Genomic DNA, 71,522 nt, shown 5'->3' with positions numbered 1-71,522 from the left:
TCTGCCTTCTTGTTCCAGCTTCCAAAGTGGATAACTTCACATTTATTCACATTGAATGACATCTGCCAAGTATCTGCCCACTCACCCAGCCTATCCAAGTCTCCCTGTATTCTCCTAACGTCCTCTTCGCATGTCACACTGCCACCCAGTTTAGTATCATCAGCAAACTTGCTGATATAGTTTTCAATGCCCTCATCTAAATCGTTGACATAAATCGTAAAGAGCTGTGGTCCCAATACAGAGCCCTGTGGTTCCCCACTAGTCACCTCCAGCCAGGCCGAGAAACACCCATTCACTGCTACCCTTTGCTTTCTATCTGCCAACCAGTTTTCTATCCATGTTGAAACCCTGCCCCCAATGCCATGAGCTCTGATTTTACTCACCAATCTCCTATGTGGCACCTTATCGAATGCCTTCTGAAAATCTAGGTACACAACATCTACTGGCTTACCCTCGTCTAACATCCTTGTTACACCCTCAAAAAACTCCAACAGATTAGTCAAGCATGATTTGCCCTTGGTAAATCCATGCTGGCTCGGCCTAATCCTATTACTGCCATCAAGATGTGCCACTATTTCGTCCTTAATAATGGACTCAAGCATCTTCCCCACGACTGACGTTAGGCTAACAGGGCGATAGTTCTCCGTTTTCTCCTTCCCTCCCTTCTTGAAAAGTGGGATAACATTAGCCACTCTCCAATCTTCAGGAACTGATCCTGAATCTAAGATTGAAAAATGATTACCAATGCATCCGCAATTTCCTGAGCCACCTCTTTTAGAACCCTCGGATGCAGACCATCTGGACCCGGGGATTTATTAGCCTTCAGTCCTACCAGTCTACTCATCACAGTAATGTCAATCCTAATGTCAATCTGTCTCAATTCCTCTGATATCTTATGACCCTGGCCCATCCATACATCTGGGAGATTGCTTGTGTCCTCCCTGGTGAAGACAGATCTAAAGTACGCATTAAATCTATTACCCCACCAGTCTCCAGGTCCAACATATAATTTTCTGTAACTTCCGCCACCTCCAACGGGATCCCACCACCAAGCACATCTTTCCATCCCCCACTCTTTCTGCTTTCCACAGGGATCGCTCCCTACACAACTCCCTTGTCCATTCATACCCCGCATCCATTCCTACCAATCTCCCTCCCGGCACTTATCCTTGTAAGTAGAACAAGTGCTACACCTGCCCTTACACTTCCTCCCTCACCACCATTCAGGGCCCCAGACAGTCCTTCCAGGTGAGGCGACACTTCACCTGTGAGTCGGCTGGTGTGGTATACTGCGTCCGGTGCTCCCGGTGTGGCCTTTTATATATTGGTGAGACCCGACACAGACTGGGAGACCGTTTCGCTGAACACCTACGCTCTATCCACCAGAGAAAGCAGGATCTCCCATTGGCCACACATTTTAATTCCACATCCCATTCCCATTCTGATATGTCAATCCATGGCCTCCTCTACTGTCAAGATGAAGCCACACTCAGGTTGGAGGAACAACACCTTATATTCTATCTGGGTAGTCTCCAACCTGATGGCATGAACATTGATTTCTCTGTTATGCCCCTCCTCCCCTTCTTACCCCATCCCTTATCTATCTATCTATCTATCTTTCTATTTATTTATTATTTATCCCCCTTATTTCTCTCTCTGTCTTTCTCACAATCACTCCTTGCCTGCTCTCCATCTTCCTCTGGTGCTTCCCTCCCCCTTTCTTTCTCCCTAGGCCTCCTGTCCCATGATCCTTCTCTAGCCTTGTATCCCTTTTGCCAATCAACTTTCCAGCTCTTAGCTTCATCCCTCCCCCTCCTGTCTTCTCCTATCATTTCGGATTTGCCCCTCCCCATCCCACTTTCAAATCTCTTACTATCTCTTCTTTCAGTTAGTCCTGACGAAGGGTCTCGGCCCGAAACATCAACTGTACTTCTTCCTATAGGTGCTGCCTGGCCTGCTATGTTCCACCAGCATTTTGTGTGCGTTGCTTGAATTTCCAGCATCTGCGGATTTCCTCATGTTTACGTTTTACTTTCAACATTCGGTAGGTTTCAATGAGATCCCCCCATATTCTTTTAAGTTCCAGGGAGTACAGCCCTGAAGCTGCCAAATGCTTCTCATATGTTAACCCCCTCATTTCTGGAATCATCCTTGTGAACCTCCTCTGGACTCTCTCCAATCCTTTCCAAGGTATGGGGCACAAAACTGTTGACAATACTCAAGTGCTGCCTGACAGGTGTTTTATAAAGCCTCAGCGTTATCCCGTTACTTTTATATTCCATTCCCCTTGAAATAAATGCCAACATTGCATTTGTCTTCTTTACCACAGACTCAATCTGTAAATTAACCTTCTGGGAGTCTTGCAGAGGACTCCCGAGTCCTTGTGCACCTCTGATGTTTGAACCTTCTTTCCATTTAGATAATAGTCCACACTATAGTTCCTTTTATAAAAATGATTTATCATACATGTCCCAACACTGTATCCCATCTGCCACTTTTTTGCCCATTCTTCCAATTTGTCTAAGTTCTGCTGCATCACATTGCTTCCTCAGCACTACCTACTCCTCCACTTTTCTTTGTATCATATAACATATAACCATATTACAATCACAGGCCATCTCGGCCCTCCTAGTCCGTGCCGAACTCTTAATCTCACCTAGTCCCACCTACCCGCACTCAGCCCATAACCCTCCACTCCTTTCCTGTCCATATACCTATCCAATTTTACCTTAAATGACACAACTGAAATGGCCTCTACTACTTCTACAGGAAGAATTGGTGGAGGCCAATTCTCTGGATGCTTTCAAGAAGGAGCTAGATAGATATCTGATGGATAGGGGAATCAAGGGATATGGGGACAAGGCAGGGACTGGGTATTGACAGTAAATGATCAGCCATGATCTCAGAATGGCGGTGCAGACTCGAGGGGCCGAATGGTCTACTTCTGCACCTATTGTCTATTGAAGCTCATTCCACACAGCTATCACTCTCTGAGTAAAGAAATACCCCCTCGTGTTTCCCTTAAACTTTTGCCCCCTAACTCTCAAATCGTCCTCTCGTTTGAATCTCCAAACTTTTCCATAAAGCCATCAATTCCATTATCCAAATCATTGACAAACAATGTGAAAAGCAGTGGTCCCAATGTCCCTGAGGAACACCACTAGTCACTGGCAGCCAACCAGAAAAGGACCCTTTTATTCCCACTCACTGCCTCCTGGCTGTCAGCCATTCCCCTATACATGCCAACTCGAGGAAATATGCAGAGGCTGGAAATTCAAGCAACACACACAAAATGCTGGTGGAACGCAGCAGGCCAGGCAGCATCTATAGGAAGAAGTACAGTCGACATTTCGGGCCAAGACCCTTCATCAGGGTTACTTCCTCAAAGAACTTTGACAGATTTGTCAGGCAAGATTTCCTTTTACAGAAACCATGCTGACTTTGACTTATTTTATCATTAGTCTCCAAGTATCCTGAAAGCTTATCCTTAATAATAGTCTCCAACAGTTTCCCAACCACTGAGGTTAGGCTAACTGGCCTATAATCCCTTTCTTTTGCCTTCCTCACTTCTGAAGAGTGAAGTGACAATTGCAATCTTCCAGTCCTCCGGAAACATGCCTGAATCAAGTGATTATTGAAAGGTCATGATCAATTCATCTGTTATCTCTGCAGCAACCTCTCTCAGGACTCAGGGATGTAGTCCATGTGGTCCAGGTGACTTATCCATCTTAAGACCTTTCAGCTTGCCTCACACTTTTTCCTTTGTAATAGCAAAGGCACTCACTCCTGCTCCCTGATACTCATGGACCTCTGGCACACTGCTTGTGTCTTCCACAGTGAAGACAGATGCAAAGTATCCATTAAGTTCATCTGCCATTTTTTTGTTCCCCATTACCACCTCACCAGCATCATTTTCCAGTGGTCCAATATCAACTCTCCTCCCTTTTACTCTTCGTATAACTGAAAAAAAACTTTTAGTATCCTCCTTTATATTTTTTGTCTAGTTTGCTTTCATATATCATCTTTTTCCTCCTTGCAGTTGCCTTTTGTTGGATCTTAAAAGCTTCTAATCATCCAACTTCCCATTCACTTTTGCTACCTTACATGCCCTTTCCTTGACTGTTATACAGTCCTCAGCTTCCTTTGTCAGGCAAAGGCATGTTTGCTAAAAGGGAGACCATAAAACCATAAGACATAGAAGCAGACTTAGGCCATTCAGCCCATTGAATCAGCCACATTATTACTGATCTATTTCCTCCTCAATTCCATTCTCTTGCCTTCTCCCCATAGCTTTTCACACCCTGACTAATCAGGAACTTTTCAATTTCCACCTTAAATACACTCAGTAACATGGCCTCCACAGCCGCCTGTGGCAATGAACACAGATTCACTACCCTCTAGCTAAAGAAATTCCTCCTCATCTCCTTTCTAAATGGATGTCCTTGTATTCTGAGGCTGTGCCCTTTGGTCCTAGTCTCCCTGACTATGGGGAACATCTTCTCCACATTCACTCTATCTGGGCCTTTCAACATTTCAAATTCTTCTAAATTCCAACAAGTAAAGGCTCCTCATATGATAAGCCTTTCATTCCTAGAATCATTCGCATGAATTTCCTCTGAATCCTTTGCAATGTCAGCAAATTCTTTCATAAATAAGGGGCCCAAAACTGTTCATAACACTCCAAATGAGGCCTTACCAATGCCTAATAATGCCTCAGCATTACATCCTTCGTTTTATATTTTTGTCCTCTTGAAATGACTGGTAACATTGCTGTAGCAGCGACTTGAAAACAAACCTAAACCACTCAGAGATTGAACACGGGGTGGGTGGGGATGGGGTGGACAGTTTGACATTGTATGATGCACTATCCACAATAACGGTTGTAACCCCCCACCTGCCCAGGTCGTCCTTAATCCTGGAGAGCCTGTTAGGTCACCTCATAGAGGGGAAGGGGTTACTGTCATGGTCTGGTCCGTGAAGTCCGCGTTCTGGATCACGTGGACTCCAGACTCCAGGTCTTCCAGCTGTCCTTTGTCTCATTTGGGCTTAATCGTAGGCACCTGATTCTCGTCGGGGCTGGGAATATAAGTGGCGCTGGGTTCAAGGGTGGTTGCTGGTTTGTCTTGTTAGTATCCTGTCCTTGCCATTACCCTATGGTGGGATCTGTTCCTCCTGGTCCTTGCCTCTGTTGGGTAATTCAGGCTGTCATTGCTGTTACCCTGAGGCTGGACTGTTCCCTTTGTTCCCTCTGAATTCCTGCCCTGCAACCTGTGTCTGGAGCCTTGCCTCACCTTGTCCTCCTTCTGCCTGGAGCCTTGCCTCACCCTGCCTTCCTTCTGCCTGGAGCCTTGCCTCACCCTGCCTTCCTTCTGCCTGGAGCCTTGCCTCACCCTGCCTTCCTTCTGCCTGGAGCCTTGCCTCACCCTGCCTGTGTCTGGAGCCTTGCCTCACCCTGCCTGTGTCTGGAGCCTTGCCTCACCCTGCCTGTGTCTGGAGCCTTGCCTCACCCTGCCTGTGTCTGGAGCCTTGCCTCACCCTGCCTGTGTCTGGAGCCTTGCCTCACCCTGCCTGTGTCTGGAGCCTTGCCTCACCCTGCCTGTGTCTGGAGCCTTGCCTCACCCTGCCTGTGTCTGGAGCCTTGCCTCACCCTGTCCTCCTTCTGCCTGGAGCCTTGCCTCACCCTGTCCTCCTTCTGCCTGGAGCCTTGCCTCACCCTGTCCTCCTTCTGCCTGGAGCCTTGCCTCACCTTGCCTTCCTCCTGCCTGGAGCCTTGCCTCACCTTGCCTTCCTCCTGCCTGGAGCCTTGCCTCACCCTGCCCTCCTTCTGCCTGGAGCCTTGCCTCACCCTGTCCTCCTGCCTGGAGCCTTGCCTCACCCTGTCTTCCTTCTGCCTGGAGCCTTGCCTCACCTTGCCTTCCTCCTGCCTGGAGCCTTGCCTCACCCTGTCCTTCTGTCTGGAGCCTTGCCTCACCCTGTCCTCCTTCTGTCTGGAGCCTTGCTTCACCCTGCCTGTGTCTGGAGCCTTGCCTCACCCTGTCCTCCTGCCTGGAGCCTTGCCTCACCCTGCCTGTGTCTGGAGCCTTGCCTCACCCTGTCCTCCTTCTGTCTGGAGCCTTGCCTCACCCTGTCCTCCTTCTGCCTGGAGCCTTGCCTCACCCTGTCCTCCTTCTGCCTGGAGCCTTGCCTCACCCTGTCCTCCTTCTGCCTGGAGCCTTGCCTCACCCTGTCCTCCTTCTGCCTGGAGCCTTGCCTCACCCTGTCCTCCTTCTGCCTGGAGCCTTGCCTCACCCTGTCCTCCTTCTGCCTGGAGCCTTGCCTCACCCTGTCCTCCTTCTGCCTGGAGCCTTGCCTCACCCTGTCCTCCTTCTGCCTGGAGCCTTGCCTCACCCTGTCCTCCTTCTGCCTGGAGCCTTGCCTCACCCTGTCCTCCTTCTGCCTGGAGCCTTGCCTCACCCTGTCCTCCTTCTGCCTGGAGCCTTGCCTCACCCTGTCCTCCTTCTGTCTGGAGCCTTGCTTCACCCTGCCTGTGTCTGGAGCCTTGCCTCACCCTGTCCTCCTGTCTGGAGCCTTGCCTCACCCTGCCTGTGTCTGGAGCCTTGCCTCACCCTGTCCTCCTTCTGTCTGGAGCCTTGCCTCACCCTGTCCTCCTTCTGTCTGGAGCCTTGCCTCACCCTGTCCTCCTTCTGCCTGGAGCCTTGCCTCACCCTGTCCTCCTTCTGTCTGGAGCCTTGCCTCACCCTGTCCTCCTTCTGTCTGGAGCCTTGCCTCACCCTGTCCTCCTTCTGTCTGGAGCCTTGCCTCACCCTGTCCTCCTTCTGTCTGGAGCCTTGCCTCACCCTGTCCTCCTTCTGTCTGGAGCCTTGCCTCACCCTGTCCTCCTTCTGTCTGGAGCCTTGCCTCACCCTGTCCTCCTTCTGCCTGGAGCCTTGCCTCACCCTGTCCTCCTTCTGCCTGGAGCCTTGCCTCACCCTGTCCTCCTTCTGCCTGGAGCCTTGCCTCACCCTGTCCTCCTTCTGCCTGGAGCCTTGCCTCACCCTGTCCTCCTTCTGTCTGGAGCCTTGCCTCACCCTGCCCTCCTTCTGCCTGGAGCCTTGCCTCACCCTGCCCTCCTTCTGCCTGGAGCCTTGCCTCACCCTGCCCTCCTTCTGCCTGGAGCCTTGCCTCACCCTGTCCTCCTTCTGCCTGGAGCCTTGCCTCACCCTGTCCTCCTTCTGCCTGGAGCCTTGCCTCACCCTGTCCTCCTTCTGCCTGGAGCCTTGCCTCACCCTGCCCTCCTTCTGCCTGGAGCCTTGCCTCACCCTGCCCTCCTTCTGCCTGGAGCCTTGCCTCACCCTGCCCTCCTTCTGCCTGGAGCCTTGCCTCACCCTGCCCTCCTTCTGTCTGGAGCCTTGCCTCACCCTGCCCTCCTTCTGCCTGGAGCCTTGCCTCACCCTGCCCTCCTTCTGCCTGGAGCCTTGCCTCACCCTGCCCTCCTTCTGCCTGGAGCCTTGCCTCACCCTGCCCTCCTTCTGCCTGGAGCCTTGCCTCACCCTGCCCTCCTTCTGCCTGGAGCCTTGCCTCACCCTGCCCTCCTTCTGCCTGGAGCCTTGCCTCACCCTGCCCTCCTTCTGCCTGGAGCCTTGCCTCACCCTGCCCTCCTTCTGCCTGGAGCCTTGCCTCACCCTGCCCTCCTTCTGCCTGGAGCCTTGCCTCACCCTGTCCTCCTTCTGCCTGGAGCCTTGCCTCACCCTGTCCTCCTTCTGCCTGGAGCCTTGCCTCACCCTGTCCTCCTTCTGCCTGGAGCCTTGCCTCACCCTGTCCTCCTTCTGCCTGGAGCCTTGCCTCACCCTGTCCTCCTTCTGCCTGGAGCCTTGCCTCACCCTGTCCTCCTTCTGCCTGGAGCCTTGCCTCACCCTGTCCTCCTTCTGCCTGGAGCCTTGCCTCACCCTGTCCTCCTTCTGCCTGGAGCCTTGCCTCACCCTGTCCTCCTTCTGCCTGGAGCCTTGCCTCACCCTGTCCTCCTTCTGCCTGGAGCCTTGCCTCACCCTGTCCTCCTTCTGCCTGGAGCCTTGCCTCACCCTGTCCTCCTTCTGCCTGGAGCCTTGCCTCACCCTGTCCTCCTTCTGCCTGGAGCCTTGCCTCACCCTGTCCTCCTTCTGCCTGGAGCCTTGCCTCACCCTGTCCTCCTTCTGCCTGGAGCCTTGCCTCACCCTGTCCTCCTTCTGTCTGGAGCCTTGCCTCACCCTGTCCTCCTTCTGTCTGGAGGCTTGCCTCACCCTGCCTTCCTTCTGTCTGGAGGCTTGCCTCACCCTGCCTTCCTTCTGTCTGGAGCCTTGCCTCACCCTGTCCTCCTGCCTGGAGCCTTGCCTCACCCTGTCCTCCTTCTGCCTGGAGCCTTGCCTCACCCTGTCCTCCTTCTGCCTGGAGCCTTGCCTCACCCTGTCCTCCTTCTGCCTGGAGCCTTGCCTCACCCTGTCCTCCTTCTGCCTGGAGCCTTGCCTCACCCTGCCTTCCTTCTGTCTGGAGCCTTGCTTCACCCTGCCTGTGTCTGGAGCCTTGCCTCACCCTGTCCTCCTTCTGCCTGGAGCCTTGCCTCACCCTGTCCTCCTGCCTGGAGCCTTGCCTCACCCTGTCCTTCTTCTGTCTGGAGCCTTGCTTCACCCTGCCTGTGTCTGGAGCCTTGCCTCACCCTGTCCTCCTTCTGCCTGGAGCCTTGCCTCACCCTGTCCTCCTTCTGTCTGGAGCCTTGCCTCACCCTGTCCTCCTTCTGCCTGGAGCCTTGCCTCACCCTGTCCTCCTTCTGCCTGGAGCCTTGCCTCACCCTGTCCTCCTTCTGTCTGGAGCCTTGCCTCACCCTGTCCTCCTTCTGCCTGGAGCCTTGCCTCACCCTGTCCTCCTTCTGCCTGGAGCCTTGCCTCACCCTGTCCTTCTGTCTGGAGCCTTGCCTCACCCTGTCCTTCTTCTGTCTGGAGCCTTGCTTCACCCTGCCTGTGTCTGGAGCCTTGCCTCACCCTGTCCTCCTTCTGCCTGGAGCCTTGCCTCACCCTGTCCTCCTTCTGCCTGGAGCCTTGCCTCACCCTGTCCTCCTTCTGTCTGGAGCCTTGCCTCACCCTGTCCTCCTTCTGCCTGGAGCCTTGCCTCACCCTGTCCTCCTTCTGCCTGGAGCCTTGCCTCACCCTGTCCTCCTGCCTGGAGCCTTGCCTCACCCTGTCCTCCTTCTGCCTGGAGCCTTGCCTCACCCTGTCCTCCTTCTGCCTGGAGCCTTGCCTCACCCTGTCCTCCTTCTGTCTGGAGCCTTGCCTCACCCTGTCCTCCTTCTGTCTGGAGCCTTGCCTCACCCTGCCTTCCTTCTGTCTGGAGCCTTGCCTCACCCTGTCCTCCTGCCTGGAGCCTTGCCTCACCCTGTCCTCCTGCCTGGAGCCTTGCCTCACCCTGTCCTCCTTCTGCCTGGAGCCTTGCCTCACCCTGTCCTCCTTCTGCCTGGAGCCTTGCCTCACCCTGTCCTCCTTCTGCCTGGAGCCTTGCCTCACCCTGTCCTCCTTCTGCCTGGAGCCTTGCCTCACCCTGTCCTCCTTCTGCCTGGAGCCTTGCCTCACCCTGTCCTCCTTCTGCCTGGAGCCTTGCCTCACCCTGTCCTCCTTCTGCCTGGAGCCTTGCCTCACCCTGTCCTCCTTCTGCCTGGAGCCTTGCCTCACCCTGTCCTCCTTCTGCCTGGAGCCTTGCCTCACCCTGTCCTCCTTCTGCCTGGAGCCTTGCCTCACCCTGTCCTCCTTCTGCCTGGAGCCTTGCCTCACCCTGTCCTCCTTCTGCCTGGAGCCTTGCCTCACCCTGTCCTCCTTCTGCCTGGAGCCTTGCCTCACCCTGTCCTCCTTCTGCCTGGAGCCTTGCCTCACCCTGTCCTCCTTCTGCCTGGAGCCTTGCCTCACCCTGTCCTCCTTCTGCCTGGAGCCTTGCCTCACCCTGTCCTCCTTCTGCCTGGAGCCTTGCCTCACCCTGTCCTCCTTCTGCCTGGAGCCTTGCCTCACCCTGTCCTCCTTCTGCCTGGAGCCTTGCCTCACCCTGTCCTCCTTCTGCCTGGAGCCTTGCCTCACCCTGTCCTCCTTCTGCCTGGAGCCTTGCCTCACCCTGTCCTCCTTCTGCCTGGAGCCTTGCCTCACCCTGTCCTCCTCCTGCCTGGAGCCTTGCCTCACCCTGTCCTCCTTCTGCCTGGAGCCTTGCCTCACCCTGTCCTCCTTCTGTCTGGAGCCTTGCCTCACCCTGCCTTCCTTCTGTCTGGAGCCTTGCCTCACCCTGCCTTCCTTCTGTCTGGAGCCTTGCCTCACCCTGCCTTCCTTCTGTCTGGAGCCTTGCCTCACCCTGCCTTCCTTCTGTCTGGAGCCTTGCCTCACCCTGCCTTCCTTCTGTCTGGTGCCTTGCCTCACCCTGCCTTCCTTCTGTCTGGAGCCTTGCCTCACCCTGCCTTCCTTCTGCCTGGAGCCTTGCCTCACCCTGCCTTCCTTCTGCCTGGAGCCTTGCCTCACCCTGCCTTCCTTCTGCCTGGAGCCTTGCCTCACCCTGCCTTCCTTCTGCCTGGAGCCTTGCCTCACCCTGCCTTCCTTCTGCCTGGAGCCTTGCCTCACCCTGCCTTCCTTCTGCCTGGAGCCTTGCCTCACCCTGCCTTCCTTCTGCCTGGAGCCTTGCCTCACCCTGCCTTCCTTCTGCCTGGAGCCTTGCCTCACCCTGCCTTCCTTCTGCCTGGAGCCTTGCCTCACCCTGCCTTCCTTCTGCCTGGAGCCTTGCCTCACCCTGCCTTCCTTCTGCCTGGAGCCTTGCCTCACCCTGCCTTCCTTCTGCCTGGAGCCTTGCCTCACCCTGCCTTCCTTCTGCCTGGAGCCTTGCCTCACCCTGCCTTCCTTCTGCCTGGAGCCTTGCCTCACCCTGCCTTCCTTCTGTCTGGAGCCTTGCCTCACCCTGTCCTCCTTCTGTCTGGAGCCTTGCCTCACCCTGTCCTCCTTCTGTCTGGAGCCTTGCCTCACCCTGTCCTCCTTCTGTCTGGAGCCTTGCCTCACCCTGTCCTCCTTCTGTCTGGAGCCTTGCCTCACCCTGTCCTCCTTCTGTCTGGAGCCTTGCCTCACCCTGTCCTCCTTCTGTCTGGAGCCTTGCCTCACCCTGTCCTCCTTCTGTCTGGAGCCTTGCCTCACCCTGTCCTCCTTCTGTCTGGAGCCTTGCCTCACCCTGTCCTCCTTCTGTCTGGAGCCTTGCCTCACCCTGTCCTCCTTCTGTCTGGAGCCTTGCCTCACCCTGTCCTCCTTCTGTCTGGAGCCTTGCCTCACCCTGTCCTCCTTCTGTCTGGAGCCTTGCCTCACCCTGTCCTCCTTCTGTCTGGAGCCTTGCCTCACCCTGTCCTCCTTCTGTCTGGAGCCTTGCCTCACCCTGTCCTCCTTCTGTCTGGAGCCTTGCCTCACCCTGTCCTCCTTCTGTCTGGAGCCTTGCCTCACCCTGTCCTCCTTCTGTCTGGAGCCTTGCCTCACCCTGTCCTCCTTCTGTCTGGAGCCTTGCCTCACCCTGTCCTCCTTCTGTCTGGAGCCTTGCCTCACCCTGTCCTCCTTCTGTCTGGAGCCTTGCCTCACCCTGTCCTCCTTCTGTCTGGAGCCTTGCCTCACCCTGTCCTCCTTCTGTCTGGAGCCTTGCCTCACCCTGTCCTCCTTCTGTCTGGAGCCTTGCCTCACCCTGTCCTCCTTCTGTCTGGAGCCTTGCCTCACCCTGTCCTCCTGTCTGGAGCCTTGCCTCACCCTGTCCTCCTTCTGTCTGGAGCCTTGCCTCACCCTGTCCTCCTTCTGTCTGGAGCCTTGCCTCACCCTGCCTGTGTCTGGAGCCTTGCCTCATTTGCAACTGTCTGTCCATGTCCATGCCTTCACTAGGTAGGTCTGGCTGTTTTGCTGCTATCTAGCATTGGGAACTGTCTTGTTGTGTTCAGTGTTCTGTGTAATGAGTCCTGGCCCTACATCCTGTAACCAAGGAGGGGTTGCAGCTCTGTGTTCCATGTTCCTGTCTCTCCCTTGACTCTGTGTTCTGCATTCCTGTTCTCCCTTGACCAAGGCTCTGTGTTCTCATCTTGTTGATGTGCCAGTCCAGGAGTACCTTTCCCAGCCTGGTGCTGTGATTCCCTTGTCCTGTCCAGGAGTCTTACATCCAGTCTTGTGCCTCTCCTTGTCCTATAGCCATGTCTTGTCTTCGCCTGGTTCTGGAGTCCGAGCTGGAGTCAAGATCCAGGTTCTGGGTCCTTGTCCAGTCTCTGGCTTGGAGTCCAAGCCCAGACATCTAGTTCCCAGGTCTATGTCCTGGTTCCACTATCCTTGTTAAGTCCTAGCCTGGGCCCGGAGTCCTTGTCTCGTCTGGGGCCTGTGTCTTGTCCAGCCTCCTTTCTTCCCCACTTTCCTTGCTTCCTTCTCATGCCTAGTCCTGTTCCTGGTAGTTCAGTGTCTGTGTCTTGCTGTTGGGTCCACTCCCATCACCCCCCCATGACAGGTTATGACCATGTTCCACTTCCTGATGTACATACCTCAGAATAAGATCTGAGAAACGAAGGTCCTTTGTCAGTATAACAGGATGTTTAGAGTCTTCAGGCATGGCTGCCCTCCTAAGATGTCCACCAACACTCAAGACACCATCTTCAAGAACTGGATTAAGCTTGAAAATATGACTGTTCCTTTTCACACTTTCTCTTCTTTGCAAACTGGAGAATTCATCTGGTGATCTTTCTTTGGCGAGAACCAATAATCTCCATTTCAGCCTTTCTGAGCTCCTCCACTGAGAAACAATCTGTCTCCCCAAAGAATATCCTAGTTGTTCTTCATTCAAGTCAGACTGAGCAAGTATGATCTTAAGTTCTTCTGACTAAGAGCAGGTCCTTAAATCTAAGAACCCAGGCCACTGTCTTCCTCAACCCAGGTTTAAGGTGAGAAGTGATGGATTATACTGCATCCACTTCTTCAATCTGCATGATGTTAATCGTAACAATCTCCTTAACTTCTGGATTATCTATCAGAAGTTCTACAGAACAACTGTGATTCACAGGCCATTTGCTCTCAGGCTTCAGAAGATACCCATGCATATTCACCTTCATCAGTTAGTGTATTGAGCTGTAATATCATGTTGCAGTTGTTTTCCTCATTTGTGAAGGCACCCAGAGTACCGTGTACAGATTAGGTCACTGTTATAATAAAGATGTGATTAAACTGGAAAGAGTCCAGAAATGATTTATGAGGATGTTGTCAAGATGAGAAGACCTGTGTAGAAGGGAGAGGTTGGCCAGGGTAGGTCTTTATTCCTTGGAATGCAGGAGAGGTTAACTATAAGTATGTGGTTTGTGTAGGTTTTTGGTTTGTTGGTTGGTAGTGCTGGTCTCTTGACTTGGTGTCTGGGTAGTCTTGTCTGATGGGTTTGGGTTTGCAGTACCGCGATATCGATACGCAGCAGCCTCTCCGGACTCTGGATTGGGGATTACCAAACATTATGTGTTTTTTCTTGTGTGGTCTGTTTTGTTGTGTGCTTTTTTGTGATGATATAATGGAGAACATTGTCTCATTTTTTAACTGCATTACATTTGTGGTTTCTAAATGACAATAAACTGCATCTGAATCTGAAGAATGAGAGGCTTGTTAAGGAAGTCCTCATGCAGGATTCTCTAAGGGCTAATTTGCAGATTGAGTCAGTGATGAGGAGAGGACTACAATATAAAAACAAGGATGCAATGTTGAGGCTTTATAAATATTTTAAGCAGTTTTGTGCTCATCAAAGAAAGGATATGTTGACATTGGAGAAGTTTCAAAAAGGTTTGTGAGAATAATTCTGGGATTGAAAGACTTGTCATGTGTTGAAAGGCCTCGATAGAGTGGATGTGGAGAGGATGTTTCATATGGTGGGAGAGCCTAAGACCAAAGGACACAGCGTCAGAATAAAGGGATGCCCTTTTACAACTGAGATGAGGAGGAATTTCTTTAGCCAGGGAGTGGTGAATCTGTGGAACATGTTGCCACAGATGGCTGAGGTCAAGTCATCAGACATATTTAAGGCAAAGGCTGTAAAATTCTTGATTAGTCAGGGCATAAAGGGATACAGGGACAAGGCAGAATATTAGGCCTGAGAGAGAAACTGGATCAGCCATGATAAAATGGAGAAGCAGACTCAATGGGCCAAATGGCCTGATTTTGCACCTTCTGTATATCTTTTGGTCTTATGGTCTTGGGCATAGATAAGGCAGATGCTGACAGACTTTTCCCCAGGGTAGGGGAGACCTTATAGATTTAGGTTGAAAAGACTTAAAAGGGACAACTTTTTCGCTCAGGGTGGTGAGTATATGGATTGAGCTGCCAGAAAAAGAGGTTGAGTCAGGTATAAAACATCATTTAAGAAGCACTTGGAAAGGTAGATGGAGGGGATGTGCCTGAAGGGTAAGAGCTGAAATACACACAAAATTGGGACTAGGTGGATAAGGTGGTCAGCATGGATCTGTTAGACTGGAGGTCTCTACCCATGCACCAGTCCCACGCCTTCCTTATCCAACATTCCTCTCCTGCCAGCTTCCAAAGCCAAAACTCTTTCTAATGGGACTAGGAAATCCTCAGAGCTATGTGTACTTGAAATTCTGTCTCCTTTGTTATATTCAAGGCTGAACTCATGAGTATTCAGTTCGAGAGGAATAAAGGGTTATGGAACTGTGAAATGGAATCAAGGGCAAGGATTAGGTCAGCAAATGATAGAGCAGGTACCAGGCCTATGTGACTAACCTGATCCCTATTACTAATAAGACAGAATTAGGAGCAGAATTACACCAGTCGGCCCATTGAGTCTGTTCTATTTCATTATGGCTGATTTATTATCCCCCTCAACCCCATTCTCCTGCCTTCTCCCCATAACTTTTGACACACTGTCTAACCAGGAACCTACGAACCTCCACTCTAAATATACTCAGTGAATTGGACCCCACAGCCGTCTGTAGCAATGAATTCCACAGACTCACCACCCTCTGAAAGGCTAAAGAAATTTCTTCTAATGCCCTTTTGGAACAACTCAGAGATCCCCTCCCAGGGAAAAGCCTCTATTCTGTGCCTCTTCTGAATAGAGATACTTTGAATGGTTTGAAGACAGAATTTTGTGGCTGTGCACTGAATATGCAGAATTGTTTATTTAATTGGAAGTGTACAAGCTCAGAAGTGACTGCAGACTCGATGATTGGTTCAATTCTGCTGGTGAGTCACTGTTTCCTCACTTGGCCATCAATATACAGGCAAATAGTCTTGTGCCTCTCATGCAAATGAACAGGGAAAACAGATGGTCTGTAGAACAGTGACATAAAAAAATCCTTTGCCACAGATGAAGTTCTTTGACCCTGTGAGACAATGAGAAAGGAGCTGAGGAATAAATGGAGCTCAGCTGCCAGCTGGGTATACGGTTTGTCTGCCACTCCAGAACCTGACTGGCATAACAAGCTCATAACAAGTCATGGCAAGGTTGTTTGCATTTGAAGATGGATGTGCTGACTGCTCCTAACAGTTCTCAGAACTCCTCCAGTGAAGGCCAAATCTTTTTGAAATTCAGAGTGAAACCATGTGAGTGGTAGCCTTATTAACCTGTGGCAGTGTTGTTCTGAATGCCGCAGTGCTTCCATGTCAGTCATAACGAGATGCAGACAACTTCAAATCAATACCAATGAAATTGTGAATAGCTTGCAAGAGCTGGATTTGTGAGGTAACAGACAATAAATTTAAGGATGTCAAGTAAGTACATTTACAATTAAAAATGGGAAGAGTTGCTCTGCTACAGTCTTTCTCACTGTGACCCAATTGTTCTTGATGTCTGCTGAGGATTAAGCACACCAATTTGCAGTCAGCAATCACTTCAGCAGCCCCATGGCTGTTCCTTCTTTGAGGGCTGGGACATACTTTGCAGCAGAAACTGCTTTGGCTGATTTCTGTTGTTGCCAAGAGATGCTCCTGAGACCTTGCAGTTGTTTAGAAATACATTCCGAATCAGGCCTGTGTGCGGATACCTCAGTTACTGCAGGAACAAGAAGAAGCCAAGGGCACTAGGCCAGGGTGCTGGGTCTGCAGGCTCCAGCTTATCAACACCACCCCACCCCTCCTGCTAACAAAGACTCTGTCCAGGATCTTTCACATTACAGTGGAAAACAAAATGTACACCATTAAAGTTAGAACTAGGTCTTTTATCACAGTATTCAATTTCTGAATTTCTTTTATTTAGAGTAATAAATGGACTTGCAAATTCAGTTTATTACTGGATTTGTTACAGCAAATCAGTACTAGTAAAAGTTGGAAAGATGCAATATTCTTGTTTGGAATCATTGCTGCAACAAGCATCCACTTTTTTCATTCTAATTCTTTTTACATATTGCATAAAATAATGCAGTACAGGCCCTTCAACTCATCATGTCTCTGCTAATCATGATATCAGTATATCTAAACTCACTTGCCTGCACATCATTTGTATCTCTGCATCCCCAGCCTGTTTATACCTTGCATATTATATACCTTGCATATTATTAGCAGTTCTGCTTCTACCACCTCCCCCACAGGCACCCACCACCTTCTGTGTAAAATTTGTCTCATACTTCCTTTAATCTTTCCCCTCACCTTAAAGTTCAAGTATTTGACTTCTCTTGTATATGATATTTCCATCCTGGGAAAAGACTGACTGCCTACCCAATCTATGTCTCGTAATTCTCTGAATTCCCATCACGTCTCCCTCAGCCTTCAACAATCCAGAGGAGACTGTTCAAACGTTGCAATGCCAATGCTACCTTCTTTGCTTTCTATCAATGCCATTGTACCTTTGGTTTTGAAGATATAGGCCTCCGCTGCTTCAGCTGGAATAGGGAGTGCAGAAGCTTAAGATTCTTTTGTGTCCTCATCTCTGATATTTGGCAATATAAGACATGTGTCTTCATTGCTTTTGAAGATAATTGCTGATTGACTGTGAATATTTATGTTTTGCCCTACCAGGCTGTGACTGGATACACTTTGTGGTGAACATGATGCACATTAGGGAATGATTACATTAATGATTTCACTTCTCTAGAAGGTAGAGTGTGACACTCAATCATATACACATAATTGCTGGTTTGCAGTTTGAGACTGATTAGTCCTTTCTGATCTCTTACTATCTTTCCTTTCAGTTAGTCCTGACGAAGGGTCTCGGCCCAAAAAGTCAGTGTTTCTCCTTATAGATGTTGCCTGGCCTGCTGTGTTCCACCAACATTTTGTGTGTGTTGCTAGTCCTTTCTGGTAACAGGTTTTCATCCTATGGACGCACTTCATTGTTAACTGATGATTGAATCTGCCATCTCAAAAGTGGTTGTGAACTGGAACCAGAAAAATCAGGCAATGAACAAAATTTTCAGTTGAAGAACTTTTTAATTGGACATTTGTTCCAATAGTTTATTATTGCCTTTTTGCACATTGCATACGCAGAAAGAGATTTTGGTACTAAGCATTGTAACTACAGTAAGAGAGATAACACCTTTTTGTGAGAACTAGACTGTCAGACATACTTTGACCCTTCAAACTTAAGTATTGAAATAAGTAAGATTTTACATAACAAAAGATTTTATATGGTGTATGATATAATATTTCAAAATTTTTTTTATGCTGGAGGATAACAAAGAGAGATTATTAATATTTTTGAGTGATGTACGAGGGGTAATTGATAAGTTCATGGCCTAAGGTAGAAAGGTCAATTTTAGAGAACCTAACACATTTATTTTTCAACATAGTTCCCTCCTACATTTACACACTTAGTCCAGCGGTCATGGAGCATACAGATCTGGACCTCCAGAAAGTGTCCACAACAGGGGTGATTGATAAGTTTGTGGCCTAAGGTAGAAGGAGGAGTTAATAACTTCAAAGTTTCTGCTTAATCACTGAATGAGTTGTCCTGCACATGCATGTAACAAGAGCTATATAACTCATCTCCTTCTACCTTAGGCCACAAACTTATCAATCACCCCTCATCATTTGATTCCAGGAAAATATGGGGCCTGAAAAAAAATCACTGCAATAAGAGTAGACATAGTAGCTTCTGCTCCTGCTGTACAAAGGACAGAGATGCCTATATGGGCTGAGGCTGCCTGAAAGTGGCTGAACGTTTTCTGGTTTTGTCATGTTAGTGATTAATTATGCCTTATTTAATGAGGGTAAGGAAGAAATGCCTGCATGTCTACAACACCCAGTGGCATATCTGTGTCTTACAATGAAATATTGAATCAGTACTAATCTGTACTTTTGCAGGAAACATATGGCTCCAAAGCACAGTTAGTTCGCCTGATACACTCATTTGTGGCACGTCAAATGACAAGGCACAAGCGAGAGAAGAAAGGTCAGTTTTAATAGACTGTTTTATGTGGCAAAGACAACCACATAATTTTCAACAGAGCATTTGGTCAAAGATTTCACTTCAGTCTTTGAATTCTTAGTCTGGAAAGAGAAGGAACCCACTGAAGACACTGTCATGGTCTTCTTTCCCTATCAAGGCATTGTAATCTGTTGCTTCAAGCCAGACCTTGTCATTGGTCAACAAGTGAAGGACAATGCCTCCTGAACTGACCTGTTCAAAGTCCCCATGACTGCAGAAGGCTGCTTTATGTAATCCATTCATCTTCATCATCATGCACAAGTCATTATCAGAACTAGCATGGAACACAAAGTAATAATGGCCTGTTATGTTGCAGGTGAACACACCCGTGCTGCTGTCATAGTGGCCTTGGTCATTGGAGATGATTCTAGTGAACCTGATGGGAGATTCTCGAGGTGGGTATTCATGCCCACCCCTTTTAGCGGAAAAGGCCGATTTCAATGTGCTCTTATGATCTCCTGATCTTCCCTTCTCCCCTTTCTCTCCAATTGTACCAGGATCTCCATTGTCACCATCTGGTCCTCTCCGTCCTCTTTTCCCGATTGGGCCCGGCATTCCTTGGTTACCTTTCTCACCATATTCACCACGAGCATTGACCGAACCTGTGAGCCCTTTCCAGAAAATAGATCGTTTATATTTAAGAAGCACAGTCCAATTCGATTATGTGATATGTTCAGAGATTATTTTATCATGTAATGAGATACTACATAAATGTAAACCTTTCTTGTGATGTTCAAGGACTTACCCAGGTATTGAATAGCACTTGTAAAGTTGTGATGAATGTTTGATGGGAAGTGAGGATTCTGTTAGAGTGCCATCATTTTAAGGTGGGAGGAGTAAAGTTCGAAATAGATACTTTTGCAAGTTTTTTACATGGAGATCGGTGGGATTTTGAAATGTGCTGTCGGATGTGGTGGTGGAAACAATGTTTAAGAGCCATTTAGACAGGCTCATGGACAGGGGATTAAGAGTCTTCTGTTTTGTAATTCCAAAGCATGCATGACCCTATAGAACAGGATCAAATACTTTTATTGCACCATCTCCTTACAAAGGACATGAGACAAGTCACGTGTCAGTATCTGAGGTGAGAGAGGTGCCAGTGAGACTGGTCTAGGATGTCACGAAATGGGTAAAGTCCTGACTATCCCCCTGAATTTGGGTATGCAGGGTGGGCAGCACTTTGACAGTGATGTGTTGGTGAGATGGGCTAAGAGGTGGCAGATAGTTTTTCACCATGATAAACATGAGGTGTAACAAAGAGACTGCAACATACCCCATGAATGGTATGACCATAGGGAGTACTGAAGTCCAAAGACCTACGAAGGTTTCATCGCAGGCAGGTAGAGTGGTTTATAAGGCACATGGTCAGCACTGAATACAAGAGCAGTGAGACTTTGCTCCAAATTTGTGAAACTTAGATCAGACCTCAGCTGTGTGCAGTATTATCACCACACTAAAGTGAAGCTGGATTAGTGCTGGTAACGGTGCAAAGGATGTTGCCTGGCATGAAGTGTTTTAGTTAAGAGGAGGGGACTGGAGAGGCTAGATTTGTTTTCCTTGAAGTAGAGCAGGTAAAGAGATGACTTAGAGGTGGGTGAAATAAAAGGGAATTGATTTAGGAACAGGGATAAGAGACTATGAGAGGGTCAGAGGGGTTTTGGTTTCACCCTGGAACATGTTGCCAAAGAGAGGAGTGGAAACAGTCACTGACAACATTGAAGAAATATCTAAATGACCATTTAAAAGACTGGGTCAGTGTCCACCTCTAGGATTAATATGATGTTTGGTGCTGACGAGACAGAGTCTGTGTTCATGCAGTATGGCTCTGTGGATCTGCCCAGCAGGAATTTTTCAAGCATGCAAATCAGTTCAGTTATGCGTTGTTGTTAATATTTTATTAAAATCAAATTGACCTGAGAAATTGGAGGCCACACAAATTAAGTGTCTTCCCATCTGGTGCTTCTGCAATGCTTTAGCACCAGACTTGTTTAAAGTCTGGTTGGAATGAAGCTTAGGTCACCCTGTGCTAACAGCAAAAGATAGTGAGAAAGGGAGGGAATCTACTGCGGAGGAACAGGGCCCATTGCTGAATGACAGTAAGTGTAGTTGTGTTGGGGATGTTTGTAACATATCCAACCAGATCTTGCTCCTGTTGTTGGAAATGCTGAAGGCCAGACGGCATTTCCAAAGAAAGGAGGGTATGGAATCTGGTCGGATCTCTGTAGCACTGCTGAATAGAACATCTGTGGGGGAAAAAGTCCTGAGAGTTGAATAGTAGCTTTGGTTCAACTTATGTAGTGGTGACAGGAGTGACTGACATAAGAAAAACTAGGAATAGGAGTGACATGCGGATTAATCTGGGACTGTCCACTCCAGACATTGCAATAAATTGATATTAATATTCCAGGTTAATTTATCTACACCAGAATGACTGGGATTTTGGAAAATTCTAATAAAAATTCAGGTGTAAGTTGATAATTTCAGCTTCAGAAAGCCAAGATGTTCTGATCTCTACATCTTTATTGCCTGGATTGAACAGACTGTTTCAGGTCTCTAAAATTCAGAATCCGATTCAGACTTTCATTACATGTACATATGCGTATGTGTGTGTGTTTGAGAGTGTGTATATATGTGCATGCGTGTGTGTGCTTGTCCTGTGGAATATAGGTGTGAGGTATAGGGAGTGGAGCATGCAGCATTGAGGATGGGATGGGAAGTGTGGAGATTGTGATTTTGGGGTGTGGAGTGTGTTGACTTTAGTGTGGGGACTATATGCAGTGGGTCGTGGAGTGCAGGAGAAGTGGTATGAATGTGGAATGTGTTGAGAATGGGTGTGGGGTGTAGGTAAAGGGTGTGGGTGTGGTAAGTGTGGGATTTTGGTGTGGTTTGGTCATGTGGAGTATGGGTGTGGATCGGTCGGTGTGGGTGTGGTTTGGACAGTGTGGGGTATGGGTGTGAGATGAACAATGTCTACAGTGTATTGGTCAGTGTGGGGAGTGGGCGTGGATTGGTCAGTGTGGGATGTGGGTTTGGAATGGTCAGTGTGGGTGTGGGTGTGGGTACAGATCAGTCAGTATGGGTGCGGGTGTGGATCGGTCAGTGTGGGGAGTGGGTGTGGAATGGTTAGTGTTTGGTGTGGGTGTGGATTGGTCAATGTGGGGTGTAGGTGTGGATCGGACAGTGTGGGTGCGGGTGTGGATCGGTCAGTGTGGGTGCGGGTGTGGATCGGTCAGTGTGGGGTGCGGGTGTGGATCGGTCAGTGTGGGGTGCGGGTGTGGATCGGTCAGTGTGGGGTGCGGGTGTGGATCGGTCAGTGTGGGGTGCGGGTGTGGATCGGTCAGTGTGGGGTGCGGGTGTGGATCGGTCAGTGTGGGGTGCGGGTGTGGATCGGTCAGTGTGGGGTGCGGGTGTGGATCGGTCAGTGTGGGGAGTGGGTGTGGATTGGTCAGTGTGGGGAGTGGGTGTGTATTGGTCAGTGTTGGTGCGGGTGTGAATTGGTCAGTGTGGGGGGTGGGTATGGATTGGTCAGTGTGGGGAGTGGGTTTGGATTGGTCAGTGTGGGGAGTGGGTGTGGATTGGTCAGTGTGGGGAGTGGGTGTGGATTGGTCAGTGTGGGGAGTGGGTGTGTATCGGTCAGTGTTGGTGCGGGTGTGAATTGGTCAGTGTGGGGTGTGGGTGTGGAATGGTCAGTGTGGGGAGTGGGTTTGGATCGGTCAGTGTGGGGAGTGGGTGTAGATTGGTCAGTGTGGGGAGTGGGTGTGTATCGGTCAGGGTTGTTGCGGGTGTGGAATGGTCAGTGTGGGGAGTGGGTGTAAAATGGTCAGTGTTGGTGCGGGTGTGAATCGGTCAGTGTGGGGTGTGGATTGGTCAGTGTGGAGTGTGGGGTGCGGTTGTGGAATGGTCAGTGTGGGTGTGAATCGGTCAGTGTGGGGAGTAGGTGTTGGGATGTTCAGTGTGGGGAGTGGGTGTGGAATGGTCAGTGTGGGGTGTGGAATGTTCAGTGTGGGGAGTGGGTGTGGAATGGTCAGTGTGGGGTGTGGATTGGTCAGTGTGGGGTGCGGGTGTGGAATGATCAGTGTGGGGTGCGGGTGTGGAATGGTCAGTGTGGGGTGTGGATCGGTCAGTGTGGGGTGCGGGTGTGGATCGGTCAATGTGGGGTGCGGGTGTGGAATGATCAGTGTGGGGTGCGGGTGTGGAATGGTCAGTGTGGGGTGTGGATCGGTCAGTGTGGGGTGCGGGTGTGGAATGATCAGTGTGGGGTGCGGGTGTGGAATGGTCAGTGTGGGGTGTGGATCGGTCAGTGTGGGGTGCGGGTGTGGAATGATCAGTGTGGGGTGCGGGTGTGGATCGGTCAGTGTGGGGTGCGGGTGTGGATCGGTCAGTGTGGGGTGCGGGTGTGGATCGGTCAGTGTGGGGTGCGGGTGTGGATCGGTCAGTGTGGGGTGCGGGTGTGGATCGGTCAGTGTGGGGTGCGGGTGTGGATCGGTCAGTGTGGGGAGTGGGTGTGGATCGGTCAGTGTGGGGAGTGGGTATGGATTGGTCAGTGTGGGGAGTGGGTGTGTATTGGTCAGTGTTGGTGCGGGTGTGAATTGGTCAGTGTGGGGGGTGGGTATGGATTGGTCAGTGTGGGGAGTGGGTGTGGATTGGTCAGTGTGGGGAGTGGGTGTGGATTGGTCAGTGTGGGGAGTGGGTGTGGATTGGTCAGTGTGGGGAGTGGGTGTGTATCGGTCAGTGTTGGTGCGGGTGTGAATTGGTCAGTGTGGGGTGTGGGTGTGGAATGGTCAGTGTGGGGAGTGGGTTTGGATCGGTCAGTGTGGGGAGTGGGTGTAGATTGGTCAGTGTGGGGAGTGGGTGTGTATCGGTCAGGGTTGTTGCGGGTGTGGAATGGTCAGTGTGGGGAGTGGGTGTAAAATGGTCAGTGTTGGTGCGGGTGTGAATCGGTCAGTGTGGGGTGTGGATTGGTCAGTGTGGAGTGTGGGGTGCGGTTGTGGAATGGTCAGTGTGGGTGTGAATCGGTCAGTGTGGGGAGTAGGTGTTGGGATGTTCAGTGTGGGGAGTGGGTGTGGAATGGTCAGTGTGGGGTGTGGAATGGTCAGTGTGGGGTGTGGAATGGTCAGTGTGGGGTGTGGAATGGTCAGTGTGGGGTGTGGATTGGTCAGTGTGGGGTGCGGGTGTGGAATGATCAGTGTGGGGTGCGGGTGTGGAATGGTCAGTGTGGGGTGTGGATCGGTCAGTGTGGGGTGCGGGTGTGGAATGATCAGTGTGGGGTGCGGGTGTGGAATGGTCAGTGTGGGGTGTGGATCGGTCAGTGTGGGGTGCGGGTGTGGAATGATCAGTGTGGGGTGCGGGTGTGGAATGGTCAGTGTGGGGTGTGGATCGGTCAGTGTGGGGTGCGGGTGTTGGGATGGTCAGTGTGGGGTGCGGGTGTTGGGATGGTCAGTGTGGGGAGTGGGTGTGGATTGGTCAGTGTGGGGTGTAGGTGTGGTTTGGACAGTGTGGGTGTGGGTACGGATTGGTTAGTGTGGGGTGTGGGTGTGGAATGGTCAGTGTAGGATGTGGGTGTGGATTGGTAAGTGTGGGGAGTGGGTGTGGATCGGTAAGTGTGGGGAGTGGGTGTGGATCGGTAAGTGTGGGGAGTGGGTGTGGATCGGTCAGTGTTTGGAGTGGGTGTGGATCGGTCAGTGTGGGGTGTAGGTGTGGTTTGGACAGTGTGGGTGTGGGTACGGATTGGTCAGTTTGGAGTGCGGGTGTGGATTGGTCAGTGCGGGTGTGGATTGGTCAGTGCGGGTGTGGATTGGTCAGTGCGGGTGTGGATTGGTCAGTGCGGGTGTGGATTGGTCAGTGCGGGTGTGGATTGGTCAGTGCGGGTGTGGATTGGTCAGTGCGGGTGTGGATTGGTCAGTGCGGGGTGTGGATTGGTCAGTGCGGGGTGTGGATTGGTCAGTGCGGGGTGTGGATTGGTCAGTGCGGGGTGTGGATTGGTCAGTGCGGGGTGTGGATCAGTTAGTGTGGGGTGTGGGTGTGGAATGGTCAGTGTAGGATGTGGGAGTGGATGGGACAGTGTGGTGTGTGTGTATTGTTCGGTCAGTGTGGGGTGTGGGTGTGGATTGGTCAGCGTGGGGTGTGGGTATTGATCGGTCAGTGTGGGTGTGGATCGGTCGGTGTGGGTGTGGATCGGTCAGTGTGGGGTGTGCGTGTGGTTTGAACAGTTTGGGTATGGAACATGGATTGGTGAGTGTGGGTGTGGATTGGTGAGTGTAGGGTATGGATGTGGGTGTGGATCGGTCAGTGTGGGGTGTGGGTGTGGATCGGTGAATGTAGGGTGTGGGTGTGGATCGGTCAGTGTGGGGTCTGGGTGTGGATTGGTGAATGTAGGGTGTGGGTGTGGATCGGTCAGTGTGGGGTCTGGGTGTGGTTTGAACAATGTGGGTATGGAGCATGGATTGGTGAAAGTAGGGTGTGGGTGTGGATCAGTCAGTGTGGGGTCTGGGTATGGATCGGTGGGTGTGGGTGTTGTTTGGACAGTTTGGGTTGTGGGTCTTGATGCGAATTGGTGAATGTGGAGTGTGGTTTGTTCAGTGTGGGGTGTGGGTGGGAATTGGTCAGTGTAATGTGTGTGTGGTTTGGTTAATGTACGGTGTGTTTGTGAAAATGTCAGTGTGGGTGTGGAAATTGAGGCTCTGTAATGTAAGATGTGAGGTGTTAGTTATGAGGTGTGAAGTGTGAGGTGTTGAGTTGTGTGGTGTCAGGTTTGAGGTATGAGCTGTGAGATTTAAGGTATGGGGTTTTAGATGTGAGTTATGAGGTGGGAGGGGCGAGGTGTGATGTGTAGATCTGAGGTGCTGAGTGAAGATGTTGATTGTATGTATTTTGAGTTGTGTGAGTTCTGGGATATTGGGTATGTGCTGTGTGGTGTTTGTGAAGTTTTCCTTTTTCCCCTCTTTATATCATTGAAGCATGTAAATACTGACATCAGAATGGTGCTGGTGGTCCTGGAGAGTGAGGTTAGTTTTAACGTACGTGAACAGAGACACAGATGTAAACCTGTGTTTGTAATTCTACAGCATATGATGTGAGCTCCATCTCTTTCCTGCTGTGTTTTTTAATGTGGATCCTTAGGGTTGTTATAGCTGGTGTGGGGCAGTGTGGTGGTTGGGTTAAACTCCCACTACCTGTTAAATACTCCCAATGGTGTGCATCTCAATTAGCCTCTGACAACCAAGTGCAGCTCCTGGCTCTCGTGCAGCCCAGCAGAATCATTTCTATTGAAGGGAGAAGCGGCAAAGATAGATTACTGGTGTCTTAAAACCAGTTGCTTAAAACCTCATCAAGAGGGCAGCTCTTCTAAGAGGAGGAGTACACCAATCTCAAACCTTCACTGCTTTGCTGCTTTACCCACTCATAGAGAAGGTTTCAGGAGTAAACCTTGAAGAAAATTCTGGAGTTAGAATCGCAACATTGAGTTCAACGTTGACCAACAGTTATTTTGACATCACTGACGCCAAACTGTAATGGTTTCTGCTGTTTGTTTTGGTTGATCTGCTGCATGGAGGTGGGGAGCCTGTTAAATGGACAACAGCTTGCTCTCCATGTCATAATACCCTCCTGGTGTATCATATTCTATAAGTTGGGACACAACATCAATGATCAACTCCGACCATTGGAAGGGACTCATGGGATGAATTCTCTGTAATGACATACCCAACCCAGAGAGGTTTTATTATTTCACATTTTACCTGGTTCTCCTTTTGCTCCTTTTGGACCATCTCTGCCATCTCTGCCAGGCGTTCCTGGTACTCCATGAGATCCAGGTATCCCAGGAATTCCTGAATTTGTTTCTGAACTAGATACCAATAATCCCAGCAGTACCAATAGCAGCATCGGCGTAATACATCTGGATTCCATGTTGTATTGTCTAAAGTTGGAGGAGACCAAGAAACCTCAAGAGGTGAAAGAACTTACTGCGCAATTATCTAAAATCATATCATGAAAATCAATTAAATTCAAGTTTAGTTGTCATTTAACTATACAAGATTACCCATGAATATAGCCAAACGAGACAGTGTTACTTCGGGGCCAAGGTAGGATACACAGTATCAACCATCATATACCACAAAAAGCACATAGAGCACATACAAGATAGCAAGCACATAAATGTGTTAATAAGATACAGCCATGCAATAAATAGTCCAGACTTGAGCCATAGAAATGAATTACAGTTGGCTCTCCTTATCCTAGTTCTAGACCTAGGAGTCCTAGTTCATCAGTCAATGAAGGTGAATGAGCAAGTGCAACAGGCAGTGAAGAGGGCAAATGGAATGTTGGCCTTTATTACAAGGGGAATTGAATACAAGAGCAAGGATGTCCTTTTGCATTTGTACAGGGCCCTGGTGAGACCACACCTGGAATATTGTGTACAGTTTTGGTCTCCAGGTTTAAGGAAGGACATTCTGGCAATTGAGGAAGTGCAGCGTAGATTCACTAGGTTGATTCCTGGGATGGCAGGGCTGTCTTACGCAGAGAGATTGGAGAGATTGGGCTTGTACACACTGGAATTGAGGAGATTGAGAGGGGATCTGATTGAAACGTTTAAGATAATTGAAGGATTTGATAGGATTGAGGCAGGAAATATGTTCCAGATGTTGGGAGAGTCCAGTACCAGAGGGCATGGATTGAGAATAAGAGGTCAGTTATTTAAAACAGAGTTGAGGAAGAACTTCTTCTCCCAGAGAGTTGTGGAGGTGTGGAATGCACTGCCTCGGAAGATGGTGGAGGCCAATTCTCTGGATGCTTTCAAGAAGGAGCTAGATAGATATCTGATGGATAGGGGAATCAAGGGATATGGGGACAAGGCAGGGACTGGGTATTGATAGTGAATGATCAGCCATGATCTCAGAATGGCGGTGCAGACTCGAGGGGCCGAATGGTCTATTTCTGCACCTATTGTCTATTGTCCACGAGTTCCGCATATGTGGATTCAACCAACCGCGGATCGGGAAAACCCGGAAATTGAGCATTGTTCGTCTCGCGTCTCATTCATTCGCTACTTGTGTTGGAAGCAAGACGAAGGAGTTTAAGGCTAGTAAGGGATGGCTGGCTAGCTATGTAAAGCTCTACAGCTTCAAGAACTTAAAGATCACAGGAGAATCGGGATCAGCTGATGCCGAGGCAGCATCAGCATTCCCAGAAGAGCTACAGTGGTTGCGTCTGTACTGAACATGTACAGACTTTTTTCTTGTCATTATTCTCTAAACAATACAGTATAACAACTACTTACATAGCATTTATATTGTATTAGATATTATAAGTAATCTAGAGATGATTTAAAGTATACAGGAGGATGTGCGTAGGTTATATGCAAATACTACACCATTTTATATAAGGAACCATCTCTCACTGTTGAGGAGGGCAGATTGTATGTCACAGTTTTCAAGATACAAAGCTTCTCCATGTCTTTGAAGAATAGATGGAGTCTTCAGCTTTCAGTAGCTATAACACATTATGTATTTTAGAAAGAGGATCAATAGACCTGAACTTGATTTGAAATTATAACCATATAACAATTACAGCATGGAAACAAGCCATCTTGGCCCTTCTAGTCCATGCGGAACGCTTACTCTCACCTAGCCCCACCGACCTGCACTCAGCCCATAACCCTCCAGTCCTTTCCTGTCCAAGTTAAATGGTCAAACTCTTGAAGAAATGTCAGTGGTAAAATTTCTTAGTATGTGGCTGGATAATAAGCTGATACAGAAGCACCATATCAGTAAAATAACTGATAAGTATAAAGAGCTTAAAATCTTATTAGACACCTCGGGTGTCTATGTGGGTATTCTTGGGGTGCTACAGGAAAATTTTTGTTGACCATTTATATTTGTGTAATAGCTTTGTACTTGGTTTGCTTTTGGATCAGCTTCATCTTCAAATTTAAAATGTTCAGATGTGATACAAGCACAGGCTTTAAGACTGTGTTGTGGTGTAGTACGGTAGTCTCCTGTTACAGTTGTGGAGGCTGAAGTTGAACATACTAGATTAATTTGAGGGGACGGAGAAATGATCACTTTGTTGAAAGAGTGTTGGTAGATTGTTGGGAACAACACAAGAAAAGTTTTTCGATTTGGGTGGCTGGGTTCTTATCACACTAGGAATGTGGGTTTGTTGGATTATACAATATGTCCCAGTGTAGCTTTCTTGGTGACCCTACCTTGATCTTTTCCAATAACTTTAGTTGATTTTAGGTTGCATGACTTAATGAAGTCCAAGGTCCTGAAATGCCTGAGAATCTGTTGGTTCATCAGTATGTTAAGGAACATTATTGTGATATGTTAATCATTTTTACTGATAGATCAAAAGATAATTTTACAGGGAATGTTGGTGTGCCTGTTTTTTTTTGTGCCCGAAAATCAGGTAACAATAAAGAAAAACCTTACTAGCTGTTTATCTGTGTACAGCAGAATTGATTGCCTTCAGTTTGGGCTTAAAGTGGGTGGAGGAAATTTGTCCTTGTAGTTGTATTTGTTCAGATTCTTTTTCAGCTTTAACTAGTCTTAAAACAGGGCTTTCTAGCAGTAGGTCAGATTTACTGCTGGAAGCTCTTCAAACTTTATTTCATATTCAAAGTATGGATTTACATGTCTTCTTATTGGTCTCTGCACATAGAGATGTTGAAGAGAATGACCAGGTTGATCGTTTGGCCAAAAAGGCTGTTAAGAGCTCATCTGTAGGTATAGACCTTCCACTTAGCAAATCAGAAGCTAAAGCATTGGTGGGGTTAAGAATTAGGGGATTATGGCAAGATTCGTGGGATAATGGGCATAAGGTGAGACACACTTAGAGAGACCATAAAACTGCTGGGTTGATGAGAGAAGAGGGTAAAACAAGAAGGGAAGGAATTATTTTGACTTGACTGAGAATTGGGCATACTATGCTTAATTATTCCATATATCTTGTAAAACATCACTGGGGAGTGTAGGTTTTGTCATCTTTGTTAAACAGTTGAACACATTTTATTACAGTGTAAAGCATATAAGGTTGAAAGAAATCAAATGCAGGCTTCACTATGATCTTCAGGGGTTGATGGTTTTTATTTAAAAACCTTAAGTTATGGAAGTGGCTTTAATTTAATTCACAATATTGTCTTTAATTATTTACAATATATAGGTCTTTTTGGAATAATGTAGTTTTCATTTGATAAAGAACTAGTAGGGGTTTTATTTCCCAGTTTTCTACATTCCACTCCAGTCCAGTTGGTGGCAGTAATGCACCTTTAAGTTCAACTACTAACCACCATTAAAGATCAAAAGAATAAGAGGAAGGAATGGAGAACAATTCACAAATCTGCCAGGCTGCAGAGTTTCTTGCTGGGTGTTTGGCTTCATCTGGTTTCCCTTTGACTGTCTAATTCAAGGCTTATATAACTAATGCCAATTTAGTACAGAGATTCTCCAAGACATCTGAACTCTTGCAGTTCCACAAAGTGTGGACAGAATTTGGGGCAAAGAAACAGACACCACAGTTCCTGAGCATCATGGTGTGTACCATAGATGTGTACACTGGATTCTTTAAGGTTGTTATAGCCAGGAGTGGTGGTGGTGACAAGCTCACACTACCTATTCAATGTTCACAATAGCATGCACCTCAAATAACCCCTGACAACCAAGTCCAGCTCCTGGCCTCTACGTATGGCTTAGCTACTAAGCTTGGCAGGATGGTTTCTACTGACAGGAGAAGGGGAAAAGATGGGTCACTGGTGCCTTAGAACCAGTCGCTTCAGGCAGATGGGGCTAGCCAGCTATGGTTGGCACCTCACCAAGGAGGAGGAAAACTCTGATCTCAAACCTCTGTTTCCTTGCAGCTACACTCACTCACAGGCAAGGCCTCAGGAGTAAACCCAGAGAGAAAAATCCAAAGCTGTAGTCCCTAAGGCAGACCGGCAACTTCTGTGAAGCTTCTGATGCCAAACTGTATCTGTCATTCTCTACCATTCCTTTGGGTTCCACGGGTGTGTGGAGGTGGGGGGATGGGAGCTTGCTCTCTATGTCATGCTGCCCTGCCTTGTGTATCTAGACTACTGTGATGCAACATCCATTGTCAGCCTTGACCAATGGAGGCCTCAACTCAACACTGGGAATGGAGTTAGGAGGACATTGCAAGAAATAGGAAATGGTAATGATGGACAGGCTGGTGAGCTTTCATTGGAAAAGAGGTTGAAGGGATTAATTACTGAGATGTGTAAAATTCTAAGCAGAGTAAATAGAGCACAAGAGATTCTACAGATGCTGCAAATCCAGAGTAACACACATCAGGTCAGGCAGCATCTGTGGAGAGGAAACACGAGGAAATCTGCAGATGCTGGAAATTCAAACAACACACACAAGATGCTGGTGGAACACAGCAGGCCAGGCAGGATCTATAGGAAAAAGCTCTGTCGGTGTTTTGGCCCGAGACCTTTCGCCAGGACCTGGATAACTTTGGATAAGGCTTTTTTAATATACTCAATACAGGAAAACCACATCCCTGACATACTTAGTTGTTTGCCTGTTCTCCATCTCCCTCTGGGGCTTCCCCCCCCCTCCCCCTTTCTTTCTCCTGAGGCCTCTCATCCCATGATCCTTTCCCTTCTCCAGCTCTGTATCACTTTCGCCAATCACCTTTCCAGCTCTTAGCTTCATCCCACCCCCTCCGGTCTACTCCTATCATTTTGCATTTCCCCCTCCCCCCTCTACTTTCAAATCTCTTACTATCTTTCCTTCCTGACGAAGGGTCTCGGCCCAAAACGTCGACATCGCTTCTCCCTATAGATGCTGCCTAGCCTGTTGTGTTCTACCAGCATTTTGTGTGTGTTATCTGTGGAGAGGAACATTTTGGGCTGAGACCCTTCATTAAGACTGGAAAGGAAGGGGGAAGATGCCAGAATAAGGAAGTAGTGGGAGGCTAGAATGTGGTAGGTGAAACTAACAGAGTGGGTAGGTATGAGGGTGCATGGGAGGAGGAAGGAATGAAGTGAGATGCTGGGAAGTGGTAGGTGAGAAAGGTAAAGATCTGCAGAAGGAGTCTGATAGGAGATGGAGAGCAGACCATGGAAGAAAAGGAAGAAGGTGATAAGCAGGTGAGGAGAACAGAAGGGGTAAGAGGATAGCCAAAATAGAGAATGGAAAAAGAGCAGAGGGGGGATAAACTAACAGAAGTTAGAGAAATCGATGTTTATCTGGTCACATTGGAAGCTGCACAGATGGAATGGAAATATGAGTAATGACCCTCCATCCTGAGACTGGCCTCATTGTGTTAGTGGAGAAGGCCATGCATTGATATGTCAGAATGGGAATGGGACTGGAATTATAATGGTTGGCCACCATGAAATTCTGCAAGTTGCAGATGGACTGAAGGTGGTCAACAAAACAGTCTGCCAATCTATGTCAGGTCTCACAAATGTAGAGGAGGCCACACTGGGAGCACTGAATGCAGACGATAACCCAGACAGGCTTGCAGATGAAGTGTTGCCTCACCTGGAAGGACTGTTTGGGGGCCCTGAATGGTAGTGAGGGAGAAGGTGAATGGGTAGTTGTAGAACTTATTCTGCTCGAAGGCAGGAGGAACTGCCAGGAGGGAGTTCAGTGGAAAGGGAAAAATGGAAAAGGGAATCACAGAGTGAGTGATCCCTACAGAGAATGGGGGGGGGGGGGGAAGTAAAGATGTTTAATGATAGGGTCGTGCCAAAGTAAACTTACTTCCCAAAGCAGTTTAAATCTAAGGAACACAGGTTTAAGGAAATCAGGAGAAAGAACAGCAGGAAAATGGTATCATTTTTTTCAAAAGGGTAGCAAGAACAAGCTAGGAAACTACAGGCCAGTGGATCTGACATCAGTGGTGGTTCAATTGCTGGAAGAGATTCTATGAGTTAGGATCAACCAAATTTAGAGAGATGGTCTGATTTAGGATAATCTGCACCACATTGTAAGGAAAGCCATGTCTGGAAAAAAAATCTCCTGGAGGTAACCAATAGAGTAGATGAGGGTAGAGTTGTTGGTGTTGTCTATATGGACTTCTGCAAGGCTGTTGACAAGGTCCTGCCCAGCAGGTTAATCCAGAAGCATAGATTGCATGGGATCCAGGGAAGAAATGGATTGGATTCATAACTGGTTCAGTGGGTGATGGTTGAAAGTTGTTTCTCAGACTGGAGGCCTGTGTCTAAGTCATGTGCCACAGGGGATCATAATTGATAGAAACAAGTTGGATGGGAATGTACAAGGCATGTTAGTATGCAGATGATACGAAAATACAGTTGATGGTATTGTAGATAGTGTAGAAGGCTATAATAAATTACAAGGGAATCTTAGCCAGCTGGGTATGTAGGTTGTGACTAGCAAAAAGCTTGTAGGAGATTTAGGGGTGATCTGATAGAGGTTCATGAAGAGCACTGGATGAAAGGATGCCATCTATTTTCCGGGGTGTGGGTGCCAAAAACTAGAGGGCATGGGTTTAAAATCAGAGGCATGAGATTTAAAAGGCACATTGGGCAGTTTCTTCAGTCAAGGATGATGCATATTTGAGAATGAACTGCCAGAAATATCATTGAGGTCAGCACATTCAAAAGCCCTCTAGGGAAATATAAGGGTAGGGAGAATTGGGCAGATGGAGCAGCTCAGTTGACATGGACAAGTTGGGCCAAATGGCATTTCCATGCTGATTCACTGGGGGAGGTTAACAAGATAACATCTGAAGAAACAACAAGTGAAACTGTGACTGGAAAGACTGTTGAGAGATGATGCTAGGGGAGAATGTGAGGGGCAGGCAGTGAAGAGAATGATGTAGAATGATGGAACTAGCCTGTGTTCAGTGCCCCTATGCATCTCTGTGTACCAGACAGCTATGACAGTACACTGGTGGCTCACGGTAAGGACTACAGCGTGAGTGTGATATGATGGTGAAGTCAGAAATAGTGCAATACATGTGGCTAAGGAGATGGTGCAGGAAGAGAGGCTTCATTGTGCTCTCTTCCAGGGATCTGTGCAAATGGAGTGGTTTGCACTGGAATTTGAAGGGGATTAATATCCTTGAGAATGCTGCTTCAAGTGGTTTAAACTACACTTACTGGGAAATGGGAACAAGAGTACCAAGGCAGCTAGTGGAGTGGTTGTGGAGAAGGTACTGTAAATGTTAAGCTTACAGGAACCAAAAGGTTGAGCATGGAGGGGCTAATATTTTGTGTGTCTGTTTCACTCTAAGGAGTATTGTAGGTAAGGCAGTTGAGCTTAGGGCATGGATCAGCACATCATTGTAAATATTGGAGAGAACTGGCTGCAGGAGGGGCAGGACTGGCAGCTCTGTCTCTTGGTGTTCTGTTTTAGGCATGATAGAGAGGAAGTACTAAAGGGGAAGGGTTGGCATTACTTGTCAAGAAAAACATCAGCAGTGCTCAGACAGGACAGACTGGAGGACTCATCAACTGAGTTTGGAACTAAGGAATAAGAAAGGGAGATGGCAGACTTTTGCAAGAGAAATAAGGTTATAGAACCATAGAACACTACAACACAGAAACAGGCCTTTTGGCCCTCCTTGGCTTTGCTGAACCATTTTTCTGCCTAGTCCCACTGACCTGTCGTATCCCTCCATACAACTCTCATCCATGTACCTGTCCTAGTTTTCTTAAATGTTAGAAGTGAGCCCGCATTTACCACTTCATCTGGCAGCTCATTCCACACTCCCACCACTCTCTGTATGAAAAAGCCCCCCCAATGTTCCCTTTAAACTTTTCCCCCTTCACCCTTAATCCATGTCTTCTGGCTTTTTTCTCTCCTAGCCTCAGTGGAAAAAGATTGCTTGTACTCACTCTATCTATATCCATCGTAATTTTATATACATCTATCAAATCTCCCCTCATTCTTCTACGCTCCAGGGAATAAAGACCTAACCTATTCAACCTTTCTCTGTAACTCAGTTTCTCAAGTCCCAGCAACATCCTTGTAAACCTTCTCTGCACTCTTTCAACCTTAGTAATATCCTTCCTGTAATTCAGTGATCAAAACTGCACACAATACTCCAAATTCAACCTCACCAATGCCTTATGACTTCATCATAACGTTCCAACTCTTATTGGAATGATAGATGATTTTAACTTTCTAAGTATAGACTGGGACTCTCATACTGTGAAAGGGCTGGATGGGATGTATATTGCCAAATATTGGAGCACCACATCCCAGTCAGACAGCACTGGTGCACCGCATCACACTCCTTCTGTGTTGGTGCACCACATCACACTGAGCACTGGTGAACCACATCCCAGTCAGACAGCACTGGTGCACCGCATCACACTCCTTCTGTGTTGGTGCACCACATCACACTGAGCACTGGTGAACCAGATCACACTCAGACTGCACTGGTGCATCACATCACAATCAGACTGCACTGGTGCATCACATCACAATCAGACTGCACTGGTGCATCACATCACAATCAGACTGCACTGGTGCATCACATCACAATCAGACTGCACTGGTGCATCACATCACAATCAGACTGCACTGGTGCATCACATCACAATCAGACTGTACTGGTGCATCACATCACAGTCAGAGAGCACTAGTGCACACCACTAGGTCAGCAATGGTGCACCAGATCACAATCAGACTGCACTGGTGCATTACATCACAATCAGACTGCACTGGTGCATCACATCACACTCAGGCAGCACTGGTGAACCACATCACACTCAGACAGCAATGGTGCACCAGATCACAGTCAGACTGCACTGGTGCACCACATCACAATCACACTGCACTGGTGCATCACATCACAGTCAGCACTGGTGCACCACATCCCAGTCAGAGAGCACTAGTTCACCACATCATACTCAGTCAGCACTGGTGCACACCACTAGGTCAGCAATGGTGCACCGCATCACACTCAGACAGCACTGGTGCACCACATCACACTCAGACAGTGCTGGTGCACCACAATGTAGGTGATCACAGTCAGTTAGCCCTAGTACACCTTTTTCATCTCTCTTATTCCTCTCTCACCAATGATTGTGTCTCCCCTTGTGAATTATGCTTTTTGGAGTCTTCCATGAGTCCCTCTGTACTTCTGATGTTTGAATTTTCTCCCCATTTAGATAATAATCAACACTATTGTTCTTTTTACCAAAATGAATTGTCATACATTTCTCAGCACTGTACTCCATCAGCCACTTTTTTGCACATTATTCCAATTTGTCTATGTCCTACTGCAATTACAGTGCTTTCTCAGCACCTCTTACCCCTCTTTGTATAATCCGCAAACTTTGCAACAAAGTCATCAATTCCACTATCTGAAGCACTGACCAGCAGTTTAAAAAATAGTGGTCTGAATTCTGACCCCTGAGGAATGTCACTAGTCACCAGCAGCCAACCAAATAAAGCTGGCCACTTGCTGGCTCCTGCCTGTCAGCCATTCCTATATCCTGTCGTCCCATAGAATTTTTTCTTATTCAGCAGCCTCATGTGAGGCACCTTATCAAATACCTTCTGAAAATCCAAGAAAATGACATCCACTGCCTCTCCTTTGTCCACCCTGCTTGCTGCTTCCTCAAAGAATTGTAATGATTTGTCAGGCAAGATTTTCCTTCACAGAAACTATGCTGACTTTGACTTATTTTATCATTAGACTCCATGTACCTGAAATTTCATCCTTAATAATGGACTCCAATACTTTCCCAGCCACTAAGTCTAGGTTAACTGGCCTATAATTTCCTCTTTTGTCTTCTTCCCTTAAAAAGAGGAGTGACATTTGCAATCTTCCAGTCCCCTGGAACCATGCCAAAATCAAGTGATTCTTGGATTCCAATGCACCCATTATCTCTTTAGCAACCTCTCTCCGGACTCTGGAATGTAGTCCATCTGGTCCAGGTGACTTGTCCACTTTAAGACCTTATAGTTTGTGACGCACTTCTTATATAACAGCATTGGCACTCACTTCTGCTCCCTGACACTTGGGCCTCTGGCACACTGCTAGTGACTTCCATATTAAAGACTGAAGCAAAGTATTTATTTTCATCTTCCATTTCTTTGCCCCCCATTATTACCTCACCAGAATCTTTTTCATGTGTCCAATATTAACTCTCATTTCCCTTTTATTCTTTATATAACTGAAAAACTTCTCATATCCTGCTTTATATCATCATCTAGTTTGCCCTCATATTTCAACTTTTCCCTTGTAGCTTTTTTAGTTGCCTTTTGTTGGAATTTAAAAGCTTCCCAATCATCCAACTACCCACTCACTTTTGCTATGTTATGTGCCCTTTACTTGGTTTTAATGCAGTCCTTAACATCCCTTGTCAGCCATGGTTGCCTACCCCTGCCGCTTGAGAACAACTTCTTCTGTGGGACATATCTATCCTGCGTCTTGTGAACTATTCCCAGAAACTTCAGCCAGCTCTGCTCTGCCATCATCCCTGCCGGTACCCTCCTCCAATCCACCTGGGCAAGCTCCTCTCTCATGCCTCTGTAATTCCCTTTATTCCATTGTTATGTTGATACATGTGAGTTATGCTTCTCCCTCTCAAACTGCAGTATGCATTCAATCATATTATGATCGCTGCCTCCTAAGGGTTCCTTAACATTAAGCTGACTAATAAAATCTGGGTTATACAATACCCAATCTAAGAAAGCCTTTTCCCAAGTAGGCTTATGCTATAAAAAGCCATCTCATAGGAATTCAACATATTCCCTCTCTTGCAGTCCGACAGCAACCTGATTTTCCCAATCCCCCTGTATGTATATTGAAATCCCCCATTAGACTTGTGACATTACCTTAATTACACGCCCTTTGCAATCTCAACCCCATATCTTGGCTGCTATTTATATGATTCTCAAAACTTTTTTTTAACCCTTGCAGTTTCTTAACTCCACCCACAAAGATTCAACATTCTGTGAACCTATGTTACTTCTTTCTAAACATTTTATTCTGTCTCTTATTACTAACAGAGCTACACCATCGCCTATGCCTTCCTGCCTGTCCTTTGCTGTTAAACTCTCAACTATGACCTTCTTTCAGTCATGACTCTGTGATGCCCACAACGTCATACCGACTAACCTCTAATTGCGCCACGAGTTCATCCACCTTATTCTGAATGCGACACACATTTAAATACAACAGCTTCAGTCCTGAATCCTTTGCCCTTATGAATTTTGCCTCTGTGGTACAACGGATCTCTTTGCTCCGTCTGCAGTTGAACCCAATCATTGGCTTGTCCTTCCTTACATTCATGTTACATTCTATATTATCTATTTGCAAATCAGTTGGCTTATCTTGAATAGCAGGTATAGGTAGTAAAAAAGAAACAAGGTGTTTGACGAGTATAAGAAATGCAAGAGAAAACTTGAGAGGGAGATCAGGAGAGAATAAAATAAAGACTTTACATTGTTCTGGCAGACAGGTGAAGGAGAATGCCAACAGATTCTACAGATATATTCAGAGCAGAAAGATAACGAGTGACAAAATTGATCCACTTGAAGATCACTGGTCATCTATGCATAAAGCTGAAAGAGATGGAGGAGATCTTAAATGGAATTTTTATATCTGTATTTACTTGGAAGAAGGACAAAGGGACGGATGCAAAAACTAGTGGGGTCATGGACTGTATCTGGATTACAGAGGAGGAGGTGTTTAATTTGCAGTTTAGCAGCAAATTAAGGTGGGTACTTCCCCAAAACAGACCCCTGTGGAACACCACTAGTTAGAAGCAGCCCACCAGAAAAGACTCCCTTTATTCCTATTTTGTGCCACCTGCCAATCAGCCACTGCTTTACACGTGCTAGGTTCTCTCCTGTAATACCATTTATTCATAGCTTATTAAACAGCATCGTGTGGCACCTTGTCAAAGGCCTTCTGAAAATCCAAGAAAGCAACATTAACTGATTCTCCTTTGTCTATCCTGCTTGTTATTTTTTCAAAGAAATTCAACCTTTGACAGGCAAGATTTTCCCTTGAGGAAACCATGCTGACTACAGCCTATTTTATCATGTTTCTCTTCATCCTTAATAATTGACTTCAATGTTTTCCCAAACACTGAGGTCAGACTAACTAGCTTAGAGTTTCACTTCTTCTGCCTCTGTCTCTTCTTAAAGACTGGAGTTACATTTGCAATTTTCAAGTCTTTCAAAACCATTCCAGAATCTTGTGATTCTTTAAAGATCATCGGGTAAAATTGCAGTTAGTGAGATGTTGAAGGGTAACATGGGGGCGAAATCCAAAAACATGATACATAAGGATTGAAGTTGTAATAGGTGAATGAATTCAACTATAATGCATGCAGTATACAGAATAAGGTAATGATTTTTTAGTGCAATTAGAGATTGCTAGATATGTTGTGGGCATCACTGAGTCATGGCTGAATGAAGATCAATTGGAGTGCAACATCAGAGGATACATACTGCATTGAAAGTGCAGTAGATTGACAAGTAAACTGCATCAGGAATTTTGTGATGACACCAAGATTGGGGGTATAGTGGTCAGCAAGGAAGACTATCAAAGCTTGCAGCAGGATCCAGACCAGATGGAAAAATGTTCTGAAAAATGACAGATGGAATTTAATGCAGAGAAGTGTGAGATGTTGCACTTTGGGAGGACCAACCAGGATAGGGCCCCTGAGTACTGCAGAACAAGGTACCTGGGATATCGTTCAATTGTTTTAAGATCATATGACATATGAACAAAATTAGGACATTCAGCCCATGGAGTTTGCTCCACCATACCATCATGGCTGATCCCAGATCCCACTCAACCCCATATTCCTGCCTTCTCACCATCCTTTGATGCTCTGACCGATCAGGAAATTATCAACTTCCACCTTAGATATACCCATAGGCGACCTCCACCACAGTCTGTAGCAGACTATTCCATAGATTCACTGCTCTCTGGCCAACAAAATTCCTCCTTGCCTCTGTTATAAAGGGTTACCCCTCAATTCTGAGGCTGTGCCCTCTAGTTCTGGACACCCTCACCATAGGAAACATCCTCTCCACATTTTCCCTATCTAGTCCTTTCAACATTCAGTATGTTTCAATGAGATTACCCTGCATTCTTCTAAATTCCAGTGAGTACACCACCAAAGCTGCCAAACACTCCGCATATGTTAACCCTTTCATTCCTGGAATCATCCTTGTGAACCTCCTCTGGACTCTCCCCAACTACAATACATCCTTTCTGAGATATAGGGCCCAACTCTGTGTGGCCTGACTAGTGTCTTATAAAGCCTCAGCATTATTTCCTTGTTTTTATATTCTATTCCCCTTGAAATAAATGCCAACATTGTATTTGCCTTCTTTACCACAGACTCAACCTGTAGATTAACCTTCTAAGAGTCTTACATGAGGACTCCCTCTGCACCTCTGATGTTTGAACCTTCTCCCTGTTTAGATAATAGTTCCCTTCATCAAAATGCATTATCATACATTTCCCAACACTGTATTCCATCTGCCACTTTTTTGCCCATTCTTACAATTTGTCTAAGTCTTCTTCAATTGCATTGCTTCCTCAGCATTACCTACCCCTCTTTTGCCATAAAGCCATCAATTCCATTATCCAAATTATTGACAATGTGAAAAGTATTGGTCCCAAAACTGACCCCGAGGAACATTTCTAGTCACTGACAGCCAACCATACAGAGCCCTTATTCCCACTCGCTGTCTCCTGCCTGTCAGCCATTCCTGTATCCATGCCAATATATTTCCTGTAACACCATAGGGCTTTATCTTGTTTAGCAGCCTCATGTGCGGCACCTTATCAAATGCTTTCTGAAAATCCAAGTAAATGACAACCATTGCTTCTCCTTTGTCCATCCTGCTTGTTACTCCCTCAAAGAACTCCAACAGATTTGTCAGGCAAGATTACCCTTTACAGAAACTATGCTGACTGACTTATTTTATTATTAGTTTCCAAGTCTCTCAGCACCTCATCCTTAATAATAGACTCCAACACTTTCCCAACCACTGAGGTTAGGCCTATAATTTCCTTTATTTTTCCTTCCTCTCTTCTTAAAGAGTGCAGTGACATTTGCAATCTTCCAGTCTTCCAGACTATGCCAGAATCAAGTGAGTCTTGAAAGATCATGACCAATGCATCCATTATCTCTTCAGCAACTTCTCTCAGGACTCTGGGATGTAGTCCATCTCGTTCAGATGATTTATCTACCATAAAACCTTTCAGTTTGCCTTGCACTTTTTCCTTTGCAATAGCACACACTCCTGCACCCTAACACTCATGGACCTCTGGCACACTGCTACCGTTTTCCATAATGAAGACTCATGCAAAGTACCCATTAAGTTCATCTGCCATTTCTTTGTCCCCCATTGCTACCTCACCAGCTTCATTTTTCAGTGGTCCAATATCAATTCTTACCTCCCTTTTACTCTATATAACTGAAAAAAAAATTAGTACCCTGCTTTATATTGTTGGCTAGTTTGCCCTCATATTTAATCTTTTCCCTTCTTATATATTTTTGTTAGATTTTAAAAGCTTCCCAATCACCCAACTTCCCACTCACCTTTGCTACCTTATATGCCCTTTCCTTAGGGACTGGTTTTATGCAGTACTTAAGTTCCCTTGTCAGTCATGGTTACCTACCCCTGCCACTTGAGAACAACTTCTTCTGTGGGTCATATATATCCTGCGTCTGATGAATAAACTATTTCCAGAGACTTAAGCCAGTTCTGTTCTGCCGTCATCCCCACCAGTATCCTCTTCCAATCCACCTGGGCAAGCTCCTCTTTCATGCCTCTGTAATGCCCTTTATTCCATTGCGATACTGATACATGTGACTTATACTTCTCCCTTTCAAGTTGCAGAATAAATTCAATCATATTATGATCACTGTCTCCTAAGTGTTTCTTTATAATAAGCTCCCTAACAAGATCTGGGTTATAATACCACAGCCGGTCTAAGATAGCCTTTCACCTAGTAGGCTCAAGCTCAAGCACAAGCTGCTCTAAAGAGCTATGTTGTAGGCATTCAACAAATCCCTTCTTTTGTGATGTGCTGTGTCATACGATGAAGGTGACATGATCTTTCTATGATCTTGACCGTTCTATGAAAATTTTTCTTGAAATTGGTTTGCCATTGCCATCTACTGAGAAATGTCATCACAAGGTGGATGACCCAATCCTTTAGCAATACTCTTCTGAGAATGCCTGCTTGGCGTCAGTGGTCACGTAACTAGGATTTGTGATATACTCCAGCAGCTCATATGACAATCTGCCACCTACTCCCATGGCTTCACTTGACCCTGATCAGGGAGCTAAGCAGGTTCTGTGTCTTGTCCAAGGATAGCCTGTAGTCTAAAGGAACAATTTATATCTCCTTTGGTAGAGACGTATCTCCAATCCTCCACCTTAATCTGGGAATATAGATCCCTGATTCTTCAGGTAGATAGAGTCACAAAGAAACCTTTTGGCACACAGGCCTTCATAAATCAACATATTGAGCACAGGAGTTGGATGTCATGTTGAAATTGTATCAGACCTTGCTGAGGCCTAATTTGGTGCTTTGTACGCAGATCTGGCCACCCACCTACAGGAAAGATAGCAGAGAAAATTTACAAAGATGTTGCCAGGACTTAGGGACCTAAGTTGTAAGAAAAGATTGAATAGGTTAGGGCTTTATTCCCTTAAACTAAGATGAGTGAAGCACGGAGGAACATCTGGTGAAACTTTTGAAATGCCTGTTTTGCTGCCACTGCTATAGTGCGATCGGAAAGTCTCCGGGAGGAAGGCCTCGAATCCTGGGCTTTGCCTGATGCTTGGCAGCCGGGGATGGGGTCAAATCGCTCGGCAGAGATGGTGCTCGGCGTCGGAAGGCTGGTCGGAGGCTCGAAGTTTTCGGACAGACTCAGAGTTGGCTGTGGTCGAGTGCTTCCAGGGGGCTATATCGGCAAGGTTGCGGTGCTGGAGGGTTCATGGCAGGAAGAGTTTTTCTTCCTTCTACCGTCTGCATGAGATGATGGACTGTCGGGACTTTGGGACTTTTTTTTTACCGTGCTATGGTCTGCTCTTTATCAGATTACGGTATTGCTTTGCACTGTTGGAACTATATGTTAAATTATGTGGTTTTTGTCAGTCTCTTATCAATTATGGTATTGTCTGCACTGTTGCAACTAAATGTTAACTATAACTATGTGGTCCTGATGAAGTGTCTCGGCCCGAAACGTTGACAGCGCTTCTCCCTATAGATGCTGCATGGCCTGCTGTGTTCCACCAGCATTTTGTGTGTGTTGTTGTTATGTGGTTTTGTGTAGGTTTTTGGTTTGTTGGGTGGTAGTGCTGGTCTCTTGACTTGGTGTGTCTGGGTAGTCTTGTCTGATGGGTTTGGAGTTCCTTTCCGGGGAACATGCTAAGATGGTAGCACGATATTGATATGCAGCAGCCTCTCCGGACTCTGGATTGGGGATTACCAAACATTATGTGGTTTTTCTTGTGTGGTCTGTTTTGTCATGTGCATTTTTTGTGATATCATTCCCAAGAACGTTGTCTCATTTTTTAATTGCATTGCATTTGTGGTTTCTAAATGACAAAAAACTGAATCTGAATCTGAATCTGAGTGAAGGAAGACTTGATAGAAGTATTCAAAGTTATGAGGGTATAGGTAGGGTAAATACTTTTTCCATTTTTTCTACTGATCTTGAGGGAGACTTCAATGAGAGGTTATGAGTTAAGGATGAAAGGTGGAATTTGAAATGTTTAAGTAAGTGGAACTTGAGGGGGATCCTCTTCACTCAGAGAGTGGTGAGAGCATAGATCAAGATGCCAGTGTAAATATGGATGCAAATTTACCTTCAAAATTTAAGAGAAATTTTCATATGTACATATGAAAATGTGAAAATATAGATCTATGAAAATATGAAAATGGAGGGGTATAGAGGGCTTTGGTCTAGTTGTAGGTTGATGGGACTAGGCAGATTAATGGTCTAGCATAGACTAGGTGGATTGAAGGGCCTCTTTCTATGCTATATTGGCTATGACTCTACAGGTAGATAGACAAAGAGGGCGGGCTGGCTTTGTATGAGAAAATAAATCAAATCATAAGAAAGAGGTGACGTAGGATTGGAAGATGTAGAACCCTTTTGGATAGAGAAACGACTGCAAAAAGATCCTGCTGAGAGTTATATACAGGACTCTGAACAGTAGCCAAGATGTGAGGTACCAATTACAACAGGAGTTGGAAAAGGCATGTAAAAAGAGCTGAGGGAAAGATGGAGGTTTGGTCAAGTAAATCTGTTGATGGTGATGAGGAGCATTAATATGCAGGTAGATTGGGAAAATCAGACTAGTGCTGAATTCCAAGAGAATGTACGAGGGGTGATTGATAAGTTCATGACCTAAGGTAGAAGGAGTCAATTTTAGAAAACCTAGCACATCTACTTTTCAACATAGTCCCCTCCTATATTTACTCTGTTAGTCCAGTGGTCGTGGAGCATACAGATCTTGGACCTCCAGAAAGTGTCTGCAAATGGGTGATTGATAAGTTCGTGGCCCACAGTAGAAGGAGATCAGTTATACAGCTCTCGTTACATGCAGATGCAGTTCAACACTTTTGAGTGATTATGCAGAAAGTTTGAAGTTAATAACATCGCCTACCTTAGGCCATGAACTTATCAATCACCCCAATGCATTATTAACTTCAACCTTTCTGCATATCAATGATATCAGGGGTTATCAATCACCCCTGCTGTGGACACTTTCTGGAGGTCCAAGACAATTAGGTAAAGGAATTCTTTGGAGGCAGTGATTATAATCATCATCATCAGTGATCACTCGTAGTCGAGTATGATTCTTCTGACTGAAGGCACCAATCCACAGTCCTATGGCAAGTGTAGATCATTCAATTGGTGGTGGATGTAACTGGTTGGGCCTTTCCCACTCTCTCCTTCCGTTGAAGCTGCTTTTTCGTAGAGGCACGGTGGCCATATTCTTTAAGCTTTGCCATCCCCTCAGAGACCATCTCCCTCCAGCATTTCTTATCCAGTGCTAGTTTCTCTCATCTATTCCTGTTGATGTGGCACTTCCTAGGTGGGTATTGATATTATCCTTGAACCGCTTTTTCTGCCCTCCAGGAGTGTACTTTGCATCACTGAGTTGGCCAAACAGGAGATGTTTAGGGAGACGGGGGTCAGGTATGCGGATGATGTGGCCAACCCATTGCAGTTGATGTTGAGCCATGATTGTGGCTATGGAGTTAATGTTAGTTTCCTCCAGGATGCTGGAGTTAGATTGCCTGTTCTTCCAGCTAACTCTCAGAAACTTATGGAGGCATTTCTGATGGTAAATTTCTAGGGATTTTATGTGCTTGCTGTAGTAGCTTGTCTATGACTCCCATTCCATATAGCAAGGAGGGGAGGACTATAGCTTTATAGACTAGACACTTAGTGTTTATCTTGATATTGATTTTGAGTTGAGAGTTAAGGGGCAAAAGTTTAGGGGTATCACAAGGGGGAACTTCTTTACTAAGAGAGTGGTAGCTGTGTGGAACGAGCTTCCAGTAGAAGTGGTAGAGGCAGGTTCGATTTTGTCATTTAAAGTAAAATTGGATAGGTATATCAACAGGAAAGGAATGGAGGGTTATGGGCTGAGTGCAGGTAGGTGGGACGAGGTGAGAGTAAGCTTTCAGCATGGACTAGAAGGGCCAAGATGGCCTGTTTCCATGCTGTAATTGTTATATGGTTATATGACATCCCAATCTTCAGAAACCCTCTTTCTCAGCCTGGCAAAAGTCCCACTCACACAGCCTATTCTGTGATTTACTTCAAGGTCAATGTCGGCTCTTGAAGAAAGATGGCTGCCAAGGTATGGGAAATGATCAGTGTTCTCCAGAGGGATGTTGTCAACTTGGATGGTTGGAGGTTTAGCAGCTTGATCTGGAGCAAGTTGGAGTGGGACTTGGGTTGTCTTGATGTCAGGAAAGTCCCAGGAGTTTGTATGCTCTGCCAAAAGCATCCATTATGCACTTCAGGTCCTCCTTAGAGTGAGCTATGATGGCATTGTTATCTGTATATTAGGGCTCCACAATGGAAGTAGTTAACACATTGCTCCCCCCATCTGTACTATAGAGAATCTGGACTCCTTGTGGGAGGTCTTGGACTATGAAGTGAAGAATGGTTGAAACAGATTTGGGACAGTGATGCGCCTCTGTTGGACCCTGGTCTCAACCCTAAAAGGTGCTGTTTCAGAGCTGCTATTGCTGATGACTATTTCACTCTTATCATTGTGTAAGAGTTGTTTGTGGCTGAAAGCTTCCAGACTTCTCTGTTCTGCTCCTGGCACCACTTCCTGATCGCCACAAGGCTTTGTTGGTCGATTGGATTACCAAACCAGGAGAAAAGCCTATGTGTCGGGTCTTTTAACATGGCGAGACTGACACACAAGCAGCCACTACATGATCCTTGACAGTGAAAGGGCCAGATTCCAATAGCATAGATACCAAGATGATTGGGGGCCCTCTTCTGTTGTAGCCTTCCTCCACCTTCGCAGCTGTTGTGGTGGTCCTCATAGTTCCGAGATTCCAGAGACCCTAATTTACCACCATCTTCTGCCTGCTCCGCCATTGAAGAAATGAGAAAGGATCTAAAAAGCGTAGATTGGGACAGGTTGTTCTCTGGCAAGGATGTGATTGGTAAGTGGGAGGCATTCAAAGGAGAAATTTTGAGAGTACAGAGTTTGTATGTTCCTGACAGGGTTAAAGGCAAAACGAATAAGAATAAGGAACCTTGGTTCTCAAGGGATATTGGAACTTTGATAAAGAAAAAGAGAGAGATGTATAACATGTACAGGCAACAGGGAGGAAATAAGATGCTTGAGGAGTACAAAAAGAGTAAGAAAATACTTAAGGAAGAAATCAGGAGGGCAAAAAGAAGACATGATGTTGCTTTGACAGTCAGGGTGAAGGATAATCCTAAGAGCTTCTACAGGTATGTTAAAAGCAAAAGGATAGTAAGGGGTAACATTGGTCCTCTTAAAGATCAGAGTGGTTGGCTATGTATGGAACCAAAAGAAATGGGAGAGGTATTAAATGGGTTTCTTTGCATCTGTATTTACTAAGGAAACTGGAATGGAGTCTATGGAAACAAGGCAAACAAGTAGGGAGGTCATGGAACTTATACAGATTAAAGAGGAGGAGGTGCTTGCTGTCTTGAGGCAAATCAGAGTAGATAAATCCCCAGGACCTGACAGGGTATTCCCTCAGACCTTGAGGGAGACTAATGTTGAAATTGCGGGGGCTCTGGCAGAAATATTTAAAATGTCGGTATCCACGGGTCAGGTGCCGGAGGACTGGAGGATAGCTCATGTAGTTCTGTTGTTTAAAAAAGGCTCAAAAAGTAAGCTGGGAAATTATAGTCCGGTAAGTTTGACATCGGTAGTAGGTAAATTATTGGAAGGAATACTAAGAGATAGGATCTACAAGTACTTGGATAGACAGTCAGCATGGCTTTGTTTAGAAATAGTCTGCATGGTTTTGTGCATGGTAGGTCATGTTTAACCAACCTATTAGAGTTTTTCAAGGAAGTTACCAGGAAAGTGGATGAAGGGAAAGCAGTGAATGTTGTATACATGGACTTCCGTAAGGCCTTTGACAAGGTCCCACATGAGAGGTTAGTTAGGAAGATTCATTTGCTAGGTATACATGGCGAGGTAGTAAATTGGATTAGACATTGGCTCAATGGGAGAAGCCAGAGAGTGATAATGGAGGATTGCTACTCTGAGTGGAGGCCTGTGACTAGTGGTGTGCCACAGGGATCATTTGAGAAACTGAGTTACAAAAGAAGGTTGGATAGGTTAGGACTTTATTCCCTGGAGCGAAGGAGAATGAGGGGTGATTTGATAGAGGTGTATAAAATTATGATGGGTATAGATAGAGTGAATGCAAGCAGGCTTTTTTCACTAAAGCCAAGGGAGAAAAAAACCAGAGGTCATGGGTTAAGGGTGAAGGGGGGAAAGTTTAAAGGGAACTTTGGGAGGGGGTCTTCTTCATGCAGAGTGGTGGGAGTGTGGAATGAGCTGCCAGATGAAGTGGTGAATGCGGGCTCACTTTTGACATTTAAGAAAAACTTGGACAGGTATATGGATGAGAGGGGTCTGAAGGGATATAGTCCAGGTGCAGGTCAGTGGGACTAGGCAAAAAAATGGTTCAGCACAACCAAGAAGGGCCAAAAGGCCTGTTTCTGTGCTGTAATGTTCTATGGTTCTAATCTTTCAAGAATCATTACATTCTGAAATGGTTCAGGAAACTGGAAAATTGCAAATGTCATTCCAATCTTTAAGAAGGGAGGGAAGCAAAATAAAGGAAATTATAGGCCAGTCAGTCTGACTTTAGTTGTAACGGTGTTGGAGTCCATTATTAAGGATGAGATTTCAGGATTCTTAGAGGACGTGATAAAGTTTCCTCAAGGGGAAATCATTACAATTCTTTGAAGAAATAAGAGGCAGGATAGACAAAGGAGTCTCAGTGGATGTTTACTTGGATTTTCAGCAGATCTTTAATAATGTTCCTCACATAAGGCTAATGATCATAAGAGCTCATTGTATTATAGTAAAGATACTAGCATGGTTAGAAGACCGGCAAGAGTGGGATTAAATGGGGAGTCCTGCCGAAGGGTCTTGGCCTGAAATGTCAACTGTACTCTTTTCTATAGATGCTGCCTGGCCTGCTGAGTTCCTCCAGCATTTTGTGTGTGTTGCTTGGATTTCCAGTATCTGCAGATTTTCTGTTGTTTATAAAGGGGGCCCTTTCTGGCTGACTCCTGGTGACTAATGGTGTCCCACAGCGGTCAGCTTTGGGACTGCTTCGTTTCACATTATATGCCAATGAATTTGATGCTGGAATTGATGGCATCATGGCCAAGTTTATGGATGATACAGTATCGGTGGTGCAGCAGATCGTGTTGAGGAATTAGAGAGTCTGCAGAAAGACCTAGAAAGATTGGAGACTGGGCAAAGAACTGGCTGACGGAATATAGTGTAGGGAAATGGATGGTCATGTACTTAGGTAGTAGGAATAAAGGCACAGACTCTGTTCTAAATGGGGAGAGAATTCAGAAATCACTTGTGCAAAGGAGTCCTCATGCAGGATATCCTAAGGATTAACTTGCAGGTGAGCAGGTGGCAAGGAAGGCAAGTGAAATGTTAGCAGTCATTTTGAGGGGGCTCGAATATAAAAGCAAGGATGTAATGTTGAAAATTTTAAGGCACTGATCAGACCCTGCTTGGAGAATTGTAAGCTGTTTTAGACCCCTTATATAAGAAAATATGTACTGGCTTTGGAGAATGTATGGAGTATGTTCACAAAAATTATTCTGGGAATGAAAGGGTTATCTTATGAGGAGCTGAGTGTATTTGCTGGAATTTAAAGGAATGGGGAGGATAACATTGAAACCTATTGAATATTGAGAGGCCTGGATAGAGTAGCTATGAAGAGGATGTTTCATATAACAAGGAAGTATAGGACCACAAGGCACAGCCACAAAATAGAGGGATTTCCTCTTTTAGAAAAGATTAAATTCTTTGGCTAGATGGAGGTGAATCTGTGGAATTCATTGCCACAGATGGTTACGGATACCAAGTCTTTGGGTATATTTAAAGCGGACAATGATAGATTCTTGATTAGATCTCATAACTCTTCTCAGACTATTTGTAGTATCCATCACCTAAAGGTAACATCACATTCTAGTGCTAAATTGAGTAATATCAATGGATGAATTTGGTTCAGTTACCTCTACATTTAAATAATCAGTAATCCCTGTGACATTTTTCTCATATTTAACATCAAGTTTCACACCAGCATCTCAAGCAAACCCTTCATAGAATTATTAGTTTTGAAGGGGTTGTTTTTACAAATCTCATATCATGAATCATTTCAATATATCTAGTTAATAAAGTATGAATATTTGAATCGATATATTCTTTGCAAAGTGTCAAAGTTTTGAATTCTTACCTTATTTTCACTTGAAAGATTAGAGGGAAATGCGAAGCAGCAGACTTTAATGTAGCCCAGTGGTTTTGCACAGTTCAGACCTTTTTGATGGCAGTGAAGGAGAGAGGGGGAGAGGGCGGATGGGAGGGAGAGTGGAAGCTGGAAGTTTAGTGTACAATGGCTCACAGTGAATCATCTGTCTGAACAAGAGGGCCAACTTTCACTTCTTGTTTTATTCCTGGCACTGAAGTTGTTTGTGAAATATTTATTGTCTAATGTTCAGATTAAAAAAAATTTAGAGTTCAAGCCAATGGTGCTAAGCCAACCTCTTCACTTTACTGTGCTTTCTGTGCATAACACTGAAATGAAACATGCAAGCAAAAGATTAATTAAGAAAAAACAGAGGCTTGTGATTTTAATTAACAGCATCAGATGTTACCAAAATATTTACTGAGTTTGTTGAAGTGCTCAGAAGTAATTTTTTTTTTGAACGTTTGGATCTCATGGATATTATGGGTCCATCAACATTCTGGCCTCAACTGAGTAATGAATGAAGCATTTCTGGTGATTTTCTGCTACCTAAGTTCTAGTACTGACCATTGTGGACCAGATGTGTGGCATTTGTAGACCAGAGTTAGAATTGCTGTAATCTGTCAGGAAACGTAGAGGAGGCTTGACCCAAAAGCAGAGCAGTGGAGGTGATTCAGTGATGAACGATAACTTTAAAAATAAACTGAAAGTACAAGCCACAAGGGGCCACAATATGAAAGACAAAAGATACTAAACCCTACAGGCACAAGGTAACTGAAGATTAGGAACAACTGATTGAGGCTGGCTGGTTCGATGGGTGAACTGTGGATGACAGCAGGGTTTAAATAGGCTGCAGGTGATGAGTTGGAACAAATGGCAGATGACCTGTTAGCAGGGAGGTGCCTGCCTGTGCAGGGCTGACAGGAATCCCCCTCTTATAAGACCATAAGGCTATAAGATTTAGATGCTGAAGTAGGTCATTTGGCCCATCGAGTCTGCTCTGCCATTCAATCATGGGCTGATCCACTTCATCCAGTCATCCTCACTCCCCTGTTTTCACCCCATACCCTTGGATGCACTGGCTAATCAAAAACCTATCTATCTCTGCCTTAACTTCACCCAGTAACTTGGCCTCCACAGCTGTTCTTGGCAACAAATTCCACAGATTTACCACACTCTGACTAAAGTAATGTCTCCACATCTCAGCTCTAAAAGGACCTCCTTCAAACCTGAAGTTGTGCCCTCTTGTCCTAGAATCCCCTATCATGGGAAATAGCCTTTGCCATATCTAATCTGTTCAGGCTTTTTAACATTTGGAATGTTTCTATGAGATATTCCCTCATTCTCCTGAACTCCAGGGAATACAGCCCAAGAACTGCCAGATGTTCCTCATGAGTCAACCCTGTCATTCCTGGAATCATTCTCGTGAATCTTCTCTGAACCCTCTCCAACGTCAGTATATCCTTTCTATAATAAGGAGATCAAAACTGCACACAATACTCCAAGTGTGGTATCACGAGTGCCTTATAGAGCCTCAACATCACATACCGGCTCTTATATTCTATACAGTGGCATGCAGAAGTTTGGGCACCCCTGGTCAAAATTTCTGTTACTGTGAATACTTAAGTGAGTAAAAGATGACCTGATTTTCAAAAGGCATAAAGTTAAAGATGACACATTTCTTTAATATTTTAAGCAAGATTACTCATTTATTTCCATCTTTTACAGTTTCAAATATAAAAAGGAAAAGGGCCCGAAGCAAAAGGTTGGGCACTCTGCATGGTCAGTACTTCGTAACACCCCCTTTGGCAGGTATCACAGCTTGTAAATACTTTCTGTAACCAGCTAAGAGTCTTTCAATTCTTGTTTGTGGGATTTTTACCCATTCTTCCTTTCAAAAGGCTTCTGGTTCTGCGAGATTCTTGGACCGTCTTGCAAGCACTGCTTTTTTGAGGTCTCTCCACAGATTTTCGATGATGTTTAGGTCAGGGGACTGTGAGAGCCATGCTAAACCTTCAGCTTGCGCCTCTTGAGGTAGTCCATTGTGGATTTTGAGGTGTGTTTATGATCATTATCCTGTTGTAGAAGCAATCCTCTTTTCATCTTCAGCTTTTTTTTAAACAGGCAGTGTGATGTTTGCTTCCAGAATTTTCTGGTACTTAATTGAATTTATTTTTCCCTCTACCAGTGAAATGTTCCCCGCGCCACTGGCTGCAACACAAGCACAAAGCATGATCAATCCAACCCCATGCTTAACAATTGGAGAAATTCTGCACCCTTTTTTCTCCATACATACCTTCGCTCATTGCAGCCAAAAAGTTCTATTTTAACTTCATCCGTCCACAGGACTTGTTTCCAAAATGCATCAGGTTTGTTTAGGTGTTCCTCTGCAGACTTCTGACTCTGAATTTTGTGGTGAGAATGCAAGTAAGGTTTTCTTCTGATGATTCTTCCATGAAGGTCATATTTGTGCAGGTGTTGCTGCACAGTAGAACAGTGCACCACCACTCCAGAGTCTACTAAATCTTCCTGAAGGTCTTTTGCAGTCAAACAGGGGTTTTGATTTGCCTTTCTTGCAATCCTACGAGCAGTTCTCTCAGAAAGTTTTCTTGATCTTCCAGACCTCAACTTGACCTCCACTGTTCCTGTTAACTGTCATTTCTTAATTACATTACGATCTGAGGAAACGGCTACCTGAAATGCTTCGCTATCTTCTTATAGCCTTCTGCTGCTTTGTGGGCATCATTTATTATAAGTTTTAGAGTGCTAGGCAACTGCTTAGAGGAGCCCATGGCTATCAATTGTTGGGACAAGATTTGAGGAGTCAGGGTATTTATAAAGGTTTGAAATTTGCATCACCTGACCTTTCCTAATGATGACTGTGAACAAGCCATAGCCCTAACAAGCTAATTAAGGTCTGAGATCTTGGTAAAAGTTATCTGAGAGCTCAAATCTCTTGGGGTGTCCAAACTTTTGCATGGTGCTCCTTTCCTTTTTTTCCACTCTAAAATTGTATAAAACAAGAATAATATACTACGCAACACACACAAAATGCTGGTGGAACACAGCATTTTGTGTGTGTTGCTTGAATTTCCAGCATCTGCAGATTTCCTCAAGTTTGTGTTTTATAATACACTAATCTTGCTTAAAGAGTTGAAAATAATGTTTCATCTTTAACTTTATGGCTTCTGGAGATCAGTTCATCTTTTACTCGCTTAGCTGTTCACAGTAACAGAAGTTTTGACCAGGGGTGCCCAAACCTTTGCAAGCGACTGTATCTCTAGAAATGAATGCCAACATTGCATTCACCTTCTTCACAAATGACTCAATCTGCAGGTTAACCTTTAGGGTATCTTGCACATGGCCTCCCAAGTCTCTTTGCATCTCTTCATTTTGAACTCTCTCCCCATCTAAATACTAGTCTGCCCATTTATTTCTTCCACCAATGTCTATGACGATACACTTTCCAACATTGTATTTCATTTGCCACTTCCTTGCCCACTCCCCCAAACTATTAAGTCTCTCTGCAGGCTTTCGGTTTCCTCAACACTACCCACTCCTCCACCTATCTTTGTATAATCGGCAAATTTAGCCGCAAATCCCTTCATACCGTAGTCCTAATAATTGACATACATTATAAAAAGTAACGGTCCCAACACCAACCCCTGTGTTATCGGCAGCCAGCCAGAATCAGATCCCTTTATTCCCACTGTCTGTTTTCTGCTGACCAGCAAATGCTCCACCCACAAACCACCCTGTAATTCCACGGGCTCTTATCTTGCTAAGCAATCTCATGTGTGGAACCTTGTCAAAGGCCTACTGAAAATCCAAGTACACCACGTTTATTGTATCTCCTTTGTCTACCCTGCTTGTAATTTCCTCAAGGAATTGCAGTAGGTTTGTCAGGCAGGATCTTCTTTTCAGGAAACCATGCTGGCTTTGGCCTATTTTGTCATGTGTCTCCAGGTACGCCGTAATCTCATCCCTAACAATAGCTTCCAACAACTTCCCAACCACTGATGTCAGGTTAACAGATCTTTCTTTCTGCTTCATCCCACCCTTCTTGAATATTGGAGTAACATTTGAAATTTTCCAGTCATCTGGCACAATGCCAGAATCTATCAATTCTTGAAAGATCATCGTTAGCACTTCCGCAATCTTTCCAGCTGCTTCTTTCAGAATTTGATGGTGTATTCCATTAGGTCCAGCAGATTTATCCACCCTCAGACCATTAAGCTTCCTGAGCACCTTCTCAGTTGTAATTTTCACTGCCAGAACTTCACTTCCCTGACACTCTTGAATGTCTGGTATACTGCAGACGTCTTCCACTGTGAAGACTGATGCAAAAATGGCATTCAGTTCCTCTGCTATCTCTGCATCTTTCATTATAATATCTCCAGTGTCATTTAGTATTGGTCCTATATCTACCCTCGACTCTTTATGTACCCTTTACATACTTAAAAAAGCTTTTAGTATCCTCTTTGATTTTAGTCGCCAGCTTCCTCTCATAATTCACCTTTTCCTTCCAAATAACGTAATTAGTTTCCTTCTGCAGTTTTTAAAAGCTCCTCAATCCTCTATCTTCCCACTATTTCTGGCTTCCTTGTATGCCCTCTCTTTTGCTTTTACTTTGGCTCTGACTTCACTTGTCAGCCACTGTAGTGTTCTCTTTTGCTTTGAAAATTTCCTCTTACTTGGAATATATTTGTCTTGTACTTCCCTTATTTTTCGCAGAAACTCCAGCCATTGCTGCTCTGCTGTCCTTCCTACAAATGTCCCGTTCCAGTCAACTTCAGCCAGTTCCCTCTCACGCCATTGTAATTTCCTTTATTCCACTGAAATACCGACACGTTAGATTTTATTTTTTCCTTCTCAAATTTTGAAGTGAACTCAATCATATTGTGATCACTGTTCCCTAAGGGTTCCTTCACTTTAAGCTCTCTTATCACCTCCGGATCATTGCGCAACACCCAATCCAGCACAGCCAATCCCTGAGTGGGCTCAACAATAAGCTGTTCTATAAAGCCATCCCTTAGACATTCTACAAATTATGGTTACTTCCCAATAGCCTAGGATGATCCAAACGGCTCCAGTGGAACCCCTTGATGAGTGATGAAATTGGATGGCACTCAAGAGACTTCCTCTGGCTGCAACCTTCCCATTCACACCCCATCCACAATGACATGAATCTGTTATCCAGCGAACCGTGTACACTGGACCATCTTTTGGCTCAAGTAGGTTGAGTGGTCCATGAATAATGTTCCTGAGGCAGGAACATTGGTAGGTAAATGTGATCCTGAGGAATGCTGGCAGTTGGCAACAGTAAGGGACTGAATTGATGTGATGGGTAATTTTGAAAGGACCAATGAAACAGGGTTATAGCTTGTGGGAGTCAGCAATATCTTGCATAGGCTGCCAGAATAAGTCTCCAGGCTAGAGTAATCTTACTGGACGCTGCCACCTGGGTTAGTCATCTGTGCCCTTTTCTAAGTATTTAGCAGTAGCATGCCAGAGCCCTGACACACTTTAAGGCAGAGGAGGTGTGTAAATTGTGGGATAGTTTGGCCTTGAGCAGATGTTTATTCTTGTGGAAGGGTTAGAGGTGGCAAAGCATTGAAGGAACTTCAGCAAAGGGAGAAAAAGGCTCACCTGAAGCAGGAGATGAATTGTGAACCCCAATCTGACACCATATCCTGAGGAATACTGTGAACACGAACTACATTTTGGAGAACCAGGTCCACCATTTCAGCAGCTGATAGAAGTTTGGTGAAGGTAATGAAGTGGGACACCTAGAAGAACCAGTCCACTACTCTCATGATCACCGTGGCCTCATTGTGTGTAAATTGTAAAACTGTAAAACTGTGATGTAACGTGAAACCACAGGCATTGGGGCCCAATTAGGGTTGCAGGGCCCAGAGGAAATAGACTGGGCACATTTGCAGTGAACTGACTTATATCTGTGATCATGGTGGACCACCAGAATGGGCATCACTGGAGTGCCTCAGCTCACAGTCACTGGCACATACATAAGGTTGTCAGGTGTGTTGTCCAGAGCAGGCTTATACTGTAGGACCTATAGGATGTAGTTCTCAAGATCCCAGACAATTGGAGCGAGGATTTGTGAGGATGGAATGATTGACTGAGGACTGGTTTCTATTTAAGCTGGGTTGAACTGTCATGGCAGTGTTGGTGCCCTTGGAGTTGGATTGGTTGAACTGCTCAGAGAAGAGGGCCCAGGTTGTGTTGGCAGGTCTGTTGTATAGATACCAGGTTCTGGTCATCAGTCCAGATCAGGAAAAGCTCCATTGCTCCAAGCCTACTTAATGGCAAGTAGCTTATTGTCTCCTACCTGCACAAGAAGAAGGCACAAGGGTGCGATTTCTCATCTAGTCCTTGATGGGGAGAATGGCCCCAATGTCCACGTCTGATGTGTCACCTAAATCAAAAGGTCCAGAAAGGTTCAGAAGATGGAGCATGGAGCCATGGTGAAGCATCTTTTCAGACTCAGATTCAGTTCATTGTCATTTAGAAACCACAAATGCAATGCAGTTAAAAAATGAGACAACGTTCCTCCAGAATGATATCACAAAAGCAAATGACAAAATAGACTACACCAGAAAATCCACATAACGTTTGGCAATCCCCAATCCAGAGCCCGGAGAGGCTGCTGCATATTAATATCGGGCTACTGTCTTAGCACGTTCCCTGGAAAGGAGCTCCAAATCCACAAGACAAACAAGACCAAAAACTAAAGCTGCAAGACCTGCACAAAACCACATAGTTACAACATGTAGTTACAACAGTGCAAACAATAGCATAATTGATAAAAAAAAAACAGACCATGGACACAGTAAAAAATAGTCCAAAGATGTTAAAAAAACTATAAGTTCAAAAGAAATCACCACACAGTTTCCACAAGTCCTTAGGGTCCCGACAGACTCGCCATCTCACTCCGGCAGTAGAAGGGAATACCCCCACTATGGACTTCCGCAGCAGACTCCCAGTCTGTTGAACCTCTGAGCCGACAACCATCCCCTCTGGCACAGCTTCTCCGAGCCCCATCCTCTGCCAAGCGTATTAAGACGCCATCGGCAACGCGACCCCAAGGACTGGGGGCCTGTTCTTCCCAGCAGAGTCCCGGACCTCACAGCAGCAGCAGCAATGAAGAAGATTCCTGGAGATTTCCCGATGTTCCTTCGTGCTCCCAAGTCTGTTTTCAATCGATTATGATTGTGCACGGCACCCCACTTCACAAATAACAGATAATCAGCTCCGGAGTGGCCGCTGCAAGCTGCATCGCGCCGTCATCTTTGAGCTCTTCAAAAGCATGATCTGTGGCAGAGACCAGGTAGGTGATTTGGTGAGCGAGGTGAAGGGAGTGGTGATTTGACTGTAGTTCCTGATGAAACAGTGATAGAAGTTGGAGAAGCTCAAGAACGACTGTAGTAATTTGAGAGAACGTGTTCGGAGCCATTCAATGATGACACATGCTTTCTCTGGAGCCGGGGTTAAAACTTGGGGTGCAAGGACATAAGCCAGGAAGGAAAAGATTGAAGCCTGGTACTGCAAGTTAGAGAAATGCCAGTTCATTTGAATTTTAAGGAGATGCTGAAGGACTGAATGTATATGATAAACATGGTCTTCGGAGTCATCGAGGTATTCAAACACATACCTGTGCAGCTTGTATTGGAGGGTCTCATTAATTGAGGCCTGGAAAATGGTTGTTATTTTGAAAAGTCCAATAAATATCACCGTGCATTCATAGTGCCCAATAGGTGTTATTAACGTCTTCTACTCATTGCACTAGTGGATGTGCATGCTCTCAGATCTAGTTTGTTGAAGATCTGGACCCCTTAGAGTGTTCTGAATGTGTTATTCATCAAGAAGAGAAGGTAATGGTTCTTAATGGTGATTTTGTTGAGTCCATGTAGTTAATTCAGGGTTGACCCCCATGTTTGTTTTTGACAAAGAATCCTGCACCAGCTGGGGTGGTGGAATGCAGTGATGTATTTCTTCATGGCTTGGCTCACAGGAGACAACAGGGAAAACAAACGACATTGGGGTGGGGTGGTGTGCAAGAGAAGATTGATAACACAGTCATGTTGTCCATGATGCAGCAGTGTGCAGGCTTCCCTTTTACTGAAGGCTATAGATAAGTTCAGTTATTCCTGTGGGAGTTTGGTAAGGTTGACGGTTTTCTCCATGGATTTATGGGGTGAAGTCAACTCAAGTTGCAGGTAGGTGGCAGGCAGGGTGATCCCCAACTCAGAAGTGAACCAGACAAGCAAAGTGAAGGTCTTGAGTGCAGACCCAGGAGTAGCCCAAGATGAGAGGAGAGTTGGACGGGTCAATAAAGATGAATTGGATAGAATCGCGGTGCTCTCCAATGTTCATGTGCGCTCTAACCATCCCAGACACCTAGGGGTGTCCATCAATGGTCATGAGAGTGTGGAGGAAGATGGAGCGATTGAATTTGCCAATGGTGCTGGAATGAGGGGCAGGGCTGCTTCTAGGTAGAAGACCCCTCCTCTCTTCTTAATGCTGCCATTTCCTGGACACAGTGACCATATGATGCTTCTCCGCAGTAAGTGTGTAAATTGTTTCTCTACCAACAATCATGCTGTTGGGTGGGAGGGAGGGGGTGTAGTGTTAACTGCATAGGTTCTGGAGGCATTGTTGATGAGAGTTCTGTTGTTGATCTGGGAACAGAACTGGGGTTTTGGCAGCTAATCTGGAAGGTCATTCCATAAGATGTTTGTCAATCCGAGAGCCAGAGTAATGAGGCTTTCGAGATCGTGAATTTCTCCTGGGTAGACAGCTTACCTTTCGTATGACCTGAGAGGCTGTGACGGTAGTGGGCCAGCAGCGCTTCTGAATTCTAGCCACACTCCGCTGCAAGGGTCCAGAATTCTATGATGTGGTCCATCTGCGAGCATGAGCCTTTACGCAGGCAGAGTATCTGATCTATTCTGCCTCTCATTCCCATCTAGATATGTCCATACATGGCCTCCTCCACTGCCATGATGAGTCCAAACTCAGGTTGGAGGAGCAACACCTCATCTACCGTCTGGGTAGCCTCCAGCCTGGTGGTATGAACATTGAATTCTCCAATTTCCAGTCATTCCCTCCCCCTCCCCCTTCCCCTATCCCAGGTCCCTCTCTGCCTCTCTCCCCTTTCAACTTTCTGCTTCTTTATCTCTACAGTTCTTTCATGCTTATCCCCTCCCCCTCCTCCCTTTATCTTTCCTCTGATTGGTTTTCCACCTGGTTCCTCTAGGCCCTACCCCCTCCCCTATCTCTATTACTTTGCTTCGGTCCTCTCATCTCCCTGCCCCCCCTCCCCCATTCCTGATGAAGGGTCTCGGCCCGAAACGTTGGCTACTCTTTTCTCACAGATGCTGCCTGAGCTGCTGAGTTCTTCCAGCGTTATGTTCCTATTCTTTGATCCACAGCATCTGCAGTTGTATTTTTGTGAGTATCGAATCAGCTGCCTCCTTTCACTTCCCAGATAGGTCAAAACCCAGTGCACCTGAGCGGTGAATTCATTATCTTTATTGTAAGTGGTATTGTCCCAGTTAGCGGTAGCGCAGGTTAGAGTTCACCCAGTCTTCGTTTGACTGTAGAATAGAGATGGCCAGAACTCAAAGTGTAAGTTGCACTATTGGGTTAGTGATCCATTGAATTGTTTGGGTACTGGAATCCAGGGCTCCGACGAAGGAGGCTGACTGACATGGGGTTGCTGCAATGAGATGGAGAGTTGGTTGAGAGTGGCAAGCAGGTGATCAATGGTTTCCTGCTGCTTTTGGATTGTGTACTTATGATGACGAACAACTTCATTTTTATGCAAGTAAACTCTGCTGGGTCAATTCCTGGTTTACTCATCCTGTCAGGGAAAGTAGTGAAGGCTTGACCCAAAAGCAGAACAGCAGAGACAATTCAGCGATGAAAAATAACTACAAGCCACAAGGGGCCACATATGAGAGAGAACAGATCCTAAAACCACAGGCAACAAGGTAACTGAAGGCTAGGAACAAGTAGTTGAAACTGGCTGGTCTGATGGGTGAACAAAGACTGGATGAGAGCTGCAGGTGAAGAGTTGGAAATGAATAGCAGGTGACTCCTGTTAGCTGGGCAGAGACTGGGCGGTTCTTGCCTGTCATGGACAAGGTGTAGACCAACAGTGAACCTGCAGTGGGCCAGTTGTGAAGTAGCTATGGCACAGTTGTGGTCCACCTATGTACTATCTGTGGGCAATTTAGTTGTGGGCCAGCTTCACACTACCGTGGGACACGCTATGATAAACATGGTCTCAGGAGTCATCGAGGTATTCAAACACATACCTGTGTAGCTTGTATTGGAGGGTCTCATTAATTGAGGCCTGGAAAATGGTTGTTATTTTAAAAAGTCCAATAAATATCATTGTGTATTCATAGTGCCCAATAGGTGTTACTAACATCTTCTACTCATTGCACTAGTGGATGTGCATGCTCTCAGATCTAGTTTGTTGAAGATCTGGACAGAGTGTTCTGAATGTGTTATCTATCAAGAAGAGAAGGTAATGGTTCTTAATGGTGATTTTGTTGAGTCCATGTAGTTGATGCAGGGATGGGACCCCCATGTTTGTTTTTGACAAAGAATCCTGCACCAGCTGGGGACTGGGGTGGTGGAATGCAGTGATGTATTTCTTCATGGCTTGGCTCACAGGAGACAACAGGGAAAACAAACGACATTGGGATGGGGTGGTGCCCAAGAGAGATTGATAACACAGTCATGCTGCCCATGATGCAGCAGTGTGTTGGCTATGGGCCAGCTGTGATTTAGTTGTGGGACAGTTGAAAGCACATTTGCCTTTGTCAGTGTTCCAGCCCAAGCACTGATCTGATCCAGTCTCTAGCTGACACCCCCAGGGTGTTGGAGATATCGGTCAGCAGTTCATTTACTGTGACAATGGAGTATTAAAATAGTGATATGTTAGTTTGTTGAGGGATTTAAGGATGTGAACTTTAGAGCCTATCTCAGACAATGGCGCAGGTGCTTTTTGTTCATTGATGTCTGCACTCGAAACATAAGTGCCTTGAATGTAAACTCCAGATCAATACCTTGATGTATTGAACAATTACATGTGTTGCTGCAAACTCAGACTGCAGAGAAATATTATCAACATACACAAAGTGCTGTTGACTGCTCATATGAGGGTGGTCAAGGATGTGTATACAGAGTTGTGGGCTTGGGGGCTGCATGATTCACAGAAAACCCCATGTTGGAACACCCCAGGCAGGCAGAGATGGGGTGAGCCAGGAAACCAGTGAGCTGTCAAAGCAACAGCCAAATGCAGCAGATAGGATGGAACAAAGAGCACAGGCCCACACTTCACTTAATATTGAGTGGTGATCTCAGGAGTCACTGGAGGTTCCTGCCTGTGACTGGCCCAGGAAAGTCATTCAGATACCCTGTTCTTTGCACATTCATACAGTGACACGTCCTCTCTCCCTCCCTTGTTTCTCAAACCATCTCCATTCTGATGTCCTGTTAAAGGGTCTCTGTTTACTCTTTTCCATAGATGCTGCCTGGCCCGCTGAGTTCTTCCAGCATCTTGTGTGTGTTGCTTTGGATTTCCAGCATCTGCAGATTTTCACTTGTTTATGCCACCTCCACCCTCCACTGTTTCTTGGAATGGATGACCGGTGGTAAGTTTAGTCAGTAAGTTTGCGAGTGACGTAAACTTAGCAGGTGTTGTTGATACTGAAGAAGGTTATCATAGATTGGGGGAGGGCATCTTAATCAATTAGGGAAGTGGCAGATTCATTTCATTACAGATTCATTACAGTGTGAAATGATCTATTTTGGAAAGTCAAATCAGCCAGAATTATATTATGAATGCTAAGGCATTAGGGAGTGAAATGGAACAGAGGGACCAGGGAGTGTATAATTAATTGAAAACAGCTTCACAGAGATTGTGAAAAACACGTTTATTATGCACTACATTGAGCATAGGAGCTGGACATTATGTAACAGATGGTGAGGCCTAATTGTCGACAGTGTGTCAGTCCTGATCAAGGGTCTCAGCCTGAAATGTTGACTGTTTACGTGTGTGTTGCTTGAATTTCCAGTATCTGGAGATTTTCTTGTGTTTATGTATCACATTTGTCACCCTTTGATGTTAAGCTCGCAACTATGACCTTCTTTCAGTCACAACTCAGTAATGCCCACAACGTCATACTGACCAATTGCCAATTGGGCCTCAAGTTCTTCCACCTTATTCTGAATGCTATGTACATTTGCACACAGCACCTTCACTCCTGCATTCTTTGCCCTTTTGAATGTTGTTTGCATACAAACTCAAGTTCAACGTTTAAGAGAAATTTGGATAGGTAGTGGTATGGAAGGCTTATAGTCCTGGTGCAGGTCAATGGGAGTAGGCAATTTAAATGGTATGGCATGGACTAGATGGGCAAAGAGCCTGTTTCTGTACTATACAGTTTATGACTCTATAACCTTATCCCTGGGAGGGCAGGAACAGCCTACACCTGAGGACAACTTCGGGGACTGGTCCAGGACAGAGACTTTGGTGAACTGCTGTTGCTGGTCTATGTCCCAGCAGGAGTGATGAGCTGAACGAAGTAAATAAGTCCCTTTGTATTTGCTCTTCCAAGGTAGACAATTCATATTTGACTAGATTAAACACTACCTGCCATTTCTGTGCTCAGATAATGCCAAGACTGGTGGAATTATGGGTGACAAAGAATTCGGCATGACATAAATCAGTTGCAAATATGGGCTGAGAAATGGCAGATAGAGTTTAACCCAGATAAATGTGTCGTGTTGCACATTGGTAGGTCAAATGCAAGGAGGCAGTACACTGTTAAAGGCAAGATCCTTAATAGTGTTGCTGAGCAGACAGTTCTTGAGATCCAAGTTCATAGCTTCTTGAAAGTGGACAAGAAAGTAGGTAAGAAGGCCGATGGAATGCTTGGTTTTATTAGTCGGGGCATTGAGTTCAAAAGCCAGGAGGTTATGTTACAACTTTATAAAACTCTGGTCAGCCACACCTGGAGTATTGCATACAGTTCTGGTTGCCCCCCCCCCCACCACGATACAAAAGATGGCGAGGCTTTGGAGAGAGTGCACAAGGCATTTACCAGAATGCTGTGGTATCATGAGAGGCTGAATAAACTTGAATTGTTTTCTCTGGAGTGCTGGAAGCTGAAGGGGGAACTGATAGAGGTTTACAAGATTATAAACAGCATTGATAGAGTGGACAGAGAGTGTCTGTTTCCCAGGGTAGAAATGTTTACTACCAGAGGGTATGCATTGAAGGTGAGAGGTGTTCAAGGGGTACATGTGGGGTAAGTTTTTTACTCGGAGTGGTGGATGCCTGGAATGCACTGCCTGGTATTGTGGTAGAGGCAAATACATTAGAAGTTTTTAAGAGATATAACCATATAACAATTACAGCACAGAAACAGGCCATCTCGGCCCGTCTAGTCCATGCCGAACACTTACTCTCACCTAATCCCACTGACACGCACTCAGCCCATAACCCTCCATTCCTTTCCTGTCCATATACCTATCCAATTTTGCTTTAAATGACGATACCGAACCTGCCTCTACCACTTCTACTGGAAGCTCATTCCACACAGCTACCACTCTGAGTAAAGAAATTCCTCCTCGCATTACCCTTAAACTTTTGCCCCCTAACTCTCAACTCATGTCCTCTTGTTTGAATCTCCCCTACTCTCAATGGAAAAAGCCTATCCATGTCAACTCCATCTATCCCCCTCATAATTTTAAATACCTCTTTCAAGTCCCCCCTCAACACTCTACGCTCCAAAGAAAAAAGACCTAACTTGTTCAATCTTTCCCTGTAACTTAGGTGCTGAAACCCTGGTAAATTCTAGTAAATCTTCTCTGTACTCTCTATTTTGTTGACATCTTTCCTATAATTCGGTGACCAGAACTGTACACAATACTCCAAATTTGGCCTTACCAATGCCTTGTATGATTTTAACATTACATCCCAACTCCTATACTCAATGCTCTGATTTATAAAGGCCAACATACTAAAAGCTTTCTTCACCACCCTATCCACATGAGTTTCCAGCTTCAGGGAACTATGCACCATTATTCCTACATCATGCTGTTCTACTGCATTCTTCAATGCCCTACCATTTACGATGTATGTCCTATTTGGATTATTCCTACCAAAATGTAGCACATCACACTTATCAGTATAAACTCCATTTCCCATCACTCAGCCCACTCTTCTATCTGGCCTAAACCTCTCTGCAAGCTTTGAAAACCTACTTCATTATCCACAACGCCACCTACCTTAGTATCATCTGAATACTTACTAATCCAATTTACCACCCCATCATCCAGATCATTAATGTATAGGACAAACAACATTGGACCAAGTACAGATCCCTGAGGCACACCACTAGTCACCGGCCTCCAACCTGACAAACAACCATACATGACTACTCTCTGGCATCTCCCATCCAGCCACTGTTGAATCCATTTTACTACTTCAATATTAATACCTAACGATTGAACCTTCCAAACTAATTTTCCGTGAGGAACCTTGTCAAACCTTGTCAACCTTACCGAAGTCCATATAGACAACATCCACTGCTTTACCCTCGTCAACTTTCCTCATAACCCCTTCAAAAAATTCAATAAGATTTGTCAAACGTGACCTTCCACGTACAAATCCATGTTAACTGTTCCTAATCAGACCCTGTCTATCCAGATAATTATGTATACCATCTCTAAGAATACTTTCCATTAATTTACCCACCACTGATGTCAAACTGACAGGCCTATAATTGCCAGGTTTACTCTTAGAACCCTTTTTAAACAATGGAACCACATGAGCAATACGCCAATCCTCCGGCACCATCCCCATTTCTAATGACATTTGAAATATTTCTGTCGGAGCCCCTGCTATTTCTACACTAACCTCCCACAAGGTCCTAGGGAATATCCTGTCAGGATCCAGAGATTTATCCACTTTTATATTCTTTAAAAGCACCAGTACTTTCTCCTCTTTAATCGTCATAGTTTCCATAACTTCCCTACTTGTTTCCCTTACCTTACACAATTCAATAGCCTTGTCCTTAATGAATACCGAAGAAAAGAAATTGTTCAAAATCACCCCCATCTCTTTCGGCTCCACACATAGCTGTCCACACTGATTCTCTAAGGGACCAATTTTATCCCTAATTATCCTTTTGCTATTAATACAACTATAGAAGCCCTTCGGATTTATTTTCACCTTACTTGCCAAAGCAACATCATATCTTCTTTTCGCTTTTCTAATTTCTTTCTTAAGATTCTTCTTACAGTCTTTATATTCCTCCAGCACCTCATTTACTCCATGCTGCCTGTATTTATTGTAGCTGTCTCTCTTTTTCCTAACCAAGTTTCCAATATCCCTTGAAAACCATGGCTCTCTCAAACTTTTAACCTTTCCTTTCAACCTGACAGCAACATAAAGATACTGTACCCTCAAAACTTCACCTTTTTAAAATGACCTCCTTTTCTCTATTATATCCTTCCCATAAAACATATTGTCCCAATCCACTCCTTCTAAATCCTTTTGCATCGCCTCAAAGTTAGCCTTTCTCCAATCAAAAATCTCAACCCTGGGTCCAGTCCTATCTTTCTCCATAGTTATATTGAAACTAATGGTTTTGTGATCACTGGACCCGAAGTGCTCCCCAACACATACCTCCGTCACCTGACCTATCTCATTCCCTAACAGAAGATCCAACACTATCACTTCCCTAGTTGGTACCTCTATGTATTGCTGCAAAAAATGACCCTACAGATGTTTAGATAGACAGATGATTGTAAGGAAGATGGTGGGGGTGGGGATATGGACGTGCTGTAGGTAGGAGGGATCACTGTTTGGGTGTTTTTGATTTGCTTTTTAGCTGGTTCAGCACAACATTATGGGCTGAATGGCCATAATATGCTGTAATCTTTTATGGTCTATGTTCTATGTCTTAGTGAAAGCTTTGTGGAATTGAAAAAAATGTTGTCCCTCTGTGAAATACATCTTGGAACTCAAAACTATAGCTACTATCCGTAGAACATAGTTTCAACCCACTTTTTCACAACCTAACCAGGAAATTCCACTCCCATGATTCAGTCTGCTATAAATGTGACTGTCCAGTGACAAGTGACTCCTGCTCCATTGAGGTGTCTATGAAGTATGGCATAGGACCCCATCTTTCTGCTTCTTCTGCCTTTGTGAAGTGCCACATGAAATTTCAGGCAGACAGAAACAAAATTCATTCCAACTTTTTCCTCTAATGTTGTTGCTCTTTGATTGATAACTACCCCATCCCCTTCTGGCTTATGTTTTTGTGCTTCTCTAGTCCTTGATGAAGGAGTGCACATTCACAGATTAGGACAAAGCCTACTTCTCCTGTGTCTGGTCACCTGAGATATTAGCGTGATACTTGAAGTATTGGCTGTACCCAATACACCACCATCAGATATACAGTATGTAGTATTTTGTTTGAACTTTCTGCACAATCAACACAGAATAAAATGATTACATTCATTTAATTTTTAAAATAAGCATACTGAAGTTCTTGATTACATTGCAGTTCCTGATTCTTGTAACAAATTTTCTAAATTGGTTAGTTACCTTGATAGATATTAAAAAGCTGATTGCCAAATCAATGCTTCTAACTTGTATAGTGGAAATAATTACTTTTGCTCAATTTTCAGACTTATTTATCACATTGAGTTTTTTTTAAATGGTGATACATAACTGCATTTTATTAGGCACTTATACACAAGCTTCGGGTTTGAATGACAGAAACATGCCAAAGACAATAACTTTTAAAATAATTTGGCATTAGCTTATGTGATCAAAGAAAGAAGAATTACTACAATGTCATTTTTGAGGTCTTCAAATAAAGCTGTATCTCTGAAAACTCTTCAATGAAGACAATAACTTTTTCTTTTTAAGTATGTTAAATGTCCTCATTAATATTAAGCAGGGAAATTTCAGATATCAGTGTTAGTTGTTCACTGCTGTCATCCCAAATTCTTGTTTCTGAAATACAATTTCAACCTTCCTTCCACAGCGGTTCTATATGAACCGTATATTAAGAGTATAAGGGTGGTTTGGGAAAGAAAGTGTCCTCTTGAAGATAAGCATGGTTATCTGTGCATGGAGACCCAGGAGACAAGTGAGATCTTTAAAGAATATTTTGTGTCAGTCTTTACTATGGAGAAAAAGAGGGAAATTGTGGGAAGAATTGAGGGAAATGAGTGGTGTTGGCTTGGAGCACATAAGAATTACCAATGATGAGGTAGTCACACCTTTAAAGCACATACGCATAGATACATGTTCGGATTTTGTGAGAAGCGAGAGAAGGAAGTGTAGAGGCCCTTGCAGAGATACTTACTTCATCTTTAGTTACAAGTGAAGTTCCAGAAGATTGGAGGGTGGTTTAATGTTGTTTTTTTTATTTAAGAAGGGCAGTAAAAGGCAATCCAAGGAACTACCGGCTAGTGAGTCTGACATCACTGAAGGGTAAGTTACTGGATGGGATTTGGAGAGATGGGATCTTTCAATATTTGGACAGACATGGCCTGATTAGGGGTAGTCAGCATGCCTTTATGCTTGGGAAGGCATGTCTGCTAAATCTGAAAGCCCTATCACAAGAGAATAGATGAAGGTGGGGCAGTGGATGTTATTTATATGAATTTCAGCAAGACCTTTGACATGGCATGCATGGCAGCCTCACCCAGAAGGTTAGATCACATGGGATCCAAAAGGTGGACTGGATTCATAACTGGCTGGTTGGTTGGAAGCAGAGGGTGATAATTGAAGGTTTTTTCTCTGCCTGTATCTAGTGGTGTGTCACAGGGATTGGTGCTGGGAACTTCTCTGTTTATAATTTATAGAAATGATTTGAATGTGACTGTACAAGGCTTGGTTTATAAATTTGCAGATGATACTAAATTAAGTGGTGTTGAGATGGTTATGAAAACTTGCCAAGTGTCTTGATTAGCTGGGTAATTGAGCTAAGAATTGGCAAATGGCTTTCAATTCAGATAAGTGAAATTTGTTACTTTTTTATTTATCTATTAATTAATTATTGAGATACCGCCTTCCAGCTCTACAAGCTGCGCCGCACAGCAATCCCAGATTTAACTTTAGCCTAATCATGGGATAACTTACAATGATCAATTAACCTACCAGCCAGTACATCTTTGGACTGTGAGAGGAAACCAGAGCACTCAGAAGAAACCCATGTGGTCACAGGGAGAACATACAAATCCTAGAGAACTCAAACCAGGGACAGGACATTCACAGTGAATGGTAGGGCACTGGAGAGTGTTGTGGACATAGAAACCTAGAAGGACAAGCATATAGTTCACTGAAAGTGGTATAAGGAGGCAAGGTAGTGAAAATGTTGTTTGGCACACAGGTCTTCAGCAGTAAGGGCACTGAACACAAATGTGTTGGGTTGTTATTTTGCATTTGCACAAGATGTTGGTGAGACCACACTCAAAGTATTATGCACAGTTTTGATCACCCTTTTATAGGAAATATATCATTAAACTGGAGAGAGTGCAGAGAGATTTACAAGGATACAGCCAGTGCTCGGAGACCTGAATTACAGGGAGCACTGGGGCAGTCTAGGATTTTATTTCTTGGAATGTAGGCTAACATTAATGAGGCATATCAAATCATGAAGTGCATGTAGTCTTCTTCACAGGGAAAGGGAAATAAAAACTATAGGGCACAGGTTTAAGTTAAGAGGTGAGAAATCTAAAGGGGACCTGAGAGGAAACTTCTTCATGCAGAGAGTGGTGTAACAGCTGAAGTAAATGGTTGAGGCATGGACGATGAAATATTTGGATAAGTACATGGATATGAGTGGTTTAGAGGGATATAGGCCAAACACGGGCAAATGGGATCAGTTTGGGGGTAAGTGTGCACCATGCTTAGTATGGATTAGTTGTGCAGAAGGGCCATTTTCCCTGATGTATGAGGCAACTCTGATTGATTAGCAGTTGGCCTTTTAGTCGGGAAATATGAGGAATCCACTGAAGACACTGTCAGCTCCCTGCTGTCCTCGTATCGAATTGGAGGTTGTTGCTTGAAGATAGACAATATCATTTGTATTCAGTTTAAGAACGACTCCCCCTGAGCTGACCTGGAACGAGTTGTAAACCTGATCACAAAAAGTGACCACCTTTACCCTGTTATACATTAAGTCAACACACAGATATCCTTTTGAAGTTGCATGGTATGTGAAGTAATACAGGCCTGGGATATGACACATGAATCTTCCTGACCTAGGAGAGTAATGGTTTTGTTCATTACTGATCCGCTTTTCAAATATTATCGTTGACCCTTTTCGTGGTGGCTTATCAGTGTTTCTTGCCATGGAAAAGGCCGACTTCTGAGCACTCATATCTCCTACATCTCCTTTCTGGCCCCTCTTTCCTGCTTCACCCTTTTCTCCCTTTTCTCCGCTCTCACCATCAGGTCCGACTTTGCCAGGCGGGCCTTCAATGCCTTGTTCACCTTTCTCTCCTTTACTGCTGGTTGTGCCAACCGATCCAGGAGGACCTGTCAAAAGTATAAGTGTAGTGACTAAATTAATTGCTTGCAATCTTTTTGCATGAAATGTTCAGAAAGTGGAGCCAGTAGCGTATTCTTGAACACCATAATCCAGAGGGAAAATCTCACTCTCTTGTGTATTCCCCGGTCCCATTGCCTGGGGATTTTCTCAAGAGAGGAGTAGGGTCAAAGTAACAACATGTAGCTTACATTTCACCAAGATTCCAGCAAATGGCTAATGGGGAATCGTGTCAATGACAGAAGAAGAATGAATGGTCAAAAACAGAAAATTCTCAGCAGGTCAATCAGCATTTGCAGAAGGGAAAAAAGCCAGCTTCGTCAAATTGTAGTGCAAAACAAAGTAAAGATTAATGGAATAAACAAACAAACAATGAGTCTTTCAGAAGGGTGTTGAGTCTGGCAGCTTATACTTGCTTTGTTCAGAGAAACTGAAATCATTCTCTGGTTTGCATGTTTAGACTGGAGATGCAATGCTCCTAGGCCTGCTCTGATGTGTCACTGCATCTACTGACTCTCCAACCTTGTCACCATTGAAGGTATCTTCAAAGGGTGGTACCTCATCAAAGCAGCTTGCATCATTTAGGACCCTCATCATCTGGGACATGCTCTCTTCTCATTACTACCATTGGGGAGGAGGTACAGTAACCTGAAGACGCATAGTCATGATTAGCAACAACTTCATCCCATCTGCCATAAGGTTACTCAATGGTGCATGAATCCATGGGCACTGCCTCGCTGTTCTTCTTTAGCAATATTTATTTACTTTTTGTACCTTACTATGTGTGTGTGTGTGTGTGTGTGTGTCTTGCACTGCATTGCTGCCACAAAGCAATAAATTTCACAAGCATTGTTGTAATAATAAACCTGATTCTAATTCTCATTCTGAGTTCTTAACAGGAGTGAGTTCAGCCAATTATTTGATACCACACATTCCCAATGGGACAGCCCAGTCAGTTTATTTTAGATTATCACCATGTTGACTAAAGGAGATCAAGAAAACTGGACATCATTAAAGTACCTGGATTCCCTTTCTGCCCGGGAAACCCATCCAAGCCATCTTTTCCAGGAAGTCCAGGAATTCCAGGCCGACCAGGAGTCCCATGAATTCTGTTAGAAGCTGGGCAAGTGTCTCGATCTGCTGTTACCATTAGGATATACAAGAGAACGAACCCCAAATAATGTATTTGATGAGACATTGTCATGTGGGACCACACTGGAAAAAGTAAAACAGGATTGAATATAATAGTCAGAAAGTCATGTTGTAGTTATAAGAAACTTTGCAAGTTATAAGACTGCGATTGAAACTTTGAAACTTTGGTTAGACTGCAATACTGCAATTGCAGCATTGGTGCAATTCTGGTCATGACTGTTACTTTGAAAATGGCATTTTGTAATTAGTGGCTGTTTTTCATTCTCATGTGTACCAAGGTACAGTGAAAAAATTCTATTTCATGCTGTCCATTATGTCACATCAGAACACTGAGGGGGTAAAAGGTAAAATGATAACACATTGCATAATAAGTCATTACAGTTACAGAGAAAATGCAGTGGAGGCAGCCAATAAAGTGCAAACCTATAATGAGGTAGATTGCAAACATGAGAAAATCTGCAGATGCTGGAAATCCAAACAACACACACAAAATGCTGGAGGAAATCAGCAGGTCAGGAAGCATCTATGGAAAAGAGTAAACAGTTGACACTGCAAGCTGGGATCCTTCATCAGGACTGGAAAGTAAGGGGAGAAGTCAGAGTAAGAAAGTATGGGGCAAGAACGAAGAAGGGCAAGGTGATAGGTAATAGGTGAAAGCAGGAGGGGGGAAGGGTTAAGTAAAGAAGTTGGAAATATTTTGGTAAAAGTGGTAAAGGATTGGAGAAGGGAGAATCTGATAGGAAAGGACAGAAGCAATGGAAGAAAGAGAAGGGGGTTGATGGGCAGGTAAGAAGATAAGGTGAGAAAGGGAAAAAGAAATGGTAAAAAGGAGCAATTATTGGAAACTCGAGAAATGTTTAGGCCATCAGGTTGAAGACTACTCAGACGGAATGTAAGGTGTTCCTCCTCCAACTTGAGTGTTGGCCACATCACAGCGGTAGAGGAGGCCATGGATTGACATGTCAAAGTGGGAATGGGAAGTAGAATTGAAATTGGTGGCCACCAGGAAATCCCGCTTTTTGTGGTGGACGGAGCAGAGCCAAGTTGTTTTCTCCAATAAACAAGAGGCAACACCAGGAGCACCAGATATAGTAGATTACTCCAACAGTCTTGCAGATGAAGTGTCACCTCAGTTGCAAGGACTGTTTGGGCCCTGAATGGTAGTGAGTGAGGAGATGTAAGGGCAGGTGTGGCACTTAGACTGCTTCACTGAGCACCTCCACTCTATCTGCTCAAAAAGCACGATCTCCTGGTGCCCACCCATTTGAATTCTACTTTCCATTCCCATTCCAACATGTCAATCAATTGCCTCCTGTACTGTCTCGATGAGGCCACACTCAGGTTGGAGGAGTAACACATATTCCATCTGGATAGCCTCCAACCTTATGGCATGAACATCAATTTCTT

The 71,522-nt window shown here is 45.4% G+C and overlaps 2 protein-coding genes across 3 annotated transcripts in view; both read right to left on the bottom strand.

Moving 5' to 3' along the window:
- Nucleotides 1-17,356: 17,356 nt before the first annotated feature.
- LOC132381966 (complement C1q subcomponent subunit C-like) lies at nt 17,357-49,511 on the bottom strand. 2 transcript variants are annotated; one of them, XM_059951669.1, is made up of 4 exons: nt 49,339-49,511; nt 41,881-41,928; nt 26,124-26,302; nt 17,357-18,998 (listed from the first exon to the last, which is right to left on the bottom strand). In XM_059951669.1, the coding sequence occupies exons 3-4, from the start codon at nt 26,290-26,292 to the stop codon at nt 18,445-18,447; spliced, it is 723 nt and encodes a 240-aa protein (XP_059807652.1). In that variant the 5' UTR covers nt 26,293-26,302; nt 41,881-41,928; nt 49,339-49,511; the 3' UTR covers nt 17,357-18,444. The 2 variants fall into 2 exon arrangements, with proteins under 2 accessions (XP_059807652.1, XP_059807651.1); XM_059951668.1 differs by lacking the exon at nt 41,881-41,928 and having other exon boundaries at nt 49,339-49,510.
- A 16,654-nt stretch (nt 49,512-66,165) lies between these two features.
- Nucleotides 66,166-71,522, bottom strand: part of LOC132381965 (complement C1q subcomponent subunit B-like) — a 13,496-nt gene continuing 8,139 nt past the window's right edge. Inside the window, exons 2-3 of the mRNA XM_059951667.1 lie at nt 69,984-70,178; nt 66,166-68,953 (exon numbers count right to left, since the gene is read on the bottom strand). Coding sequence (XP_059807650.1) covers nt 68,400-68,953; nt 69,984-70,167 — 738 coding nt within the window. The 5' untranslated portion in view covers nt 70,168-70,178 and the 3' untranslated portion in view covers nt 66,166-68,399. The remainder of the gene's footprint in view (nt 68,954-69,983; nt 70,179-71,522) is intronic.

Source organism: Hypanus sabinus, chromosome 27, assembly GCF_030144855.1.
Source record: "Hypanus sabinus isolate sHypSab1 chromosome 27, sHypSab1.hap1, whole genome shotgun sequence".
NCBI lineage: Eukaryota > Metazoa > Chordata > Chondrichthyes > Myliobatiformes > Dasyatidae > Hypanus > Hypanus sabinus.
Note: the sequence above shows the minus strand (reverse complement) of the source record. Positions and strands in the feature narration are given on the sequence as shown.

Excerpts from the sequence above, each read along its gene's own strand:
- LOC132381966 (XM_059951669.1), bottom strand. The coding sequence starts at position 26,292 with ATGGAATCCAGATGTATTACGCCGATGCTGCTATTGGTACTGCTGGGA. Across the intron at positions 18,999-26,123 it reads AGGAGCAAAAGGAGAACCAG|GGCTCACAGGTTCGGTCAAT; the intron begins GTAAAATGTGAA and ends TTTTCTGGAAAG.